Here is a 72,089-nt window from a genome sequence, read left to right as displayed (position 1 = left end):
AACAGTCAGAGGCCGTGGTTCACTTTGGTACCAATGAAATAGGTAGAAAGAATAATGAGGTTTGGCAACAAGAATTTAAGGAATTAAGTTGCAGGTAGAAAAATAGAACCTCAAAGTTGTAATTGCTGGATACTGCCAATGCCTTGTGCAACTGCATGTAATAATAATAGGAATTGGTGGACAGACCGAATGAATGTGTGGCTAAAGAGTTGGTGCAGGTGGGAGACCTTTAAATTGCTGGACCACTGGGTCTGTTTCTGGGGAAGGTAAGACCCACACAAGTCTAACAGGTTGAACCCGAACTACAACAGGACAACCCTTACGGGGAGTGGGGGTGCAATTTGCTAATGTTGTTGGTGGGGTTTAAACTAAGTTGTCAGGAGAGTAAGATACAGAGTGGAAATACAACAGTGAATGGTGCACAGGCAAATGTAAAAGAAAAGCAACCTGGAATGAGTAAGAGGCCAGTGCCGTCCACACTGAGCTCAACCTTCACCTCTGAAGAGAGAACCACTCAATCCTCTTAGGAAGGAATGGCAAGGTTTTCACTCAAACCCTCCACTGGCTCAGAGATGTTTACTTTTGTGGGTTCTCTATCTGAATTATACTTAGGAGCACAGTCTGGTGAGCACATCACTGACACATCTCTACAGCTGGTTAAGGAAGAAATGCTCCTGGTCGCTAGCAAACAGACTACAGCTGGAGACCAGGTACCTACTCTGCACTGTACAAAAGACAATCCCATAGCCTTGGCTACTGGTGACTTTGTCAAAGCACACAGAGAGACTCAGCAAACAGCAAGCAGATTTATCAGGGGCAGCCGGTAAACTGGATTGAAGGATAGAGGAGTCCACAAACATTATCAGTACTGTTCTATCTCTGACACACATGCTCTGACTGCCTCCATGGACAGGTTGGCAACTGCCATGCAGACACAGCTCTGGCATGTTCAGTACCTGCCAGATATGTGCACAGATCTGCACTGAATCACTGTAGCTTTTGGTGCTCAACATCAGCAGTAAGGTAAAAGAGGGTTGATGGATCTTGACCTCAATCCAAGTGTCCCTTCATCTCAGAGTGACAAATTGCTGCCAGTATGCACTCACATGGAGGAGGCACCACCACAGCATCTCTCCAAAATGACAGTGCAACTGGATGTAGAAACAGAAGCCAACAGCAAGCTGTGTCCTGAGGTAACCATTCTGATTTTCATGTAAGGAATTAGCACTGTCCAATTTCTCAGGAAAGGAGAGGAGAATTAGGAGCTGCTTAGAAATGAGGTGAGATTAGCTATCGATGGATGTGAATATAGGAAAGTAAGGTAGTCACAACTCGTTAGCACAATTCACAAAATGTTTTTGAAATCTCAAGGGGAAAATTGAAAATTTCTTTCTCGTAGATGGGAATCTGGTTCTTTTCGTTCACACAGTATTTTCTCAACATTCTCACCATTGCCAATACTGCTCAAAGGTTGGGAAAATTACATCCACCATTATCAATATGTTAAATTGCATTTTATTTGCAGAGGCAGACAAAATTATTATGCAATACATTGCTTTTTGCTGTCATAATGTGGTAATTGAGTTTCAAGTGTCTAAGTACTAAATAATTTATGTGCAGGTTTTGTCCACCATGTGATGAAATATGATCTTGCAGATTCAACTTTGAAAGCTACAATTTTATTGTTTGCCTTTCTTTTTATTGTCCTTTCAAAGTATAATCCCATGATTTATTAGAATTTTATCTGAAGGTGAAATAAAATTTCTAGGTTGAGTTTGAATGCAAGTAGCATTCAGGTATTAAAGGTGCTGTAAGTGAATTAGATCTGGTCTGAATATTTTATTGGAAATAAGCTAATTGTTTAGCACATTAGTGCCAACCACTGAAAGAAACTAGTTTCTTATATTTCCAAGTACAGATAAATCCATTTATCAATAAAAAGAAAAATACTGCAGATGCTGGAAGTCTGAAATAAAGATGCTAGAGAAACCAATATGTCTGGCAGCATCTGTAAGGAGGAAAACAGAGTTAACACTTGGAGTGTGCTATGACTCTTGCACAGAACTGTTTCTCTCTCAACAGATGCTGCCAGACCTGCTAAGTTTCTACAGCATTTTTGTTTTTATTTCAAACTGACAATTGGTTATTCCATTCTTTCCCTGTTGTACAGTATGATCACATCCACATGGTATTAAGAACAACATGGTTCCACTTTTTCATTCTTTAAATTGTAGTCTGTGCCAATTATATTCTAAATATTATAAGTACACGGAAAATGTGTCTTATGTGTCAATTTTTTTATGTATTGAAAGAAGTTTTATCCCTAGGATGAATTAAATAAAGCTCCATAAAACATAGCTTGCCCTGCTTGAGTGAGTTGAAATCCTCCTATGGAAACTTGAACATGTAATTCAGTCCAACACTTCGAAGAAGTAACAAAGGGGATTGATGAAGGCAGAGTAATGGACATGATCTATATGGACATTAGTGAGGCATTTGACAAGGTCCCTCGTGGTAGACTGGTTAGCAAGGATAGATCACATGGATTACAGAGAGAACTAGCCATTTGGATACAGAACTGGCTCGAAGGTAGGAGACGGAGGAGGATGATGGAGGGTTGCTTTTCAGAGTGGACGCCTGTGACCAACAGTGTGCCGCAAGGATCGATGCTGGGTCCACTGCTTTCTGTCATTTATATAAATGATTTGGATGTGAACATAGGAGGTATGGTTAATAAGTTTGCAGGTAACACCAAAATTGGTGGTATAGTGGACGACGAAGAAGGCTACGTCAGAGTTCAACGGGATCTTGATCAGATCAGCCAAAAGGCCGAGGAGTGGCAGATGAAGTTTAATTTAGATAAATGTGAGGTGCTGCAGGACTTATACAGTTAATGGGAAGGTCCATGGGAGTGTTGCTGAACAAAAAGATCATGGAGTGCAGGTTCATAGTTCCTTGAAAGTGGAATTGCATGTACACAGAATAGTTAAAAAGATGTTTGGTATGCTTGCCTTTATTGGTCAGTGCATTGAGTGTTGCGGCTGTACAGGACATTAGTTTGGCCACTTTTGGAATACTGCATTCAATTCCAATCTCCCTGCTACAGGAAGGATGTTGTGAAACTTGAAAGGGTTCAAAAAAGATTTACAAGGATGTTGCCAGGATTGGAGGGTTTGAGCTATAGGGAGAGGCTGAATTGGCTGGGGCTATTTTCCCTGGAGTGTCGGAGGCTGAAGGGTAACCTTATAAAAGTTTACAAAATCAAGAAAGGCACGGATAGGGTGAATAGCCAAGGTCTTTTTCCTGGGTTGGAGGAGTCCAGAACTACAAGGTATAGGTTTAAGGTGAGAGGGGAAAGATTTAAAAGGGACCAAAGGGGCAACTTTTTCACACAGAGGGTGGTGGTGTCTATGGAATGAGCTGCCAGAGGAAATAGTGTAGGCGGTACAATAACAACATTTAAAAGTCATCTGGATGGGTATATGAATTGGAAGGGTTTAGAGGGATATTGGCCAAATGCTGGCAAATAAGACTAGATTAATTTAGGATATCTGGTCAGCATGGACAAGTTGAACCAAAGGGTCTGTTTCCGTGCTGTACATCTCTATGATTCTATGACTTTTGTGCAGTTCTCAGGGAGTTTTCCTGCAGTCCCAGACAGCATTTATCCTCAAACCATATCAGTGAAGCAGATTATCTGATCGTTTCTGAGGAAGGGTCTCGACCCGAAATGTCAGCTTTCCTGCTCCTCTGATGCTGCTTGGCTGCTGTGTTCATCCAGCTCTACACCGTGTTATCTCAGATTCTCCAGCATCGGCAGTTCCTACTATATCTGATCATTTATTTCATTTTGTGGAACCCTATTGTGTGCAATTTGACTGTCATGTTTCCCTGCAGAACAATATTGTTTAAAATCTAAAAGTTATACAACTACTTCCAACTTTCCAGTATCGTCTGGTTTCAAAATGCTAGTGTCATCTAGTTCTGAAACCTTCCCCCATGCATTTGTTTCTTCTAGATTCAATTATTCTAACACTCCTGTTTGATCTCATAAATTCTACTCGTGATAAAATTAAGTTTATCTAAAATGCTGCTGTCCGTGACATAGTTCATTGTCAGTTTCATTCCACATATAACTGGCAAGCACTTTGTGTCTTTTAAATGTTATATTTTATACATGCTTTCTTAGACTCACAGAGGCATAGCATTTGGATGTTCTTGCTTTTCACCCTCACTAAAAATGGACAGTCTGTATGCTCAGGTGTTATCTCAGATTCTCCAGCATCTGCAGTTCCTACTAAGTCTGTATACTCAGGCTGTTTCATTCACTGTAGTCAGATGAGTGTCTTGGAACAGGGTATGAGCTGGTATTATTAGAAGACACCATACCAGCAGGAGTACCTTCTGCAGAAAAATCATTTAAAAGTCAAGGAAACACAAGATTTAAAGGACCTTTACAATTAAAAGCCTTTATGTAAAGAAATCCAAAGGGTATCAATCATTGTGCAATACCCAAGAGTTATAATTTTTCAACTAATTTGTAAGATGACCTGATGATATTGCACATTAAATTAGTGATCGGTCTGGTGTCCAGCACAGAGTAGTCAGATGTCATAGTTCCTCACTCAGTGGGGTGAATTTTAAAATTAGTGAATGAAAATGGCAGGTTGAGTCAATGCTGTCTGTATGAGGATGGAGGTGCTGGCTATCACAGAATTCAATCAAATGCATTCCTGATATTAGTTGAACATACCCTTTGGAACATTAACATACAGAGAGATCTGGGTGTTCAGGTTCACAGTTCCGTAAAAGTGGTAACACAGTTGGCCAAAATGATTAAAAAGGCATATGGCCTGCTTGCCTTCATCGGCCAGGGCATGGAGTACAAGAGTTGGTAAAACATGTTGCAGCTGTATAAAGCCCTTGTTAGGCTATATTTGGAGTATTGTGTGCAGTGTTGGTCACCATATTACTAGAAGGACATGGAAGTGCAGAGAAGGTTCACTGGGATGTTGCCAAGTCTCAAGGGCATTGGCTATGAGGAAAGGTTAAAAAGACAAGGATTGTTTCCATCGGAAAGACAGTGGCTGAGAGGAGACCTGATAGAGGTCTACAATATTATGAGAGGCATAGATAAGATGGATAGTTTGAGGCTTTTTCTGAGGGTTGAAGTTTCAATTACAAGGGAGCATAAGTTCAAAGTGAGCGGGCAAAAGTTTAAGCGATATGTGCGAGGGAAGTTTTTCACATAGAGAGAGTTAGGAGCCTGCAATGCACTGCCAGAGGAGGTAGTGGAAATGGGCACATTGGCAACATTATTTAAGAGTCATCTGGATGGTTACATGAATAGGGAGGGAATAGAGGAATATGGACCGAATAATGGCAGAAGATTTGTTTTTTAGTTTAGTCGGGGCATGATGATCGGCACAGGCTTGGAGGGCCGAAGATCCTGTTCCTGTTCTGTATTTCTCTTTTGTTCTTTTGTTCTAAAAGGAATTGCCATTGGGTAAGACACGTCATTTCATTTGCAGACCAGCAGTTTATCCCAAAAAGTGATGGGCATGAATAGGAGCCCCAAAAATGGATGGTACATATAGCACACTTATTATTCTGGAGTGTAAGCTTTCTATTATTTTACTTTCATTTTGGTATTCAGGAAAGAATGATCATGTTTTCATGTTCTGCACCTTAACCTGTAAGAGACAAAGAAAGTGTATATCTACTACAATATCAAACTAATGGGAATTTGGCCAGATGTTTACTGCTCACAAGAAACCAGGAAAGATATAATTTGGCCAAATGTCACTCAATCAACCTCTTCCCTTTCAGTAAAGTGATCCGTCAGTAGTACCGTTGATCGCTACCCATTAACCAATAACCCACTTACTGATGCTCAGTTCCACTTCTGTGAAAGCTTCTTCACTGTCTTGATCCAATTACACTTGAAGACCTAAATGCTGGAGAAGAAATAGAGGTAGCTGCCCTTAACATTAAGGCATAATTCAACTAAATAGAGCATCAATAAGATCAACTGTTATTGAGCTTAATGAGGATCGAAGGAAAAGCCCATTAGTGGCCGAAATCATGCTGAATACAAAATGAATGTAGTCATCATTGTTAAAGGCCAAACATCACAGTCCTAAGATGCAGCGGTAATTCCACACAAAAAGCTTGAAGCAAAAGTATTCAGCAGGTTCATTATAAGGGCAATGTCAGACTGGCTGCAGATGATTCCAAATTGTTAGAGATGTTCTTGTTTTTATATGGTTTAGCTGGAAGGAAGCATGTTAAAAACAAACTGATTTGGAGGAAAGCTTGCTTGAAGAAATATGCTTCCCATTTGGTTTGTCTCATTTCTGGAAAGAAAACTCTCCTCTTGTGTTATTTGCTCTTTTGAAAGAGTAATTGAAGAAATATCACAAGATTGTATTTTCTGATCAAGCCATCTGTAAGACTTTAGAGAGAACTGTGCATGATCGGTGAGTTGACCACACCAGCCAGAATACAAGTCATCAGATGTCAGAACATTCTATGCCTTGTCCTTTTGCCTTTAAGAGTAACCCATTCCCAAAGTGCCTTATTTTTTAGAAAGCCAATCACTGCAGTGAAATTTGTTTGTATTTTTCTTTCCATGAAGAGAATCCATGTGTGTTTACGTGTTTTGGGGCTACTTAGACAAATAAGTATTTATACTTCTACAATACTGTCTGTATATATTAACCAATTACTGCATCTTTATTGAATACACTTTATTTTGATAATAACCTAATAATAATGTTTGTTATGAAACCTAGTTGATTGATCCTGTTGTTTAAAACATGATATAGACATGCCATCTGTAAGTCAACAAAAGTTTTAGTGTGCAGAGCAGCTATTATTACCATACTCTTGTATTACAGTGATACCTGAACTGTATTTTGGTGACATGCAGCAATACTATGGGTATACCTATACCAGACAGATTGTGGAGATTTAATTAGGCAGCTCACCACCATTTTCTCAATTATGAATGGGCAACAAATAATGGGCTTCCCAACAATGTTAACATCTCATGGAATAAAAAATGTAACTATACTTCCGAAGCCGCAGTGACACATTTTGTGTTAATTCTTAAAGCATACAAGGTGACTTATAAATCCAAGCGTTTCAAATAGTGAAAAGAAATAGGAAGAAAATAATTTGGATTTATCTTGTCTTCTCTCCTTTTGAAAAGCTCTTCAGTATTAATTTTCAATTTCTGATTATAAATGAGGTTAGTTTGAATTATTCCATAGAACAGGTCACATTGCCTTCTGAAGTTGATTGAGGCCTCAGCCTGTTACATACATCTGGCACTTTTATCCTTGTCATCTCTCACAGACCATTACCTTTCCTATTAAATCTTTCCTTTTATTGTTTGCTTATGGCCTTCTCCTGTTTGCTGTTTTCCACCTTTCCAATTAAACTATGGCAAATGTCTTTGCCCTCTGTCACTTCTGTTGGCCTAATCCCAACTTTTATTTTTCAAAACTTTACATTGTAGATTTAATTCTTTTATTTCAGGTGTGTATGTCATTCTGCTTGCTTCCTCCCTGCAGCACTTGCTGGCCTCTATGTCCCATTCAGCTGCGCTCATATCTGGGTCACTCTGGCCACTAGATGGAGTTTTACAAGCATCAATAGTTCTGGATTCTCGTACCTTCCAACAGCACAACTGAAACATATTGAAAGAAATGTACTTTGTTCAGCCTTTCGCTGGCCTGGCTCTTGAGCATTCCATTAGTAAGTTTCTAAGCTGCTGCGGCATGTCATTTGTAAACATTCCAATGGACTTTTCAATTGTGTTTATATCCCTGTTAAATTGTAATTGATGCCTGCAATTGGTATTGTTTCCTATTTAGAAAACAGACTATAGTTGCATTTGTCCTATCACAAGATCATATGGTTCTGTACAATTCGCTTATGAGAAACTCTTTTACTTGTAGTTACAGGCTATTGATAAGGAATTGCATCATAACAAAGATTTGTCAAATCTTTGCCGTTTTTCTCACATCTGATGTAATAAGAATAATGGCCTGCACTTGGGTATACAATGCATAATTTCAAAGTTTTCAGCTAACATGAAATGGCAGTAAAGTGGAACTAGTTGGATTTTACTTCAAAACAGCAGTTTGGCCAAGTGGCTTCCTTTTGTTCTGTGTCATCTATGATTCTTTGATAAGTAATGTCCAAAATTACAACTTAAATAGAATTAGGAAAATCTGAAAATTATATTTTGTGATATATTGTAGATATTCAAAACAAGCAACCAATGTTCATATGGCATTGCGTCAATGTTCATTGTTGCTCTTGTAATCTTTTCGTATTTTTACCTCTCCATATTTCACAGGTTATAAATTTGGTTTTGTCACTGAATCAGCACTTAAGAAGCCAAAGTCCCCAGTTTGGAACCCTCCTCTGGCACTTTAGGCAAGTGTGGACATTCGTGTAAATGCTGAAATGCCCCAATTGGCCATATTGTAGGGATGTCAATGTTTAACAAAGTTTTTGTTTAGTTAATTTGGGCTAATCCAGCAATTGTGGTCAAAGAAAGTTTTTTTTGTTTAAGTGAGGATAGCCATCTGACTCAGATCAAAAGTATCAACGTGGGTTTATGGTTTTATTACTCCTGGAAGAGATCCATTTTTATGACTTAAATCCAGGTCAAATGTTCATGAGGAAACCTTGAAGTGAAACAGCTTCAAGAGTAAAATGGGCTAAGTTTTATCCTAAACACTGAAAGGAGGTAGTTAGTTGCATTTTTAAAGTATATGGTGCAGATACATATATATTACTTAGGTATTATGTTCTGTAAACAGTTCTGCACTTATTTTTACCTTTACTATGTATCAATCAAATGTATTATGTTGTATCTAATACGTGCATTTGGTTACCTTAGTTTTAAACATACTAGTGATCGTTATGTACTGATATTTATGCAGATTCTGGCACCCTATGACAAGCATAACATTGAGTCAGAAAAGCAAAATTAAAGGCATTCTATCTGAACCTTTTGCAAAAAGGTTGATAAATTAATTACATAAATTGAGGTATAATTTAGTTGTAACTACAGAGATGAGTTGACCAAGACTGACAATTGAATATCCTAAGGAGATTTGGCATTTAGGATGGAGAGGCAAAAAGGAGGTGGAGGAGGGGTAGCACTCCTAATAATGGACAAGATTTTAGAAAAGGTTTTAGATGAGGAATCAATAGAATCAGTTTCAGTGGAGCCAGGAAACAGCAAGGGGAAGTTGGTTATAAGCTACCAAACTGTAGTGGTAATTTTAGGCATGGTCGAAATCAGGAAATTAGAGGAGCATATGAGTAATATGGTAATAAAGGGCAACCTCAATTTCCACATAGACCATGTAAACCATATCAACACTAAGCTGTGGAGGATGAATTCCTGGTGTACAAGATGGGCACATTGAGAAGCCAATTAGGATTACCTGTTGCAAAACCAAAGTTGCTGGAAAAGCTCAGCAGATCTGGCAGCATCTGTGAAGGAAAAAACATACTTAATGTTTCGGGTCCGGTGACCCTTCCTCAGAACTGATGTACTGATATTTCCGAGGAAGGGTCACTGGACCCAAACGTTAACTCTGTTTTTTGCTTCACAAATGCTGCCAGACCTGCTGAGCTTCTCCAGCAACTTTGCTTTTGCTCCTGACTTACAGCATCCACAGTTCTTTCAGTTTTTATTTAGGATTACCTGTTTCTTGACGTGTTGTTGTATAATGAGAAAAAGCTAATAAATAACCTTTGGGAAATGTGACCATAATATGATAACATTTCGCAGTATGTTTGAAACTAGGGTGTTAAACCTTAAGAAAGGAAATTATGAAGTATATGGGGAAATTTGGCTATGGTGGATTAGGAAAACAATCTAAAAGATTTAATAGTAGACATCCAATGCATATTACTTAAAGAAATAGTACATTACTGCCAGATATATATTTCTCCAAACACAAACTCCAAAAGTGTAATGTTAATTTGCCATGATTAACAAAAGAAGCTAAAAATTGCATTAGATCAAAGAAAATGATTTACTATGTTGCCACATAAAGTGTAAATCTGAGGATTGGGAACAATTTAGAATCTACCAAAGGAGAACCAAAACCTTGGTTAAGAAAAGCTAGTATGAATGCAAACCAATGGGGAACACAGGCAGACTCTAAAAACATCTTTAGGAATAAAACAAATAAAAATGAGTTTGAACAAAGGTTAAGCCCATTACAGGTGAGGATAGGAGAATTTATACCGGAGAACAGGACAGTAGTGGAGAAACAATACAGTTATTCTGTATTCACAAACAAAAACAGAAGTTGCTGGCAAAACTCAGCAGGTCTGGCAGCATCTGTGGGAAGAAAACAGAGTTCTGATGAAGAATTACCGGATTCAAAACACTCACTTTGCTTTCTTCCCACAGATGCTACCAGACCTGTTGAATTTCTCCAACAATTTCATACTTTTTTCAGATCTCCAGCATCTGCAGTTCTTTGTTTTATTTGTTACTCTGTGTTAGTCTTATAGAAGAAGTAATGAAAATCGGCCAGAGACATTAAGCAACGAAGAGATCTGTAAAACTGAGGAACTATAACAAATTATTATTAGTATAGAGGCAATACTTGAAAAGTTAACTGGATTGAAGATTGATAAATCCTTGACCAGATGAAGGAAGTCACAATTAGTGATTGCATTAGTCATAGAGTCATACAGCATAGAAACAGACCCTTTGGTCCATCATGTCAATGCTGACCAACAAACACCAAACAACACTAATCCCATGTACCTGCACTTATTGCATTCTACGCCCCGGCATTTTAAGTACTTGTCCAGATGCTTTTTGAATGTTGTGAGAGTACCTGCCTCCGCCACCCTTTCAGGCAACGTGTTCCATATTTCTACCAGCCTCTGGGTGCAAAAGCATTTCCTCAGATCCCCTCTGAATCATTTACTTCTCACCTTAAACTTATGTCCCCTGGTCACAGACATGTCTGCAATGGAGAAAAGATTTTTACAATTTTACCCATCTATGCCTCTCATAATTTTGCATATCTCAGTTAGATCTCCCCCCTCAGCCTTCTCTGCTCCATGAAAAAATACCCAGTCTATCTAGCCTCTCCTCATAACTAGACATTTCATCCCAAGGCAACATCCTGCTGAATCTCGTTTGCACCTTCAGCAGTACAATCATGTCCTTCCAATAGTGTAGCACCCAGAACTGCATGCAGTATCCCATCTGTAGCCTAACCAATGTTCTGTAAAGTTGCAACAAGACTTTCCTGCTCCTATATTCTATGTCCTGGATAATAAGGGCATGCCCTCTTCATCGCCCAGTCTACCTGTGCTGACACCTTCAGGGATCTGTGGACTTGTATACCAACATCTCTTTGTTCCTCAGTATTCACTAGGGACCTACCATATTTTGTGTAAATCTTTCCCTTATTAGACCTTGCAAAATGCATCACCTCACACTTATCAGGATTAAATTCCATCTGCCAGTGCTAGCCTGAGACCATCCTCCTCACTATCAACATCACCAATTCTCAGGTCATTTATAAACTTACTAGTTTACTACTTACCTTCTACATTCATATTAAGAAATTGCTGGAAAAACTCAGCAGGTCTGGCAGCATGTGTGGAGAGAAATCAGAGTCAATGTCTCAGGTAGAGTGACCCTTCCTCAGAACTCAGTGAGGTGCTGCAAAGAATAGTACTATGTCTGCAGCTGTTCACAATCCACACAAATGATTTGGATGTCGGGTCCAATTGTAATATTTCTAAATTTACTGAGGACACTAACTTGGTGGGAATGCAAGTATGAGGAGGATGCAAGGAGGCTTCAATAGGATTTGAACATGCTATGTGAATGGCCTAGAACAAGACAAATGGAATATAATGTCAATGAGTGTGATATTATTCACTTTGGTAGGAAAAAAAACATGCTAAGTGAATGGACTAGAAATGACAAATGGAATATGATGTGAATAAGTATGAAATTATTCTCTTTGGTAGAAAAAAAACAGAAAGACACAATATTTCTTAAAGGTGGGAATGGTGGTGTTGAAAGGGACTTGAATCCTCGTCATTAAAAGTTAGTGTGCTGCTGATGGAAGCAAGTAAGAAAGCAAATTGGTAAGTTAGCTTTCATTGCAAGGGAATTTGAGTTCAGCAGTAAAGATGACTGCCTGTAGTTGTGTACAGCTTTGGTGAGACTTCATCTTGAGTAGTTTTAGTCTCCTTATCTAAGGAAGGATATACATGTTGTAAACAGAGTGCAACAGCAGTTCACCAGATTAATTTTGGGGATGGTGGTGATGTTTTGTGAGTACAGATTGAGGAGACTAGGTCTGTAACCTCTAGGGCTCCCAAGATTGGGGTGTGCCCTCATTGAAACCTACAAAATTCTAACAGGATAGGAAAGGGTGGATGTAGATAAGATATTTCCCCTGGGTGATGAGTCTAAAATCAGGGAACATAATCTCTGGTTAAATGTTAAGCTATTGAAGTGATGAAGAGGAATTTCTTCAGTGAGAAGGTAGTGAATCACTGGAATTCTCTGCCTCAGAGGGCTGAAGACTGTGAAAGCTCAATCACTGAGCATGTTCAAGTCAGAAATTGATGGATTTCTAGGTATTAATGTTATCATGGGGTGTGAAGATAATGCAGGAAAGTGGCATTGAGGTAGATCATCAGCAATGGCATAACTGAATAGCATATTAGACTGAATGGCCTATTTCTATTCCTACAGTCCTTCTCTGCATAGAATTTTCTGTTGGAGCAACTTGTAATATTGTTATTTTTAGCTAACGTGGTGTAGGCAGCGGCATTCACCAAAGCCACACATTAATTAAGGATCATTTTGATTAAAGGATATTGATAGGTTTCAGAATTCTATCGATGTTTAAATGAATCAATTCAACATTTGGAACAATATTAGTCATTTGAATGTCACAGTACACATTCTGTAATCAGATAGAAAGTACTTTGTGGTGCCTCTTATCCTCCTTGAAGGGCACAAACATTAATAACTAACAGGAATAACAGTAAGGAAAAGAATGTTCCCACAAGTGATTGATATTTTAGGGAATTATTAAGAAGACATAGAAACTGATATCAATAAGATGATCACCACCCTTAAGAACTGGGTTTCATTGTTCTGAGATCATTTAGACTGTCTAGGCATGCATCTAATTTATGATTGAGTTAAATGATTTTACTTGACATTTTGTGGATAGTTACTCATATCTGGTTTCAAATGTGTCTTTTTTTAAATGATGTTCCCCTCTTTTTGGACTCTTCTCCTGTTTTTGTGGTGCTGAAATGTTTATTTTACTGTTATGCTTGGGTTCAACTGCTGTCTCTTGTTCAAGTTTATTTTAATGTTATGCTTATCTTCCTGTCAGCTGCTGTACTCATATCTCAGTTTTAATCTGTTTGTATTTTATTAACAGTGTCCTTGTTTTGGACTGTCCCCATGCTTTTGTGGTACTGAAAAGCTTATTTTTTCTATTATGCTTAGGTTCAACTGCTGTTTTTGCCAATTTTGGTTTTGACTCTGATTCACCTTTCCAATTTGTTTACTTGTGCTTTTTTTTATTTGTCCAAGTGAGTTACTTCTCTTAATTCTACAAAATTTGCTCAGGTTATTTAACTCATTTTAAAATTGTTCAGTATTGAATTTGCGAAACTGGAACTTGTTCATTTTGATTTAAATGGAAAAGGAAATTGGGCAGAGTGTAAAACAGGCTGCCAGTTCACTGTTGGCATGTTTTGCAGAACATTTTGGACACTGTAGTTATAATTTGATGTATATGTGTGATCTTGAACCAGCCAATTTGTGAGATGTAATCTGAAACAGTCTGCAAAAATTGAAAAACAGAGCAGGTGTTATGTTGAATGTAACTTATTTTCTTTGTAGTTAATTGTAGGATGCTTTGGGTCCTTTGCTATTTTTACCAAGATGATTGTGCATTTTTAATTTCTAATTCATCAGAACATTTACCTTGGGGTTCTGTAACATTCTTAAGGAGACAAATACCTTTTCTTCTGCTGTGCTTTCTTCGTGAAAGTCCTATTGATTATATTGAACAGCTCAAAATGAACCTAACATGTTGTTCAGGCTGGGTAATAAATTTTAAAAAGGTGACTTAATTTATTGACAACCAGTCTCATTGCTGTAAAACTTACTTTTGAATCATGGAATCCCTACAGTATGGAAGGAGGCCATTTGGCCTATTGAATCCACACCAACCCTCCAAAGAGCATCCCACCCAGACTCACCCCCTAACCGTATAACCAAACCTTACATTTCCCATGGCTAATCTACCTAGCTTGTCCATGTCTGGATACCATGGGCAATTTACATGGCCAATCCATCTAAGCTGCACATCTTTGGACTGTGGGAGGAAACTGGAGCACCCAGAGGAAACCCATGCAGACATGAGGAGAACGGGCAAACTCCACATAGCCCAAGACTGGAATTGAACCCAAGTCCCTGGTATTGCGAGGCAGCAGCGCTAACCACTGTGACACCGTGAAAATTGACAAGTTGAATTTCAGAATTATTTGTGAAATTATGGAAAATTAATTGCAGATTTTTCTCGTTGCTTTCAGAATGAATTATACAAACGGAACATTTATGTAACTTGCAATAAATCAGATGTGAAAAATTTAACCGATCAGATTTCATGACATTTTGTGCAGTCAATGTGTGTTGAAGTACAAAATTACTCTTTGAGGGGAAACAAACTATCTTAATTTAAAGAAATTAATAGTTTGTCGGGTTGGCACAATAGCAATCTCCTTGAATTTATGTCAGAAGATTGTATGGTTCTAGGTTCCATTTCAGCAGTTGAGGATAATTTAGGCCAATGTTTCAATATCATGGTGAGGGTGTGCTGCATTTTGACAAAGGCGCTCTGATTTTGATGAGTCATGGATCTAAACCTCTGTCCCTTCAGTTGAATCTATGCAATCCAATGATAGTGTTCAGAAAAGAGCAGTGAGTTCTTCAGTATCATAGTCAACATTCATTCTTCAATCAAAATATGTCACATTATCATTTCTGTTATTTGCTTTTATTTATTTCATTTTCTTTCTTAAGTTAATATTGTTTTAAATTTTCAGTGGCTGAAACGATGGACAATGTGACATTAGAGGTAAAGATTTGGGTGCTGGTCAATGATGGGGATCAGAAAGATAGATGTTTTTACGCATGGGTGAATGGAAAATAGGCTGATAGGCCTGATGTGAAAGGTTGTTTTGGTTCCTTGGATGGAGGTGAGGGAGGATGTGTAGGGGCAGGTGTAGCACTTCCTATGGTTGCAGGGAAATGTGCTACATCTACATCGGACAGAGGTTCACCTGCACATCCACATGTGGTCTACTGCATCTACTGCTCCCGATGTGGCCTCCTCTACATCGGTGAGACCAAGCGGAGGCTCGGAGACTGCTTTGTAGAGCACCTGCGCTCTGTTCGTGACAAACAACAACACCTTCCAGTCGCAAACCGTTTCAACTACCCATCCTGCTTTCTGGGTGACATGTCGATCCTGGGCCTCCTCCAGTGCCACAATGACACCACCCAGAAATTGGAGGAGCAGCACCTCATATTCCGCCTTGGGAGCCTACAACCCAATGGTCTCAATGTGGACTTTACCAGTTTCAAAATCTCCCCACCCCTGGACTCATCCCCTGACCAACGCTCCCTCTCATCCCTGCCTCCTTGACCTGACACGACCTGTCCATCTTCTCTCTCACCTATCCGCCCCTCCCACTTCACTGACCAATCCCCACCACTCCCTACCTGCACTCACCTATCACCATCCCACCTACCTTCCCCAGCCCCACCCCCACTCTCTCTATTTAGTTCCCAGCTCCCTTCCCCCTCCCCCATTTCTGAAGAAGGGTCCCGAACTGAAACGTCAACTTTCCTGCTCCTCTGATGCTGCCTGGCCCGCTGTACTCTTCCAGCTCCACACCGTGTTATCTCTGACTCCAGCATCAGCAGTTCTTACTATCTCTGAAGCCCATCTTGATGTTGGGAGTACATCGACTTCTTTACTGAGTGGCAAGGTGAGTTTCTCACTAGGCAGTGGCAAGTTGCCAATTAAGAAGGAATGTAACACAACCAGAAATTGGTGAATAGTCTCAGCAGGGCTGACAGCATCTGTGGGGAGAAATCAGAGTTGACATTTCTAACCCAGTGACCCTTCTTCAGAACAGGTGCTGCCAGACTGGCTGAGATTTTCAAGCAATTTTTGTTTTTGTTTCAGATTTCCAACATCCGTAGTTCTTTCGGTGTTGTGTTTTAGAAGGAATATAATTTGATAATTATAATTGGGACTTGTCAATGGCCCAACTCACCTCATTAATATTCAGCCTCCCATCTTACCAAACATGCCAAACAAGCTAGACATTGAGAGATCTTGACATGGAGGTTTGAGTAGGTATCTGACAACTTTAGTTCACTGCTTGATCCAAAGGACTTTTGTGTTGGACACTAGGCTCCAACACCTCAGAACAGACTCCATTAGCACTGGCCACACACCTCCTACATCCACTTTGCATTTGACATATGCCAGCCTCTAAAAACCCTCATGGCATATCTCTGATCCACTTACAAGAACCTCTTGCACTTCAGTGCCGCCCTTTGTCAGCATCGGCAACTATGACTGCAATGCTACAGCTTGTACATTGTGTACTCAGGGACATGCACCCAGCTCGTAGACTGGACCAGGCTGCAGCTCCTGCCTCTTTATTTACTGTCATAGCACACACTCATTCTAAGCCTACCTGGATGCTCACAGCATTGCATTGCCTAGCCTTTTTATGCTTTGGCCCCTCAGACCAGGCACATATTACTTCTGTCTTGCCTTGTTGTTGAGTGTTGACACAAAGCCAGGAAGCTTGTCATGCTTGTCAGTAGTGATCAGTCAAGTCAAGGGGGAGTAACCTTTGGTCAGCAGCACCCAGTACAGTCAGTCAAATGTAGACTCTGATACCAGTCCAGGGACTTGGGCACGGTCAGTCAGCTGCTTGGGGCAAACAGAGTCAGAAATTTCCCCTCATGAGGAGAGAGGAGCTGAATGTCAGACAAGCCACCACTCATCTTGACTCTTTCTGACGTATTGAGCGCTCTTTTCCTCCTAGAGTAAGAGAGATAGTTATTAAGGGAGAATCAAGTGGGTGACTGTTACTTTTATGGAGGCGGGAGGTGTTCTGAGTAAGTGACTAGGCAGCACTGAGGTCATGCAGGGTTGGTAGTGTTGGAGGTTGGTGTGGGTGAGATCAAGAGGGGGAGATGTTGCAGGCAATAGTGAGAGTGGTAGAGCATGATGGGAGGCGGGTTCAGTAGCAAAGACAGAGAGTGGGAGGTAATGGAGAGAAGATGGTGGCACTTACCCTGGCAGAGTAGATAACAACATTGTCCTTCTTCCTCCATTGCTGGGCATTCCTCCAGATGTCTGAAATTACCCTGACCTGGGTGACAACCTTGGACTAGGCTGGTATGTCTGGTGCAGTGGCTTCCACTGCTGGTCCGAGGGAAGGAGGAAGACCTGTGTCTGCACCATCCAATCCAAATACAGGTCCCTGCCCACGCAGCAATGCACTGATTTCCCCATCTGCTATTTCCGTGACAAATGTCAGGAATCTAACAGTATTGCTCAATGCACAATAGGCTTTCAAAGATGACATGGGGGTAATGGCTGTTGGGTTTTCAGTCAATATTCAATAAATAGCGAGTTGTCTGGGAATGCATGTGATAAAGTGGGGATAGAATTGGACACAAGGGATGCTATTCCAAAGGAATAGATAGATGCTGAATTTGTTAAGAAATGGCAAGAAATTTTGCTGAGCCTCTCATTGGAATCCCTCCTAAAACCCAATGCAATTTAGAAACAAAAAGTTGTAAAATTTTATTTTTGCCATGTTTCATTTCCTGTTTGCTCTTTTTCCCCCTTGTCTCCTTTTCAAAAGTTAATTGTTTTTCCTTCAACTGCTTACAAAGCTATTTTTGAAGCTATGATGAATGTACATCCACCATCCCTTTAGGCAGTGCATTCCAAATCATAACCAGTTGTTGTGTAGCAGAAGATGTTTCTCCTGTTGTCTTTGGTGGATGGGTCATGAACCAGAAGATGAAGTTTAAATTGTGATTCAAAAGAACCAATGATAAATATTTCTCCATATTTACTGTGTATAAATACCCCATAATATTGGACAACTCTATCATATTGCAAAATTCTCTCTCCTCAATTATAGAACACAGCCTCTTGAATCTATTCACATATTAGAGGTATCTAAGCCATGAAACCATTCTCATAAATCTTACATCAACATTTTCAAGAACCTTCATATTCATCCTAAATTGTGGTGTCAAGAATTCGAAGTAATATTATTTTTGGGATAAACTAGTGCTTTATAAAAGCCCATCACAACTTGGTTTTGTGCTGTGAACCTCTTTGCATAAAGTCCAGGGCTGTATGTGCATTTTTAACAACGTTCTTGAAGTGCTCTGCCAACTTCAATGCATTGAGCATTTATCTATTTTGGAAGGTGATGGTGTGGTGGGAATGTCATTGAAATAATATTCCAAAGCACAGATTGGTGCTCTGAGGACAATGTTGACTAGTGGAATGTAAGTTCAATAAATAAATCCGGAATATGAAAGTTGGTCAATAGTGACCATGGCAACTATCATCAATTGTTGTAATGTCCTTTAGGGAAAGAAGTCTGCCATCCTTACCTGATCTGGCTTATGTGTGTCTCCAGATACAGAATTTCTTCATCCAGCATCAAAAATTGCAAGGGTCACTTTTAAAAAGAAGGGGTTGCATATTTACGACAGAAATGATGAGAACTTTTTTGAACTCTCTTCCGCCGAAAGTGGTGGAAGCAGTCTTTGAATATTTTTCAGGCAGAGGTGGATAATTTTCCGATAAGCTAATAGGTCAAAGGTTATCAAGGTTATGGAGAATATGGAATAATCAGATCAGCCATGAACTTAATGAAAGGTAGAAGAGGCTCAATGGGCGAAATGGCCTACTCCTGTTCCTAATTTGTATATTTCCATGTTCCATTTATGCTGGATGAAATATGTGGTTAAAAGTTTTCACTTTCTTATACTGACTTGGCCAATTTGGGATGAAATGTAATAGAAAAACCAATGCCCAATGCCATCTAATGGAAATTTGACACCAAGCAATGCAAAGTAAGATTAAAATAACTTTTACACAATTATAGATGACAAGGTGAGAAGTATACATGTGTATATGTGGCAAAATAATTAATGTGTTTTGAATGTTGGAGAATTGCCCACATGCCACAAGTCTGTTCTGCCCCCACTCCTCCCCCTTTGTCATGGTCTTCAGTGCCATATGATATTGCCTGACCAAAAGACTTCATAAAATACCTGTTGACAGATTTTCATAAGTGATAATTTGTACTCACTTACTGTCTGATACACAAGAATACCTGAGGTTGAGTCTTCTTTGATTTCCATTTGTCTCAACAAGAAAACTTTTGCTTTTTCTTTGTTCTACAGCTGTGATAAATTTCCAAGTAATATTGTTTCGGTGAAACTGAAGTGTGGATTTCTAGCAATGGTAGAAACATTGCCACATCAGAATTGTATGGGGTAAAACTACTGTCAGGCCCACTGACTCAAATACAAAGATGCCTAAGAACATGTTATTTAAATGTAGAGAACGAGTGACTGTACCAATCATGACATAAATGCCCATTTAATGCTCCAAATGTGTATGTAATTAACCCATCAGACTGAAGTAACCTTGAGATTGTACGCCTTCAGAATAATCGCTGCTTCAAATGGCATTGGATCTTCCTAAGATCAATTGCCAAACATTTATTTCATGGTGGGCCTCATTTTGGTCCAGAACAGCACTACATCTGCTATGTTCATGATTGACAGGTTCCCCTCCTGACTTCAATGTTTAATACTCTCCTTTGATTATTGCTGGGTCAAAGTCCTTTTATAATACATTTATGGGATGAGGGCATCACTAACTCAGCCAGCATATGTTGCTAATCCCTACTTACTCAGAGGGCAGTTAAGAGTCAATCACATTGATGTGGAGGTCTGGTGCCACATGTAGGCCAGACCAGATAAGGATGGCAGTTCCCTTCTCTAAAGGGCATTAGTGAACTAGACAGGATTTTCCCAACAATCAACGATGATTCATATTTATTGAATTCAAATTCCACCATCTGCTTAACAGGATTTGAATCCAGATCCCCAGGACATTAGCTGGGTTTTTACATTAACAGTTCAGAGATAATACCATTAGGCCATCACCTCCCCTTAATTTAATTTCTTAATATTGTTTAAGGTCATTCAACAGATATTTCTAGCTGCTCAGATTGTTCATTTGATGTATGCCAAAATATTATTTTCTCTTGCCTGTAATGGATGGCTGTGTTGAAGCCAAAAAATATCACCAGTTAAATTAGTATGTTGCGGGAATGTTTTATATCTGATTGGTGGACGTTTACAAACCTGAATCTAACCTTTCCCTGCCTTACTCCAGCCAGGTGAGGTGGGCTAGTGTGACAACTCAATTGCATAAATTCCTCAATAAGTGTTCAGTACATATAGACTTATGAAATAAAATTTGCTTTTCATTATTGTTCAATGAGTGCAATAGCACATTTTGGTTTTGTGCTGTAAATTAATTAGTACTTTATTTTCTTACACAAATATGCTCTGGCATCCTTGAACGTTAATCAATCTTAGGTATAATAACAATAAAGTTAAAATGTGCTTGACTATTGTATAAATAATGGAAATTTAGCATGCTGTAATAAATGGCTAGTCAGTTACTTAGAATATACCACAAATCCCAATGATTCAGCTCAGAATTAGAATATCCTCAAAGTTAAGTGATTAATAAAAGATGCGAGTTAATTGCCCATAAAATCATGAGAATAAATAATATTTATTTTGTATTAACACTAAATGGTGGCCTATGGCCTTGGATACATGGTTTAGTAGTTCTGACAAAGTCAACATAATTTCAGACAAAAAGAATTACTAGCTATGTTGAGAGCCTTTTGAACTTATAAAAGCAAGGATAATTAGCCTAAATTAAGCATAGAAAACAGGAAACCAGATGGGATCCATCTCATTCCAACTGCTACAATGAAGTCAGTCCTAAGCATGAGAAAGTAAACAGAATTTTACCAATAAGGTGAAAGTTTTGACATTTGTTGGGCGTGGGTGCAGAGTGGAGATGAGGCGGGGCTGGTGTATGTATGGTTTGGCAGCTCGTTTGCACAGATTGTGGGATTTACAAAGCGACTTTACAAATGATTAAGGGCCTGCAGATAGGGAGCCAGCCATTTTTGAGTGGCAGGCAACTAACTGGGAGGAGTTATCTTAAATACAATGTGAAAAATTCAGGCTAGCTGCAAACATAACTAAAAAGAAAGACCATCAATGCAGGCTGCAGTGGGAGGTGTTCCAAGTGACATGTGATGCATGTTTAATGGCAGCCACAGATTGCACACAGGCACTTACAGCAGATATACAGGACATGTGGCTATGACATGCCAAACAGTACACCGATGATGCAATTGTATTTCTCCATTCATCCACCATTTGGCAAAAAAAAATTATTTGCAGTTATAAGTCACATGAGATTCCGATATACATGGTCAATGTAATAACTTGGAAAACTTGACTGGAAAGGAACATTGTTTATGGTTGAACACCAAAATAGAGCCACTACTCGTAGCATACATAGGCTAATGCCATCCTGGGACAAACAGTTCTGTAGACCCATCCCTGGGTCTGCTTTATGTGTTTCCCAATCAACCTGTTCAGAGATGTTATTACACATTGCTGGAGCAGATGGGACTTGAACGAAGGCCTCCTGGCTCAGAGGTAGGGACACCACTATTGTGCCACTAGATCCCTTCTGGAGTTGAGATACAGGTCAGCTATAATGTCATTGGCACCTTCTAATCAACCTGTGCAGAGATGTTATTACACACCTCAGGGGCTGTTTTTGCTTGTTTCAGTGGTATATGCTATGTGGGCTAAAGTATAGCAAACCGCAAAGCACAGCAAAGTCCATCCTTTCCAGTATGGAAGTGTGGTCAACTCCGTTAGCACAGTAATGATGCCACTGTGATTCAGCATCAGATCATTGTTGTTTCAGGTTTCATTGCAGCACAAACAGGAACAATACATCAACTGGGTGCTGCAATGGGATCAGACTGAAGTCATTTTAGCTCAGTCTGCTGCTATGCAAACTCAAACTGCTGATAACATGGCTCTGGATTACTACAGTACTCAAAGGGACTTGCAGTGTATATCAGCAGCCCAATAATCTATCCTCCAACAGATCACCAGATTTGCAGAGACTCCACCATGAGCGAGAGTGGGAATGACTCCATGACAGCATTCATCCACCCCACCCCCCCATATCCCCCCTCCACTTACCTCACTGATATCTGACAGCCAGCCAACATATATTGCTGCATCCAGTATAGAATCTGTTTAGGTAGAGCTAAGAAACAGAAAGACAACCATTGGTAGGAGTTGTTTATTCAGCCTCCAGAATTACTAAAAGAGAAAAAGCTGGTTACTTAGTGACTATCTGGTAAATGACTAAAGTTTATACTATTCCTAAGGTTTCAATGTGATATAGAAACTGATGCTAATGTTGATATATAAAAACAAATTAAATTAGTAATTGAAGACAATAATTAAGTAGTTGATTAGAACACATTCAGGATGGCATCCCCCAGGGTACAGCCCATTTGTTTGGCACACCAATCCATCCCCTGTACTGAAAAAGGGTCACTGGACCTGAAATGTTAACTCTGGTTTCTCTTCACAGATGCTGCCAGACCTGCTGAGCTTTTCCAGCAATTTCTGTTTTTGATTCTGCCTTAAAGATGAACTTCCTTTACACCAGTGTGCACTGGCAGCAATGTCCACCACCTACAAGATACATGTCAGCACCTTACCAAGGTTCCTTCGCAAGCTCCTCCCAAAGCTGCATCCTCTACTGTCTAGAAGGGCACAAGCAGCAGATGTATGGAAACACCAACTCCTGAAATTTCCTCCTCAAAGCACAAGCTATTCTGACTTGAACTAAAAGAAAACCCAAAGAACTGCAGGTGCTGGAAATCAGAAACAAAAACAGAAATTTCTGGAAAACCTCAGCAATACTGGCAGCATCTGTGGAGAGAAAGCAATGTCCAGTGTCCTTTCTTCACAATGGTACTGAGGAAGGGTCACTGGACCTGAAAAATTAACTATGCTTTCTCTCCATAGATCCTGCCATACCTGCTGAGATTTTACAGCAATTTCTGACTTGAACTATATTTGCTGTTCCCTGACTGACCTGGGTTGAAATCCTAAAACTCCCTTCTTAACAGCGCTGAGGGTATATCTACATCATATGGAATCAGTGGTTCAAGAAGGTACCACGTTCTCAAAATCAACTGGGGATGTGAACAAATACTGACCTAGAGAAAGAATAAAGAAGAAAGCGCATCTCAAGCTTACATTCATTTCAATGCAGAGTCTCTTCGAAATGTTCTATTGTAGCACAACCTGTGGAGAAACAGGAAACCCCAATATCTGCAGTCAGTTGTGCATGTGTATTCTGGAATTTGTTGCCTGGTATACTCCATAATAGTAATGTATCAATATTTTTTAACGTTTTGCCCTTAACCTAGCTTACTAGGTCAATTAAAAGGACAATTAAAAGTTAACCACATTACTGTTGTATTGAACAAAAACAAAGTTGCTGGAAAAGTTGTAGAAAAGGTGGCTGGGAAAACATCAGTTTATATGCAGAAAATAGGGAGGTGGGTGGGGAAGGGAAGAAACGATAGAATAGACCCAAAGAGAGAGAAAGACAGTTGGACAGACAAAGGAGTTGCTAACGATCAGGCTGGGAGGGTGTATAGTTGTTAATGGGGACTGTTAGTGACTAACAACAGGGGGTGTGTAATGACAGGGGGTAACAAGGCCTAGTATGTGGGGTTGGGGGCTGGGACATAGGAGAGTTATGGCCCTAAAATGATTGAACTCAATATTGAGTCCGGAGGGCTGTAGGGTCCCCAAGCGGAAAATGAGGTGTTGTTCCTCCAGCTTGCGTTGGGCTTTGCTGGAACACTGCAGCAAGCCAGAGACAGAGATGTTGGCCAGGGAGAAGGATGGTGCATTGAAGTGGCAGGCAACAGGTAGTTCAGGATCTTTTTTGCGAGCAGAATGTAGATGTTCTGCGAAGCAGTCGCCAAGTCTACGCTTCGTTTCCCCAATGTAGAAGAGACCACATTGTGAGCAGCGAATGCAGTAGACTAGATTCTGAGAAGTGCAGGTGAAGTGTTGCTTCACCTGGAAGGTATGTTTGGGCCCTTGGATACTGGGGAGGGAGGAGGTAAATGGGCAGGTGTTGCACCTTTGCTGGTTATAGGGGAAGGTGTCATAGGCATGTGGGGAGGTGTTGGGGGTGAAGGAAGTGTGAACCAGTGTGTCCCATAGGGAATGGTCCCTGCGGAAGGTGGACAAGGGAGGGGAGGGGAAAATGTGTCTGGTGGTGGCATCTTGCTGGAGATGGCGGAAATGGCGTCTGATGATATTCTGGATGTGGATGCTGGTGGGATGGTATGTGAGGATAAAGGGAACCCTATCGTTGTTGCGGGAGAGAAAAGAACGGGTGAGGGCGGAAGTGTGGGAGATGGGTTGGACCTGGTTGAGGGCCCTGTCAACAATGGAGCTGGGGAATCCTCAGTTGAGGAAGAAGGTGGACATTTCAGAGGCTCCCTTGTCGAAGTTGGCCTCATCTGAACATATGAGATGGAGACGGAGAAACAGAGAATGGGATGGAGCCTTGACAGGAAGCAGGGTGTGTGGATGTATAGTACAGATAGCCGTGGGATCAGTGGGTTTGTAATGGATATTAGTGGCCAGTCTATCCCCAGAAATGGAAACAGAAATGTCAAGGAAGGGAAGGGAGGAGTCAGAGATAGACCAGGTGAAAATGAGGGCAGGGTGGAGATTGGAGGCGAAATTGATGAAGTTTTCCAATTCCAGACAAGTGAGGGAAGCAGCACCGATGATATCATCGATGTATCGGAGAAAGAGTTGTGGGTGGGGGCCGGAATAGGACTGGAACAAGGAATGTTCCACGTACCCCACGAAGAGACAGGCATAACTAGGGCCCATGTGGTCACCCATGGCCACCCCTCTTACCTGAAGAAAATGAGAGGAATTGAAAGGGAAGTTGTTAAGGTGAGGACAAGCTCAGCCAAGTGGAGGAGGGTGGTGGTGGGTGGGGATGGTTCAGGTCTTTGCTCCAGGAAGAAGCGGAGAGCCCTAAGACCCTCTTGGTGGGGAATGATGTGTAAAGCGATTGCACGTCCATGGTAAAGAGGAGGTGGCTGGAGCCGGTAAACTGGAAGTTTTGAAACCGGTGTACGGCGTCAGATGAATCATGGATGTATGTGGGTAGCGATTGGACCGGGGGGAGAAGACTGAGTCAAGGTAGGAAGAGATGAGCTCTGTGGGGCAGGAGCAGGCTGAAACAATGGGTCTGCCCAGACAGTCCTCTTTGTGGATTTTTGGCGGGAGGTAGAAACGAGCTGTGCAGGGTTGGGGGACTATTAGCTTGGAAGCGGAGAGGGGGGAAATCACCGGATGAAATGAGATCAGTAACTGTACTGGATACAGTGGAATGATGTGCCATGGTGGGGTCATGGTCCAGGGGAAGGTAGGAGGAGGTATCTGAGAGCTGGCGCTCAGCCTCTGCAAAGTAGAGGTCAGTACACCAGACAACAACAGCACCACCCTTATTGGCAGGCTTGATGACAAAGTTAGGGTTAGATCTGAGTGCACGGGGTGCAGTCAGTTCAGAGGGAGATAAGTTGGATTTGGTGAGAGGGACAGCGAAATTGAGGCGACTGATGTCATGTCGACAGTTCTCAATGAAAAGATTGAGTGCAGGTAAAAGGCCAGAGGGAGGTGTCCAGGTGGAGGGAGAGTTTTGGAGTTGGGCAAAGGGGTCTGTGGGATGGGGAGAGGACTCTTGTCCAAAGAAATGAGCACGGAGGCGAAGAACAGTTCGGCGTCATGTCGTGCCCGAAATTCGTTAAGGTGGGGACGCAGAGGAATAAAGCTGAGGCCTTTGCTGAGTACGGAGCGTTCAGCATCAGGGAGCGGAAGGTTAGGAGGGATGGTGAATACCCGACAGGAGGTGGGGGGGCGGTTGGGGGAGGGGATAGAGTCAGAGGGAAGCTGAGGAGAGGAAGGTTCCAGAGGGCCATGGGTAGTTTTGAGTTGTTGCATCTTGTGGGCCTTGATGCCTGAAAGGAAAAGAAAAAGTTTCTTGTTAGAACGGTGAATGAGCCGGAGGATGAAGTGGAACTGCTGATTGGTGCAACCCTGAGCCAGTGTGTTGCGATGCTGTTGGGGAGAAAGGTTGAGAGTGTGTATGTGGCGCCGCATGGCACTCAGTGTAGATCTCAGGATGCGGCAAGAGCAGCTGTCTGTGGAACGTTGAACATCATGGAGATATCTGTGATTCTTGAAGGATTCAAAACATGAGGGATGAAACTTCGGTTGGAATCTACATGGGGTGAATCTGAGCCGGAGGCAGTCACTGAGGAATGTGCTATGGCTGTGGAAATGAGTTTTAGCCAATACATGGTCAAACACCAGGAGTCGGTGGGCAAGAAGTGCAATAGGAATGGAAATCCCGTCGAAGAGAGGATCAGAACTTCTTCAAGGTGGGCATACCTGGAAGAGGTGTGGCAGTGAGTTAAATACTAAATAAAAACCAAAAGAACTGCAGATGCTGTAAATCACGATCAAAAACAAAATTGCTGGAAAAGCTCAGCAGGTCTGTCAGCATGTGTGAAGGAGAAAACAGAGTTAACATTTCGGGTCCGGTTACCCTTCCTCAGAACTGACGGTGGCTGGGAAAACGTCAGTTTATAGGCAGAAAATAGGGAGGTGGGTGGGGTAGGGAGTAAACGATAGGATAGAGCCCAAAGAGAGAGAAAGACAGTTGGACAGACAGAGGAGTTGCTAACGATCAGGCTGGGAGGGTGAATAGTTGTTAATGGGGACTGTCAGTGACTAACAACAGGGGGTGTGTAATGGCAGGCTATGTGGTAACAAGGCCTGGTGTGTGGGATGGGGGGTGGGAGAGTCTAGAACCAGGGGACAAGATGCCACCACCAGATACATTTTCCCCTCCCCTCCCTTGTCCGCCTCCCGCAAGGATCGTTCCCTCCGGGACACCGTGGTCCACATTTCCTTCACCCCTAACACCTCCCCACAGCCTATGGCACCTTCCCCTGTAACTGGCGAAGGTGCAACACCTGCCCATTTACCTCCTCCCTCCCCAGTATCCATGGGCCCAAACATAGCTTCCAGGTGAAGTAACACTTCACCTGCACTTCTCAGAATCTAGCCTACTGCATTCACTGCTCACAATGTGACCTCCTTTATATTGGGGAAACAAAGCGTAGACTTGGCGACCGCTTCGCAGAACATCTATGTTCTGCTCACAAAAAAGACCCTGAACTACCTGTTGCCTGCCATTTCAACACACCACTCCTCTCCCTGGCCAACATCTCTGTCTCTGGCTTGCTGCAGTTTTCCAACAAAGCCCAACGCAAGCTGCAGGAACAACACCTCATTTTCCGCTTGGGGACCCTACAGCCCTCCGGACTCAATATTGAGTTCATAATTTTAGGGCCATAACTCTCCCATGTCCCAGTCCCCATCCCACACACCAGGCCTTGTTACCGCATAGCCTGCCATTACACACCCCCTGTTGTTAGTCACTAACAGTCCCCATTAACAACTATTCACCCTCCCAGTCTGATCGTTAGCAACTCCTTTGTCTGTCCGACTGTCTTTCTCTCTCTTTGGGCTGTATCGTATCATTTCTTCCCTTCCCCACCCACCTCCCTATTTTCTGCATATAAACTGATGTTTTCCCAGCCACCGTCAGTTCTGAGGAAGGGTCACCGGACCCGAAACGTTAACTCTGTTTTCTCCTTCACACATGCTCAGACCTGCTGAGCTTTTCCAGCAACTTTATTTTTGTTCCTGATTTACAGCATCCGCAGTTCTTTTAGTTTTTGTTTACTATTGTCCTGAGTCTCGTGTAGGGCCAGATGAGGTAAGTACAGCAGATTTTCTTCCTTAAAGGGCATTTGTGAACCAGATGATTTTTTTTATCATATTGCCACTAGGCTAGCTCTTAATTCCAGATTTTATCGAATTCAAGTTTCAACATCTGCCATGAGGTGTTCACAGACATGTCTCCAGACTATAAATCTGGGGCTCCAGATTACTAGTCCAGTGACATTACCACTACACAGTCATGTATATTCTCACTATTAGGCTCACCAATATTCTCAGAGCAAAATCTAGGTCATTGTTAACATTGTTTTGTTTGAAGGCTCAGGATCCTGTCTGATGGTGCTGGATTTGGGGTGAAATGTTAAAGCAAAGCCTGTTGTTTATATTTAGACAAAAGCAATACTTCCACAACTCAATTCGAAGAAGTGTTCATTTATCAAAATAATTGTGCGTCTCATTGTACATTACTGTGTGCAAATTAGTGGTCTGTTTTGCTTATTAACAATAGCAACTGCCCTTCAAATGGACAGATTTCAAATGTCTAGGTGATATTGAAGGGTACTATATAAAAGGAACTTCCTTCTTTCATTTCAGCCACTTGTAAATAGGCATTTTGGTAATCGCTGACCGCTAGCCAGGAGGACAAACAGATGTCTCCTTTGTAGTACTGTGTTTAGTAACTCTACATTACAGCAACTTTCATAATGGAACCTACAATGGAATTTTCAAGGTGAAGTTTGTTTAGTTTTAAACTGTTCTGTATGTTGTCATTCCTCATTTTGAATGTTACATCTTTTTATTTTAATCACAATATTTCTGATAAAATAAATGGCCAAACCAAAATTAGATTTAAAAATGTAAGAAATAGGAACTGGATTAGGCTGTTCAACTCCTTGAGTCTGCTGCATTCAATAAGATCATGGCTGATCCAACATTCCTCATCTCCACTTTCCTGCCCTTTTCCCATAACCCTTGATTCCCCTACTGATCAAGAATCTTTCTATCACAGTCTTAAATGTACACAAGGACTCTACCCCCACATCTGCCTGTGGCAAGGAGTTCAAAGACATTCTACACTCAGAGAAGCAATTCTTCCTCATCCCAAGCTTAAACTGGCACCTCATTATCCTGAGCTATGCCCTCTGGTTCTAGACTCTCCCATGAGGGGAAACATCCTCTCAGCATTTACCCTATCAAGTCCCTTAAGAATGTTTCAGTGACATCAATTCTCATTCTTCTAAATTCCAATGATTAAATGAGTTGAATTTCATTCTTTCTATCAATGAGTTACATTATTCATTGGGTGAGCAGTAGGGCATGCTGCTGATTTGAAACCAAATCCAAAGAGCTTGTCTCCTGCTGCTGAAGGATGCATTCAAAAATTTTGATTGCCTCTGGTGGTCTTCAGGCATTTTGTATTCAAAATACGGAATGTATTCAGCAGCAAAGAAAGAGAAATCTATCTTGAGAGCAAAGTTGTGTTGAAATCCAATTTTAACCTCTGTCCACCTGGATTTGCAAGGATTTGTGTGCATAGCGATTACAAAGGGCATGAGTCAAGACATGTTGAGAATTATTCAAATACTTTTAGATGTAAATGCTGTGAGAATGAATATATTTATGTCCCTTAATATCATACCTGTTTTTAAGAGCCAGAGTCAGCGGATAGTAGTAATTTAGCCTGATTCACCCTCATTAGTACAGTCCAACCAAGCAGACAGCAAGTCATTAACCAGAAGGATTTATGACAGCCAGGGCAAATAGTAAAAGGAGCTTTCTGAAGAAGGGTCTAGACGTGAAACGTCAGCCTTCCTGCTCCTCTGATGCTGCTTGGCCTGCTGTGTTCATTCAGCTCTACACCTTGTTATCTCAGATTCTCCAGCATCTGCGGTTCCTACTATCTCAGTAAAAGGAGCTGGATTGTTTTGTAGAATAATGATTAACTGGATCTGTTTTCATATTTCCATGCTTATTTGAACAATAACTGATCAATGATTTTATTGAACAAGAGACCATAAGACGTAGAAGCAGATATAAGTCCCTCAGCCCCTCAAGTCTCCTCCACCATTTAGTGAAATCATGGTTGATCTGATAATCCTCAAATTTCATGCCTTTCCCTTAGTCTCTGAGTCCCTTACAGATAAAAACCAGTCTATTTCAGCCTTGAATATACTCAACAACCCAGCCTTAGCAACCCTCTGCAGAAAAAAATTCCACAGATTCACTACCCTCTGAGAGAAGAAATTTCTCCTCCTCTCTGTCATAAGTAGGTGACCCCTTACTCTGAGATTATGCCCCCTAGTCCAAAGCTCTCTCAACATAGAACAGAGAACAGTACAGCAGAGGAACAGGGTTTTGTGTCAACCATGCTGCCATTCTAAACTAACCCCATCTGCTTGCATATGTCTTGTATTCCTGTATTCCCTGTCTGTTCATTAGTCTGTCTAAGTTCTTAAACTTTGCTATCATATCTGTTTCTAACATCTTTCCTCGCCGCATGTTCCAGGTGCATACCACCTTTTGTGTGAAAAAACTGCCCTGCATGTCTCCTTTAAAATTTTTCCTCTTAGGTTAAACCAATGTCCCCTAGTATTTGATATTTCCACCCTAGGAAAAAGACACTGACTACCCATTGTATTCATGCCTCTCATAATTTTCTATGCTTCTAACAGGTCACTATTCAGTCTCCAATGGTCTAGCAAAAACAATCCAAGTTTGTCCAACCTCTCATTGTAGACAACATTCTGGTAAACCTCTTTTGCAACTTCTCCAAAGTCTCTACATTCTTCCTATAGTATGTCACCCAGAACTGCAGACAATACTCCAAATGTGGCCTAACTAAAGCTTTACACAGCTGCAACATGACTTGCTAACCTTTATACTCAATGTCTCAACCAATGAAGGCAAGCATGCCACAGGTCTTCTTTACCATCTTATCCACTTGTGGATAAATTCCATCTGCCATTTCTCTGACCAACTTTCCACTTGATCAATATTCTTCTCCAACCTTTGGCAACATTCCTCACTATCCACAACTCCATCAATTTTATCATTGTCCTCAAACTAATCAGACCTTCTACATTTTCATCCAAATCATTTATACATATTACATATAACAGCACTGATCCTTGTGAAACATCACTGGTCACAGAGCTCCAGTCAGAAAAACACACCCCTATAAGGGCCCTCTGTGTTCTATGACCAAGCCAATTTTGTATCCAACTTACCAACTCACTACGTGATTTAATCTTCTGGGCCAAACTGCCATGAGGGACTTTGCTTTCGGTAAGCCCATATGGGCTACATCCACTGCTCTGCTCTTAACAATCACCTTCATCATTTACTCAAAGAACTCAATCAAATTTGAGAGACAAGACCTCCTTTCATACAAAGCCATGCTGACTTTCCCTAATAAGTTCATTCTTGTCCAAATGCAAGTAAAACCTGTCCCTGAGTATGTTCTCCAATAATTTCATTAACACTGATGTAAGGCTCATTGGACTATAATTTCCTGGATTATCACTATTGCCCATCTTAATCAAAGGAATAACATTGACAATCCTCCAGTCTTCTGGGACCTCACCTTTGGCTAAAGAAGATACAAAGATCTGTGCCAATGCCTCAGTCTCCTCCCTTGCCTCCTTCAATACTTTGAGATAGATCCTATCAGGCCCTGGGGACTCAATATTTTTCAAGACGCAAGGTGAAACAACAACCTGTCTGTGTTGGTGGCTCAGTGATTAGCACTGCTGCCTCACAGTGCCAGGGATCTGGGTTCAATTCCACCCTCAGGCAACTGTCTGTGTGGAGTTTGCACATTCTCCCAGTGTCTGCACGGGTTTCTTCCGGGTACTCCAGTTTCCTCCCACAGTCCAAAGATGTGCAGGTTATGTGGATTGGCCATGCTAAAATTGCACATAGTGTCCAGGGAAGTGCAGCTGAGGTGGATAAGGCAGGGTTAGGGGGATTTGTCTGGATGGGATACTCTTTGGAATGTTGGTGTGGATACTGATGAGCCAAATGGCCTGCTTCCACACTGTAGGTATTCTATGTTTCTATCTACCTTTTATTTGTCTTCTTTTATCAAGTTTCCCAAGAATCTTGTGTGCTTCAATAAGGTCATCTCACAATCTTCTAAACTGCAATCAGTACTGAGTAAACCTACTCAAACTCTCTTCATAGACAGTTCCTCCATACCCAGGATCAGCATACTTATCCATCTCTGGATTACCTCCAATGCCAGTAAATCTTTTCTTAGATAAGGGTCTCAAAACTGTTCATAGTATTCCAGCTGTGGTCTTACTCTGCCTTATATTGTTTTAGCAAAACCTCCCTATTTTTATACTCCATTCTATTATGTCTTCAGTCACTGTATTCACCTTTAAATATGCATCAAAATGTTTGTTAGACAGAGTCTAAAATTCTATCTGTTCATCAAATTGCCCCATCACTCCAAATTGGCTTGCCATTTTGTTTTCCCACCGGTGGAAACATTTCCTGCCACTTTAGTCTAATTGATGTTCACACCAAAAGTCTCCTCAATGAACACTCACTTCGTTAGCTGCTCTCTCACTGACTGTGTCAGCACACTGCTCTTTCCTGGCATCGTTTACAGCCTGAGTCCCCTCATGACCATTTCCCTCGATGTTACTTTCACAATCCTGCATCATTTTTGGAGTCCAGGCGACGTCTTTCACCCAACAAAAAAGTCCGCTCCTCATTGCCAATTGTTATGTTTGTGGTCAAAAATTGAACATGGGGTAGACAGAGGGCAAATTAGAACAGATCATTCTTTATTGTGCGTCCTCTCAGCTCCACAGTCAGTCCTAGACTGCCGCTGTAGCTCCCACCTGTGAGCCACCTGATTGCTCTCTTAAAGGACAACACACTCCCAACTACATACATAACACGATCATCTATCTATTCTAATATACTACCTCCAACACCATGGGCTCTTACCTTATTGAGTAGCCTGATGCGTGGTACCTTATCAAAACTCTTCTGAAAGTCCAAATGTGTTAATTCTACTGATTCTTCCTTTTCTGCCTTGCTTGTTACCTCCTCAAACAATTCTAGTAAATTTGTCAGGAATGATTTCCCCTTCATGAAGCCTTGGTGACTCTGCTTGATCATCATATATATTTCTGAATGCTCCACTATTACACTCTTTATAACAGACTTTAATGTCTTCCCAATAACAGATGCTAAGCTAACTGTCCTATAGATACTTTTCTTTGTCTTCTTCCTTTTTTTAACTGACGTTGTTATGTTAGCAGTTTTTGAATCCTCTGGAACTTTTCCTGAAACTAAGGTTTCTTGAACGGTTACTATCAGTGCATCCATTATCTCTGTAGCTACTTCCTTTAATATCCTAGGATGCATCCAATCAGGTCAGGTTATTGAGGAATAATCCTGCAAAATTACTGATGTGGCCGATGAATAAATAAAGGATAAGCTCCAAGACCTGGGAAAACACACTCTACTCATCTTAATTTGTTATAACATGAAGGACTCATGGGAACCTCAGGACAAGTGATCCTTTATCTTATGATTTAAAATCAAATTTTACTTTGACAACATTAGCTCTATCTTTTTCATTCAAATTCCTTTCTCCACCCCTACAGAAGTCCTGACGAAGGGTCCCAACCCGAAAACTCGATTCTCCTGCACCTCAGATGCTGCCTGACCTGCTGTGTTCCCCAGCTCCACACTGTATTGACTACTTATCTCCCGTTCTACACTTCAATACATCAATGATATTTTTTGACATTTTTTCTGGATTTGGTTTTAACTGAATTCTAAGATTATATCTCCTGTAATCCCAGATTACCAGCTCCTAATGTGATATCAGTAGTATTCATCAATGTAGATTTAAATCTGATTATATCATCCGAAAATTTAGGAACATTGAGATTTGACCCTTAATCCAAAAAATGTATACGCATTGTAAAAGATTTTCTCTGTGCTACTGAATTAAAGTGCACCTGATAATGAAATAAACAATATTTACTGTTCTCTCTGTCCAAAGGGCTTGTTATTCCCTTAGATTTCTCTGAGATCCATCAGATGTCATCTCCCTCCCATAAAGCTGGACTGGTTTTTGTTTTTAGCTCAATGAGTCTCAGAGTGGTTTATCATGTATTCCTTCTGAATACTCCCATGTACTTTCTCTGCAACTCATTTTGAGCTAATTGGTCTGTCCTTACCAAATCATCTTGGCACCATGCGGTTGACATTTCTCTGGGGTTCAGCTGTCTTCTTCCGTAACTCCGGCAAAATCCCAAGGAAAACACTAGTGATTGAATTACACCATGTCTTTGCTATTCATAGGAATTCCAAATTAAATTTAAAAAGGCCCTTAGCAGCTGACCAAATAGGCCTAAGGGTTTTAATAGGTCTGGCGATAAGTTCTAATGCCAATAGGCCTTTAAACATTCTGAATGGCAACATGCCAGATGACACAAAGATGGGTGGAGGGACGGGTAGAGTTGAGGAAGTGGGGAAGCTGCAGAAGGACTTGGACAGACTAAGAGAGTGGACAAAGAAGTGGCAGATGGAATACAATGTGAGAAAGTGTGAAGTTATGCACTTTAATAGGAAGACTGGTGGAAGAGACTATTTTCTAACCAGGGAAAGGCTTTGAAAATCTGAAATACAAAGGGTCTAGAGAGTCCTAGTTCAGGATTCTCTTAAGGTAAGCATTCAAATTCAGTTGGCAATCAGGAAGGCAAATGCAATATTAGCATTCATTTCAAGAGGGGTAGAACAAAAGAACGGAGATGTACTGCTGAGGCTGTATGAGGTTCTGATCAGACCTCATTTGGAATATTGTGAGCAGTTTTGGGCCCCATATTTAAGGAAAGATGTGCTGGTGGAGAAGGTTTACGAAAATGATTCTAGGGATGAAGGGCTTGTTATATGAGGAGCTGTTGAGGACTCTAGGTTTATATTTGATGAAGATTTGAAGGATGAGGGAGGGATCTCATTTAAATTCACAGAATACTGAGAGGTCTGGACACAGTGGACTTGGAGAAGATATTTCCACTAGTAGGAGAGACTAGGATCAAGGGCACAGTCGTGGAGAAAAGGCATAGCCCTTTAGGAGAGAGATGTGGAGGAATTTTTTCAGCCAGAGCGTCGTGAATCTGTGGAACTTATTTCTGCAGAAGGCTGTGGAAGTCAAATCATTAAGTGAGTATAAGGCAGAGATAGACAGGTTCTAGATTAGTAAGGGGATCAAGAGCAATGGGGAGAAGGCAGGAAGATGAGCTTGAGAAACATATCGAATGGCAGAGCGGACTTGATGGACTGAATGGCCTACTCCTGCTCCTACTTTCTATGTCCCTGTGTTTTTATGTTTCTAACCTTCCCATGCCCACCTTGTCAAGACCTTTCAGGGTCCTATACACTTTACTCAATTCATTCCTCACTCTTCAAAACCCCAATGGCGACAAGCCTATTCAATCTATCCTCATAAGACAATCCATTCACTCCGGGTATCAATCTAGTAAACTTCTGCTGAATCACGTCCAGACAGTAATATCCTTCCTTAAATATTGAGACTTAAACTGCACACAGTATTCGAAGTGTGGTTCCATTAATGCTCTTGATAACTGAAGCATAAAGTTTTTAACTATATATTTAATGCCTGACATAGTAAAGGATAACATCCTACTAACCTACTTGATTACATACTGCACTGTATACTCCCTTTTTGTGACTCATGCACTTGAACACCTAGATCACTCTGTACCTTAGATTTTCACAGCTTTTCTCCCTTTAAATAATGGTCTGCTTTCTCATTCTTCTTGCAAAAATGAACAACTTCACGGTTTTCCACATTATATTTTACGTGATAGAAGTTTGGCCACCTACTGTACCTATCGATCCATCTGCAAACTCTTTATGTCTTCTTCACATCATAATTTCCTACCTATGCTGCTGACATCTACAAATTAGCTACCATTTCTTTGCTTGAAGTCATTTGTGTAAATTGTAAAAATTTGAATTCCCAGCACAGACCCCTGCAGAGCTCCATTCATTACATCTTGCCAATAGACCGATTTATGCACACTCTTTATTTTCTGTCAGCTAGACAATCTTCTACACATTGTATTACCCAATACATCATGAGCTAATATTTTACCCAATAATCTTTGATATGTCATCTAATTAAATGCATCCAGGAAATCAAACTTTAGTACATCTACTTTTTCCCCTTTATCCACAGTATGTGCTATTCCTTCAATAAATTGGTTAAATATGATTTCCCATTCACAAAACCATACTGACTCTTCCCAATCATTTTGAGTTTTTCCAAGAGCATAGCAACAACTGCTTTACAAGTGATTTTAACATTTTCCCCACGATAGCAATGCCAGGATACTTTGCTATAGTTTCCTGTTTTCTGCATCCCTTTTTGTTAAGAGTACAGTCATATGTGTTAATTTCTAATCTGATTGAAACTTACTTGAATCTAGAGAAATTTGGAAAATTAACAGCAACTTGTCTACTAGCTCAATAGCAAACTCATTTAAAACCTAAGGATGAAGTCTTCGTGGACTGGGAAATTTGTCAGCTCACAGTTCCATCAGTTTGTTTAGTACTGCTTCTTTGGTGATTGTCACAATGTTCCCATCTCTCCTTTCTACATTCTGGCTAGTCGCATCCTGACAATGTTACTAATTCTGTTTTACTGGCTGATAATCTGATTGCATGCTTTCTATAATGCACTACCATATAAAATATATCATTGTATGAGTGTTTCTGAAGAACAATCCAACATAATGGTGAATTTCACATCTGCAACCGAGCACCAATAAATGCTGGATGTTCCTTTACACAAATAGTGTGCCATGTTATAACTAGGAAATCAGTTGGGAAATGATTTTGCATGACTTCTGGCCATTTACGCATTATTTACAGACAGGAGCTTTCTATAACTATGATTACCTGCAACATGTTATTTGCGGATGAGGCAGTGACCCAGTGCTGTAGATCTCTACTCCATTCTCTGCTATAATTCCATGTGACCTACCACAATGTGATAATGGCAGGAGATCAGCCTCTGTACAGAGTCCTTTGAATGACAGCTAAGGCTGATACCATCTCAGTGAAGAACTTTGATTTGAACAAAAACCAGCAGATTTAGTTGAGAAAAATACAGAATTAGTTCTTTTAAGTTACGTTGTAAAATTATAGCTTGGAAAGTAAATGTTCTACATTGGAAAATTGGAGTAAATTGAAGTAAGGCTTAACATTCAGAAATGTTCATATTTTATGTTTACTTCCATGAAGACACACATACCAAATGGAAGTAGGCTATTTGGATCTTTGAGCCTGGTCCGCCATTCAATAAGATTATGCCCTTTTGGTTGTGTTTTGAAATGCTCATTGCCACTTCCTGTCTACCCCTGACAATTCTTGATTCATCTGTGTAATAAGAACCTAAGAGCTCAAATGAAAATAAAACACTGCACGTGCTAGAAGTCAGAAATAAAAACAGAAAGTACTAGGGAAAATCAACAGCTCTGGCAGCTTTTGTTGAGAGAGAAACAGAGTTAATGTTGAGAGTCCAAAGATTCCTCTTCGGTCCAAAGCCCTCTTGAATAGGAACTGTACCTACATACTACAAAGGATGGCAATGATACAGAATGTATTCCGTATGGGAACTTCAGTGTCCACCACCAAGAGAAGCTTGGCTGCTAGTACAACCTAGATGGTCAAGTTATAAAGGAAAATGTTGTTAGACTGTGTCTGTGGCAGGTGATGAGGGAACCAACAAAAGGGCAAAACATGCTTAACCTCATCCTCACTAATCTGCCTGCCACGGATGCATCTGCACGTGGCAGTATCTTTAAGAGTGACAACTGCACAGATCTTTTGGAGGTAAAGTCCCATCTTCACATTAAGGATACCCTCCTTAGTGCTGTGCAACAATATCAACATGCTAAATGGGATAGACTTTGAACAGATCTATCCTGTAGCCCTAATCACATCCAACCAAGCTAAGCGCTTCTCAAAAATATTGAACAATTGCACAAGCTGATGCCTTTACACTCTTGCCTTCTGGTCGCCTTACCTGCCTCACTCGCAGTCACACATTCCGATCTATGGCCCCTAACCAAACACGTGGTGCGACTGCCTCCTGGTATAAAGAATCCAGATACCTTTAACTCTCCCTGATGCCTCAAAGTTTTGCCTCCAGTTAATAAACTCTGAGCCAAAGTAGCTTGAACTTCAAACACATACTGGAAATGTTTGTGTCCTGAATCAAAATGGTATCCAGGAGCTCCCACATGCAGCAGACTTGACACGTCACATAATGATGATTTAAAGAGCATTTTCTAATTATATTTAAATGCATCCTAATTGAAAGTACATCTACAATATAAACTAGTAAAGGAAGCAATCTCATGTAACAAGTTCCTGAATTTGTTACATGATTATGAATAGTTTTATTTATATCATATTTCTTCACATGGTTCAATATTAAAACAGTTGAATTCTGCAAAATAATAAAGCTGCTATGAATTATTTTACCATTGAGTGAGGAAGATTACAGGGTTTGTAATTAAATTATGAATCTTATGCCAATTTATCTAAAGAAATAGCAACTCCTTATGGTTGGCACTGGAAATGTCATGCATGTTAATATGACATTTTTGATTAATTTATGTACAGCTCTCACTAGTTCTAAATTTGCTTTTGTTATTTCACATGTTTTCCACGCCTTGGTAATGCTGTGGTTACCAGTGCAATAATATTTACGGTTTAACATTGATGTGACTCTCACTGTAAATAAATAGAAAATACAAAGTTAAGGAAAACCATGAAAGTAATTTTTAAAAATAGCCAAGTAAAATTGGCAGTTGGTGGTGTTGCGGCAGTGTAGAGTGGGAGGACAGCAGATCATGACGAAATGCCAATATTCTGGTTGAATCAGTTACTAGTGCTTCTTGTGTAATCAGAGCATTCATCATATGGTATTTGAAGTCATTCTTTAAGAGTACTGGAAGAATAGAAACATGAATTTTCCACAGGAGCTTTGACAAATTTAATAGGCATCATTGAAAAAATAGCAGAGCATTTTAATAAATAAAGTGTAATGAGTATTATGCATAATAGATTTTCAAAGTCACAGATAACTTTTGATAAAATAAAAGTGCAGTTTATCAAAGAAGGATAGTAGCAGAAAGCAGAAAGTAGTTCATATTTATTGGACTGGAGAAATGCAAACAGAAATGTTACTCTATGAAGTACTTGAATCATTACTTTTCTCTTTCTGTCTCTTTCCCCTGCTCCATATAAGCATACTTAAATTTGACATTACAGAATTTTGTTAAATAAGAACGACTCCGATTGAACACAAGAGGTTTTAAAAACGCAAAAAATTACTTGACTATAAATCTACAAGCTCTAAGTGGATTGCAGAGATACATGCTCAGTCATGTAAAGACTCTTGAAGTCCTAAATGTTTTCAAAAAGACAATGGATTGTGAGAATTCTAGCTTCAGAGAGAAATAGCAAAGGGGATGACTTGCAGTGAGGCTCAGCACAACTGAATTGTTCGATTCATAGAAACATTAATTCGTCAAAATTAGTACACCATCATTTAGAGCTTCTGAACTATATAAAGAAACTGGCTAAGAATGTTTGGTGTACAATGTTGTATAGGGCAATTCGTACCTGAAAATATTAACTGACATTTACAGGTTAAGCTCCACATGTTAAGATATAAATAACTGTTCCTGGGAGGAGCTAGCCAGAGTTCTGCATGCCCTACAAGTTCTGAATATTTTCACTGGAGGGTGTATAGTGTTCAGTGATTGCTCATAGTGTTAATAGCATGTAGCTAAGGTAGCAATGTGTACTTAATCTTATGATATGCTTCATAGTCTCAGAAGAGTCTATCATTCATCTCAGATGTAATGTAACTAACTGTTAGATAACATTTAATTAACCTATTTATTGTTCATCAGGATTGAATCGATCTTCTGCTAAAGAGCTCATGCGGATATCCTTCCCTGCATAGTGTCAGCTGAGAGTGATATCAACGTAGACTGATGGTAGTGAAACAACCCAAGGCATCCTGGATGTTTCCAGCAAAACAAATATAAACAAAATGCAGAATTCCAAGAAGTCTTTGAAATCTATTATTCAAGGGGAGATTTGACCAAGGAAAGATAAAGGAAATCATAAAATTATCAATCAAAGACTGTTCTGTTGATGGAAAATCAGGCAACGTAAAACTTCCAAAACCACACAGTGAGTGGAGAATAAGGAACCGATGTCCCCAAAAACCGGTGCTAGACAGCAGTGCAGCTGGACATGAGCTCCTTCTGCAAAGAAAACTGTTAATCCCTCTAATTGTACTGTCCCCTGCTACCAATATATTCCTCTTACTCAAAATTTGAACGGCTTCCTGTAGCCGGCCAATTCTCCCTCACTCTCATTCAAACAACCTGAAAGAAGATCAAACGTGTTGAACAATTCTAACAATTCTGGGATGACTTACCTGCCTCACATGCAGTTACACTGTTCTGTCCCTGATCACAGAGCAAATCAAAAGACCCAATCCAAAGAGAATCCAGGTAACTTTCACCTTTCCCAATGAGTCTCAGTGTCTGTAGTTCAGTCTCCAACTCCTAAACGCTGAGCTGAAGCTACTCAAACATCAAACCCTTGCTGCAGAACTGTTTATTCTGCACCAAGAATAACATGCTGTAGAACTTTGGAAGAGCCATTGGAGCTGCAATCATCCAGGCAACCATCTACCATCACTGAATTCATCCACTATCGATATTCTGGGAGTTAGTATTGACTAGAAACTAAACCAGAGCAGCCATATAAACACAATGTTTCCCAGAGCAGTCCAGAGACTGGGAATTCTGAAGCTCCTAATTCCCCAAAATCTGTCCACTATTTACAAGGTACGGATGTAGTGGAATATTCTCCAGTTGTTTGGATGAGTATAGCTCCAGAAGCTTGAAGCCATCAAGGACAAAGCAGCCCAATTGATTGGTATCCCACTCATCACCTTCAATCTTCACTCTCTTCACCACTGACTTATAGTAGCAGCAGTGTGTGCCACATACAAGACGCACAACAGCAACAGACCGAGGCTCCTTTAACAACACCTTTCAAGTTAGTGGCCTCTACCAGCTAAAAGGACAATGGCAGTAGATGCAAGGAAACACCAACGTCTTCAAATTCTCCTGCAAGCCACACATTACCGTGACTTGAAACTATGTTGCTGTTTCTTCATTGTTGCTGGATCAAATTCCTGAAATCCCTTTCTAATAGCACCATGAGTATACCTACAGTACATGGACAGCAGTGATTCAGGAAGGCAGCTTCTTACAACCTTCTCAATTCCAGTTAGGAATGGACAATAAATGCTGGCCTCACCAGCAATGTCCATATTCTGAGAAAGAATAAAAATAATTTTTAAAATACTCCTGAATTGTGCGTTGTAGATGATAGGATGGTTTTGGGAAGTAGGGGGTGAATTATTTACCACATTCCCAGCATCTGATTTGCTTTTGTAGTCTGAATATTTATATGATTGGTCCAGACCAGTTTCTGGGATCATTGGTAATCCGCAGGATGTTGTAATACTACTATTGAATGTCAAGAGGATGCAGTTGGATTCACTCTTGTTGGAGGTGGTCATTTTCTGGCATTTGTGAAGAACAAATATTACTTGCCAGCTGCTGATGAACTTAAGCCTCACTGTTGCAAGGTCTTCCTGCATCTCGTATCCAAGAGGGTGCAAATATTACTGAAAAATATGCAATCACCAGCGAACATTCCCACTTTGCAGAGCAAAGTGTGCAGAGGACTGTGAAACTTTGCAGAGGAACATAGATACATTGAGTGAGTGGGCAAAGGTCTGGCAGATGGAATACAATGTAAATAAATGTGAAGTCATACATTTTGGTAGGAGTAATAGTAAAAAGGATTATTACTTGAATGGTAAAAAGGTGCAGCATGCTGCTATACAGATGGACCTGGGTGTCCTTGTGCATGAATCACAGAAGGTAGGTCTGCAGGTACAACAAGTAATTAGGAAGGCAAATGGAATTTTGTCCTTCATTGCTAAAGGGATTGAGATTAAAAGCAGAGAGGTTATGTTGCAGCTGTACAAGGTGCTGGTGAGGCCACACCTGGAGTACTGTGTGCAGATTTGGTCTCTTTACTTGAGAAAGGATGTACTGGCACTGGAGGGGGTGCAAAGGAGGTTCACTAGGTTGATTCCAGAGTTGAGGGAGTTGGTTTATGAGGAGAGACTGAGTAGATTAGGATTATATTCATTGGAATTCAGAAGATTGAGGGGGGATCTTATAGAAACATATAAAATTATGAAGGGAATAGATAAGATAGAAGTAGAGAGGATGTTTCCACTGGCAGGTGAAGCTAGGACAAGAAGGCATAGCCTCAAGATTAGAGGGAGCAGATTTGGGACTGAATTGAGAAGGAACTTCTTCACCCAGAGGGTTGTTAATTTATGGAATTCCTTGCCCAGTGAAGTAGTTGACGGTACTTCAGTAAACGTTTTTAAAGATAAGGTAGATTTTTTTTGAACAATAAAGGAATTAAGGGATACGGTGAGAACGCAGGTAAGTGGATCTGAGTCCACGAAAAGATCAGCCATGATCTTATTGAATGGCGGAGCAGGCTCGAAGGGCCAGACGGCCTATTCCTGCTCCTAGTTCTTATGTTCTTTGTTCTTATAACCTTATGATGGAGGGAAGGCTATCGATGAATCAGCTGAAGATGGTTGGATCTAAGCTCTACCCTAAGGAATATCTACAGCAACCTGCATGACTGAGTAGATTAACTTCCAACAATCAAATAGAAATACATTGATACAGTTTTTTTGCCATTACAGAAACATGGCTGTGTGGTGACCAGGACTGGGAACTTAATATTCAATAATATTCAACCATTAGGAAGGAGATACAGGAGGAAATTAATGTTGAGTTGCGCCGATAATAACGGATATAGTCATAGAATTACAGACTTTTACAGTATAGAAACGAACTATTTGACTGATCGTGTCTGTACTGGCTCCTGAAACAGCTATCCAGTAAGTCCCACTCTCCAGCCCTATCTCAATACACTCCTAACTTCATTCCTTTCAAATATATACCCAGCTTTCTTTCAAAACCTCCTATGGAATCTGCTCCCATCACCCTCTCAGTGAAGAAGTTTCTCCTCATCTCATTCCTAGTTCTATTGCTGACAGTCTTGGAGTTGTAACCCTTAGTTACTGACATACCAACTAGTGGAAATAAGATATCCTTCTTTACCCTGTCAAAGTTGTTCATAATTTTGAATACCACAATAATCTCAATAATCATCTTCAATAAGTATGGGATCAAATTATTAGCAAGGAAGGATTGCAGAGCAGAAGAGCAATATGTGGAATCTGTTTGGATAGCACTTAGAAACAGTAATGGGTAGCAGACATCGGTTGGAGTTATTTATAGGTCACCAAATTGTAGTGTTAGTGCAGGGCATTGTACAAGTCAGCAGATGGGAGAAGCATGTAACGTGGGCAATACGGTTACCACGGGTGACTACAGTCTACATATAGTCTGGGCTAAACCAACTGAGCCCCAAAGCTGTGGAAGATGAGTTTCTGGAGCGTGTTAGGGTTGGTTTTTTTGAGCAGTGTGTTGAAGAGCCAACTAGAGGACGGACTATGTAGATCTAGTATTATGTCATAAAAAAGGCCTAATTAACAATCTTTTCGTAAAAGAACTTTTAGAGATGAGTGACCACAATATGATAGAATTGTACATTATGTTTGAAAGTGAGGTAATTCATTCTGAAGCAAGGATATTAAAGTTTAATGAAGGCATGAGGAACAAATTGGTTACAAAAACAAAAAACAAACAGAAATTGCTGAAAAACTCAACAGGTCTGGCAGCATCCGTAGAGAGAAATCACAATTAACATTTTGAGCCCAGTGACCCCAGATTGGCTGAGGTGGATTGTAAAAATACATTAAAAAGCATGAATGTATATCAGCAATAGATAATCTTTAAAGAACTAGTACATGGCTTACAGCAACTGCACATTCTTCAAGGTACGAAAACTCAAAAAGACCAGTTAATTGTGGTTGTTAATGGAAGTTCAGGATTGTATAAGATTAAAAGAAAAGATCAGTAAACTTGCCAGAAATAGTAATAATTCTGATGATTGGGAAGTTTTTTAGAACATGGGCTAGGGGGTCGAAGAAACTGATGGAAACTGATGATGAAAGGGAGAATAGAATATGATTATGATCTCGCAAAAAACATAAAAACAGAGTGTAAAATTTTCTCTTGCTATGTAAAAAGGAAACATTTCTCTAATACAAATGTGTGTTGATTATACGCAGAGAAGGAAGAACTTATAATGGAGAACAGAAAAATGGCAGAGCTGCTAAATGATTATGTTGTATCTGTTTTCACGGAAGAATATATGAGAAACCTCTCGGAACTGAGGATCCAAGTGACTAAGGACAGTGAGGAGCTGAAGAAAATTAGCATTGTAAAAGGATGGTACTGGAGAAATTAACAGGAATAAAACTTGATAAATCCCCAAGACCTGACTGTTTACATTCCTGAGTGTTGAAGGAAGTGAATGTAGAGATAGTCGATGATTTGGTGATTATCTTCCAAAATTTTATAGATTCTGGAATCACTCCTGTAGATTGGAAGCTAATAAATGTCATGTGCTATTTAAGAAGGAATGCTAGAATCTATTATAAAGATGGGAAAATCAACAATTGGTTGATAATGATCCAATACAGTATAGTCAGCATGAATTTGCAAATGGAAATTGTGTTTGATGAATTTGTTAGAGATTTTTGAAGAAGTTACAAAATTAATAAAGGAAAGCTGATTAACATAAGATACTTAGACTTTCAGAAGGTTTTTGATACAGTTCCCCCCAAGGCCCAGCAGAGAGTTTGCCCCTCATACTCATTAATTCCAGTTTTGCTAAGGCTCCTTGATGTCACACTTGATCAAATGAGGCCTTGATGTCAAGGGCTATCACTCTCAACTCACCACTAAAATTCAGCTCTTTCTGTCCATGTTTGAACCAAGGCTGTAATGAGGTCAGGAGCTGAGTGGCCTTGGCAGAACCAAAACAGGGCAACAATGAACAGGTTATTGCTGAGCAAGTGCTGCTTGATAGCACCTTTGATGACACCTTCCATCACTTTACTGATGGTTAAGAGTAGACTGAAGGGGTGATAATTGACTGAGTTAGATTTGTTTTGCTTTTTATGTACAGGACATACCTGGGCAATTTTACACATTGTCGGGTGGATGCCAGTGTTGTAATTGATTTGGAACAGCTTGGCTAGGAGAGCAACAAGTTCTGGAGCACAAGTCTTCAGTACTGGATTGTTGTAGCATCCATAGCCTTTGCAGTATCCAGTGTCTTCAACTGTTTCTTGATATCACATGAAGTGATTCAAATTTGCTGAAGACTAGTATCTGTGGTGCTGGGAACCACTGGAGATGGCCAAGATGAATGATCCACTTGGAAATTCAGGCAGAAGATTGCCGCGAATGCTTCAGCCTTCTCTTGTGCACTGACGTGCTGGGCTCTTCCGTCATTGAGGATGGGGATATTTGTCTCCTTCAGTGTCTTGTTTAATTGTCCACCACTATTCACAACTGGATGTGGCAGGACTGCAGAGCTTAGATCTGATCTATTGGTTGTGGGATCCCTTATCTCTTTCTATCACTTGCTGCTTATGCTGTTTGGTACGCAAATAGCCCCACTTTGCAGCTTCACCAGGTTGACACCTTATTTCTAGGTATGCCTGGTGCTGCTCTTGGCGTGGCCTCCTGCACAAGCCGTTGAACCAGGGTTGACCTTCTGGCTTGATGGTAATAGTTGAGTGATGGGGCATGAGGTGGCAAATTGTGTTGGAGTAGCATTCTGCTGCTATTGATGGCCCACAACTTCTCATGGATACTTAGTCTAGAGTTGCCATATCTGTTTGAAGTCTGTCCCTTTTAGCACAGTGACAATGGCACCAACATGTTGGAGGATATTCTTGATGTGAAGGCGGGACTTTGTCTCCACAAGGACTCTGTGGTTGTCAGTATGACTGATATTGTCATGGCAATTACTTGACTGTAGCACTTGAACCCAGAATCTTGTGACTCAAAAGCAATTACATGGTTCAGGGATGATCTCCTCAGGAAAGCAGAGACTGAAGAAGTGATTTCGTACAGGTCATTTCAAGCAAAGGTGTCCAGGAAATTTTCTCTCTGCTTCCTCTGTTTTTTGTTGAAGTTCAATGCAGTGATAAGAAGTACAGCAATGTCCTCATGAAGTTTTTAGGCTGCAGCTCTTGTGGAAGAAGGTACTGTGACCACCTCTTTGTTGAATGTGATGTACTTCATTCATTGCTTCTGGCTGAGGTGGAGGTAGAAGTATTTCCTGAAAACCTGCAGTACATAGGACCTACTGTGGAGAGTCCTAGCCTTTCTCCCTCTTGCAGAGCTATCAATCTCCGAGCTCCATTGTTTGTCATGCTGTAGTTCCAATGTTAGTGCAACAACAGACTCCATACCTCTTGAAGATTTGGTGTGGACTCTTTCCCTGTATGGATACACCAACTCACAACAGCACCAATAATAGAAATAAGTCAAAATAAACATCTCACTTGTAAGTAGATGGCTGCCCCTTTAAATGTGCTGGTTGGGTCGTTCCTTTGTAATTAAATATTTGCTTGGCTGTGATTAGCAAAGGAACTCACTGGACCTGTGCAGTTCAAGTGTCAAACTCACATCAAATTAGCTGTAGCAGCAGTGCTGTAGAAATCAATTTCTTGGCCCTTAGATAGTGAGCAGGCAAAACATTTTTACACAGAGGAGAGTCCTAAGAGTAAACTTAAAGTGGCAATTAGTGAATGCATCCTTAAAATGAACGGTCATGTTGAACTTTGTTACTAAATACTTTTCATTCTTCATTTGCCTGACTGATAAAGAAATCTGGAGCTGATGAGGCTAAGCAATGTATTACGAAAGAACAAGATTTATGTGGGAAAAAGACGCACAAATGCTGAAGACTCCCACTGCAAATGTGTATTATATTTTGGGTGTAGAGTCTTGATTCATGTCTGCCTTTACCATTGCCATGGAGGTAAGCATGCAGCATACAAATGTTGTGCTGTTTCCTTGGTGTGAGCAGACCCTGTACCACTGACTGCATCAGTGAGGAGTGGAACATTTTGTTAAAGGCAGTCTGTCACTCCTAAAGGGAAGCTGCACTCTACTGTAAGAGGCTGTTGCTGAATATTATTGCTGCAATTCCAGACAAAGGAAATGGAGACCTTTGTGGTGGAGGTGGACAGCAGGGAAACTGCCATGATTCCACCGGGGGGTCAGGACACCCTCAAGAACCACCTGCAGAAGAGAATGGACACAAGTGCTCAATGAGGCCAATTCTGAGAGACTGTTGGCAAGGTACTCAGTAGCCCCACTGAGGATGGGCGTGGGGCAGCTGGTGGTGCAAGGGCTTCTGCATCTACTTAAGCCCCTCCAGCGGAGATGGCTCCTCACACCTTAGGGCTGACGGTGATAACAGTTAGTTATCTAATGTCACTGAGAACATTGAGGATGACTTTATGTTTTCGCTTTGCTAATTCCCAATTCACCCTCATCCTCTTTTCAGTTGTGATGTGCAAGCTACAGATAATGTGACCATAGACCACCTACTGCTTCCTCGCCTCAAATGTTCCCTTTCCAAATTCTGAGAGCTGTAACCTGCAAACTATCAGCAGCCTCAGGAAGGCACAGCACTAATAAAGAGGACTCATTACTTGATTTGACACTCACACCCAGACCTGGATCCAACAATGCCTCTTCTTCCTCAGGCAGCTTAGGAAATGCAACATGTCCATAAGGACCCTTGCCAACGTTTACAGATGTGCCATAGAAAGATTACTATCCGGGTACATAACGTCCTGTTATGGCAACTGCCCTGCCAAGGACCGTAAGAAACTATAGATGTTTGTGTGCACAGCCCAGACCATCACGGAAGCCAACCTTCCATCCATGCACTCCATTTACACTTCCCGTTGCTGCAGAAAGGCTGCCAGCATCATCAAAGACCCCTCCCAGCCCAATAATGCTCTCCAACAACCTCTTCTGTTCGGCAGACGATACAGAAGCTTGAACACACACACCAACAGGTTCAAGAATAACTACTTCCCTGCCATTATTAGACTGCTGAATGGACCTCTGTAATTTCAAACAACGTTGATCTTGTTTTTCTACACCTCCCGTGCAGCTGTAACTCTGTATGTCTTGCTCTGTCTAAGCACCCTATGATGTGTATGTCCTTGCTTGCTGTGATCTGCCTGTACTGCTCGTAAAACAAAACTTTTCACTGTACTTGGGTACCTGTGACAACAATAAATCAAGGTAGAAAGGATAATATATACATCAGCTCACTAAGGGATTTGTGCAGGGGACTCAAATGAGATGACACTGAAAACTGATGAGTATGAACATTGAGAGTGGCGGCATCATTTGGCCTGCCAGGTAGCCTTTTGTCATGTTTTCAAGAAGAAATTCAGAAATCGAGCACCAAGTTGGTTAAGGGATCACACATTGATTTTCCAGTGTACAGCATCTGCCCCAGCTCTCTGTTGTGCTGCAAGGCTAGAAGTGCTGTAGCAGCATGTTGCAGCCTTATGTGTGAACAACTGCCCGAATCCTTGACCTTCCCACAGCACATCCAGGAACTCACAATGGTTCAAAAGCATTCTGCACACTTCCGGAGTCTTAGCAATAATGGAGGTTATTTCCAAACTACCTGCAAATTGGATGTTCAGTCCATTAAACTAATTCCATTGCTGGGCCTGTCTTGCAGCTGAATGCGTGTTCTTTGATGGTGAAATATGAATTCACTGAATAAACCCGTGTATTCCAAGCTTACAAATAGAATTACATCATTTTTCAAAACTAAGTGATATCATCACAGTTTCAGTTGGAAGACTTCTGGGACAGGCAGGAAACATCTGTAAGAAATACCCATGCTTCCCAGCGTGTGGGCCTGTGCAGGCTGTGTTGAAATTGCTGGAGGTACAGTTCACCCCACTTGGAGCGTCTCCAGTTTCAGCAGTGGCTTTTACAGGTGCATTTAGATATGAATTTCTCAGCAATGGACTTTATTTCTTTCAAAAAGTGGATAATCTACTGTATGTTGGTTCAAATTCAAAAGTCTATAGAGATGCCAGGGATTATTTATTCTCTTCTTGATAACAAATCCTTTAAAGTGAGTTCATCACTGATGATAGAGCGGGAAGACACACAGCGCCTTTTGATTTCATGCTGTTAAGGTTATAATTTCCAGTTGTCACTCAGTGTGGCAATCACTTGTGCACTGAAATTAAGTTCCTCTCACGTGTTCTGCCCTTAAGGAAACCTTAAAAGAACAGCAGCAATGTGCAAAAGATAAACAGTCTAGTATCACAACTAGTCCCAAATCCGTACCCATCTTTCTCAGAACCTCATGTTTGAATCCATCCTATGATGTTTCTGTCCCCATCACAATACAAAAATGACTCCTTTCAAAGTCATAAATTACATCCAATGTGCATGTGGCAAAGGTAAACTGTCCATCCTTGTTCTTCTCAACCTGCCTGCAGCCTTTGACATGATTGACTACACCATCTTCCTCTTCCTCTTCCATACACTTCCACTATCATAGAAATAGGTGGCATTGTTCTCATAGGAGTTCATTCACTATCTATCCAATTTTAGCCAGAATGTCAACTGCAAAGGCTCTTCTTTCCCCTACTGCAAAATTACTTCTAGGGATTCCCAGCAATCTATCCTTGGCCCCTCCTACCTTATACCTGCATGCTGCACTTTGACAATATCATCCAAAAATATAGCATCAGCTTTTTCATGTACACTGCAAAGGCCAACTTTATTGCACCACTCCCCCTCTCAACTCCTCCTTTGTCACTAAATTATCAGAATATTTGTCCAACATCTGTCAGTACATAAGTAGAAAATTTCTTCCAATGAGTAGTCCAAGCCCCTAATTTTCTTGTGCAGATTTAGAGCTGTATCAACCTTGTTGTTAGAAAGAATGGATTTCAAACTATGCATGAAGCTTTGTGTCCCAGAGTGCTCCAAGCCTCCTTGACAATGATAGGGGCCTCAGTGGTCTACCAGTGCCACAAGCATCTCATTCCACATGCTCATTGACATTATCTTGCATAATGCCCATTGAAGTTCTTCATCTGTGTTCTCTGCAGCTAAACATAACTACAACCTTACCCGGGGGTGGGATTGGCTACAAAAACTGTCCTTTCCCCTTGACCTCACTGAAGCCACTCATACTTGATCACTCACCATGTGCTAATCCAAACTCAATACCAGCATCAAAGGTGTATAACGTGTCCTACCTGATCTGATGGCTGTGAGCATAAATTGAGTATTAGTGCATTCTACTCACTAGCTTTCAGTCTTTCTCTCCTCCACCTGGGCTTCCTGAAGCTGTCCAGAAAGGAGTTCTTGGGTATCTGAAGGCATAAAAGCAAGACAGAGTTAGATTAGGGAGGTGGGTAAGGGGGTGCATGATCCAGACATTTGCCACATCTCAGGATGCAGGTATGGAGGGACAGAACGCAGTAACCTAGCATCATCCTCCATGGTCTCGGTAATATCTGATGCCACATCTCTGATACAGCTAGTGTCATAATCTGCAGTAGCACAGGGTTGAGTGAATTGAATTGTACCAAACCCTTCCCTGACAGACCACATCCCATCGCAAGTTCTTTCATATTCTCAGCAGTTCTGGATGATCTTGTTCTGCACTTGTTCAGAGTGCAGGATGCTAGTTATTGTTTGAAAGTATAATTGGGTAATCTGTTTGTCATTGCTGAACAACTAGAGGTATACAGATGGAGCGAGAGATGCATGAGGGAATCAGTAGAAACTCTGTGTGTGCGTGTGTGTGTGCGTGCATGTGTGTGTGTGTGCGTGTGTGTGTGTGTGTGTGTGTGTGTCGGTTGTGTGTGTCTGTGTGAGTGAAACAGAAAGAGAGGTCAAGTGTTTGGATGTTAAGTGTTATGAACCCATAGAGAACGATAGCTTTTAAAAAAGCTATAAATTTCACTGCAACCAACAGGGGAAGGCAACAGCCCAGTGGTATTATTGCTGGATTGCTAATCCAGGGACCAGAAAATGTTCTGGGGACCTGAGTTTGAATCCTGCCATGGCAGATGGTGGAATTTGAATTCAATTAATATCTGAAATTAAGACTCTAATGATGACCATGAATTGATTGTCAGGAAAACCCATCTGGATCACTAATGTCTTTTGGGGAAAGAAACTACCATCCTTACCTGGCCTGGCCTACATGTGACTCCACACCCACAGCAATGTGGTTGACTCTTAACTGCCCTCTGCACAATTAGGCATCAGCAATAAATGCTGGTCCAGTCAGTGACGCCCTCATCCTGTGAATGAACAAAATAATTATATGACAAGATTCTGAGTTTAAGACTTTTATCATAACCATCACACCAAAATCAACATTACTTAGGAGGTGACTAATACAGTAAACTATACAAAAGGTATTCTCATTAACTTCTAAACACAACCAAAAATGTCATGTTATATTTGTGCTAGGGCACATTCTCAACAGATGCGTACCATTGTAGTTAAATGGTTCCAGGCAATTCAACAGGCTGCCTTCTCCCTGCAGTACCTGAGTGAATCTTCTGGTGTCCTGTTAAACAAGATTCCCTTTGCTTGATCTTCTGAGCACACTCGAATTAACATCCAGTAGCAAGGGGCCCATTGGTGCTAAACAAAGATAAATTGTGGATGCTGGAAATCTGAAACAAAAACAGAAACTGCTGGAAAAATTTCGCGGGTCTGACAGCATCTGTGGGGAGAAAGCAGAGTTAATGTTTCAAGTCCAGTCCTTCTTCAGAACAAATAGTAGCTAAGAAAAGTTTCGTATATATGCTGAAGATGGGGTGGAGAGGGGAGGAGTGAATGATAGGTGGAGAAAGAGGTGAGAGAGAGAAACAGTTGGGCAGATAAAGGAATGGGTAGAGGTCAGCATGGAAGAATCACTAGCTGCTAATGGGGACCACTGGTTGCTGACTATGGTTTGGTTGTGGTGGCAGCCCTTGTGATGACAAGACCTAGTGTATGGAGATTAGAGTAAGGACATGGGAGAAGGTGCTCAGCTCCTAAAATTGTTCAATTCAATATTGAGTCCAGAAGGCTGCAAGGTTCCCAAGTGAAAAGTGAGAAGCTATTCTTTCAGTTTGTGCAGCCGAGCCTGAGAATTATTTTGGGTCATTTTTGCAGACAAAGCATAGATGTTCTGCAAAGCAGTCACACTGAGTTTCCTGTAGCCTGCCACTTCAACACATCACCATGTTCCCTGGCCAACATCTCTCTCTCAGCCTTATTGCAGTGCTCCAGCGAAGCTCCATGCAAGCTGGAAGAACAGCATTTCATTTCAACTTGGGGATTCTACAGCCTGGGGGACTCAATAGCAAGTTCAATAATTTTCAGGCCTGAGAACATTCTCCAATGTCCTTATCCCAACACACACACACCAGGCCTTGTTGTAGCATGGGCTGCTACTACAACCAACCCATTGTCAGCCACTGATGATCCCTTTTAGCAGCTAGTGATTCTTCCAGGCTGATCTTTGCTGATTCTTTTGTCTGCCTAACTGTTGTTCTCTGTCTCTCTGGGCTCTATCTCCACCTATCATTTACTCTTTCCCCACACCCACCCATTTTCAACATATTTAGCAACCTTTTCCTAGCTACTATCTGTTATGAAGAAAGGTCACTGGACCCAAAATGTTAACTCTGTTTCTCTCTCCACAGATGACCCAAACCTGCTGAGTCTTTTCAGCAATTTCTGTTTTGTGCCCATTGGTGATTCTTTTCCACAACAAATTCTGTTCCTACAAACAGAGGTTTGTTCTCACCAGCAATCCACTTGGTGATTAAAACAAAAGCAGTTCTTTTCTTCTGCCTGGCATAGCAGCACATGTTAGGGATCTTCCTCCCTGATATTGCCAGTCTGGCTGTCTCTGAGACTCCATGTCTGTAAAAAGAGAAGAACAGCTGTCTTCTCCTTTGTGACCAGCTGTTCAAGCTCCCACCTGATTTTTAACAGACTTTAACATGGGTGCCCTGTCCTCATGGCAACTTGGTCTCATGCAACTCTCACCAGCCAGAGTTCAGTACAACTTCACACCATCGTCCATACCATTAACTTTTTTTTATATTCATTCATGGGATTTGGTCTCTCTAGCCTGGCCAGCAATTGTTGTTTAACCCTGATTGGACTTGAGAAGTCAATGTGCCATCATCTTGAACTGTTGTAAACCACATGCTGTAGTCACACCCACATCAGTGTCTGGAAGGGAGATCCAGTAACTTGTGCAGCAACAGTGACATATTGCCCTGTCAGGATATGGTGCGTCTTGAAGGGAAACTGGAATGTAATGGTGTTCTCGTGTATCTGCTACCTTTTTCCTTTCAGGTGGTGCAGATCATACATTTGGAAGATATAGTCAAAGGAGAATCATAGAATCCCTACAGTGGGGAAACAGGCCCTTGAGCCCAACAAGTCCACACTGACTCTCAGAACATCGCACCCAGACCCATCCCCCTATAATCTACACATCCCTCAATACCATGGGCAATTTAGCATAGCCAATCCACCTAGCCTGCACATTTTTGGACTGTGGGAGGAAACTGGAGCACCTGGAGGAAACCCACACAGACATGGGGAGAATGTGCAAACTCCACACAGACAGTCGCCCAAGGGTGGAATTGGACCCAGGTTCCTGGCGCTGTGAGGCAGCAGTGTTAACCACTGAGCCACCGTGCCACCCCAAGATTTGGTAAGTTCTTGTACACGCTGCTGTGATTGTGTGTCAGTGGTAGAAGAAGTGAATATTACCTTAAATTAAAAGAGACAGTTTAAAATAACCAATTTATAAAGTATAATGGTAATAACATAGGTATGAGTCCTTAACAAAAAAAAATTATTGTGCAAGATTAAAGTGCATGGGATTGGGGGAAGTATATTGAGATGGATAGGAAACTGGTTGGCAGGCAGGAAACAAAGAGTAGGAATTAATACGTCCTTTTCAAATTGGCACACAGTAATTAGCGGGGTGCCACAGCGATCGGTGCTGGGACTCCAGCTATTCACAATATATATTGATGATTTGGATAAGGGAACAAAATGTAACATTTCCAAGTTTGCGGATGATACCAAGTTGGGTGGGAGGGTGAACTGTGACAAGGATGCAAAGATCCTTCACCATGATCTGGACAGGTTGGGTGAGTGGGCAAATCAGTGGTAGATGCAGTATAATTTGGATAAATGTGAGGTTATTCACTTTGGAAGCAAAAACAAGAAAGCAGATTACTACCTGAATGGCTGTAAATTTGAGAGGGGAGTGCAGCAGGACCTGGGTGCCCTTGTTCACCAGTCACTGAAGGTAAGTATGTAGGTGCAGCAGGCAGTAAAGAAGGCAAATGGTGTGTTGGCCTTCATTGCGAGAGGTTTCGAGTACAGGAGCAGGGATGTGTTGTTGCAGTTATACAGGGTCTTGGTGAGATCACACCTAGAATATTGTGTGCAGTTTTGGTCTCCTTTTCTGAGGAAGGATGATCTTGCTCTCGAGGGAGTGCAGTGAACGTTTACCAGGTTGATTCCGGGGATGGTGGGTCTGACATATGAGGAGAGATTGACTTGGTTAGGAACATTTTCGCTAGAGTTCAGATGAGTGACGGGGGAACTCATAGATACTCATAAAATTCTAACAGGACTGGACCAGGTAGATGCAAGGAGGATGTTCCTGATGGTGGGTCTGTCCAGAACCAGGGGTCACAGTCTGAGGATTCGGGGTAAACAATTTAGGTTGGAGATGAGGAGACATTTCTTCACCCAAAGAGTGGTGAGCCTGTGGAATTCATTACTACAGGAAGTAGTTGATGCCAAAACATTGAATGTATTCAAGAGGCAACTAGATTGAGCACTTAGGGCGAATGGGATCAAAGGTTATGGGGAGAAAGCAAGATCAGGCTATTGAGTTGGACAATCAGCCCTGATCATGAAGAATGGCAGAGCAGGCTTGAAGGGCTGAATGGCCTCCTCCTGCTCCTATCTTCTATGTTTCTATTTTTAATACCATTCAGTTCTGATGAGTGAGCAATAGCAGTGTGCTCCAGTAGCAGGACTGTTGTTTTGGTAGATATGAGAGGTGATATGACAATGCATTTACTGACATTGACACCACATGTGGAGCCATTACTGCCAAATTCTCAAAGCCAGATTCTGGTACCTATCTTACATGAAACCCTCTGATTGCCTTTCAAGTCTCTGGTGGGAAGGCCTCCACAGAAACATGGCTGTCCTCCTTCGCAGCCGTCTTTCAACCCTATTATATCCAATGCAATATCTGGAAATATTGGAGCACTCTACTTTAACTGAATGTTTGAGTTTCCTTCGTTTTACTTCAATCTCAAAGCTTCAGTTTACCAGTGCAGCATCCCTTTAAGTAAGACAAACTGCCTTTAATAGCTGGAGGGTTGTGAGAGGAAATGTGGTCGCCTTGCACACAATTTGGGCCCCTGTTGTGTGTGCAGCCACGGGTCATGCTGGGCTGCATGTCACAATCATTTAAATGAGGAAGCAACTCAAATTTTACATGCTCCCTACCTCCACAGGATCTGGTGTGGACAGGTCATAAATCAAGATACGCACACTCCCCACCAACCTTGTCTGAGTAGCAGTCCAATCCATTTGTATCCCAGAGTATTTTATGGAGATGGGTCATATACTTTTTTGTCAGTCCAGTAGAAGCTGCCTTTTTTAAAGAGAATTGTCCACCTTGAAATTTGAATTTACAAACTTCTATTTTCTGTTTTTGCTTCAGCTGTCTAAAAGTTGAATTTCTTTTCATTCAACTCAAAATTCCAAAGTCACATGTGTGATTGTTTCAATTTTATCAATGGCAATGGGTTCAGAGATGTAACTGGGCATCCAATCATAGGGAGACTGAAAGAACTGCTCGCCAGATGACCATTGCTCAGTGCTATATAATGGTTCTTCCGAGCACTTTCTCAGCTGGAAGCATGTGTATAGCAAGATAGGGAAAAGAAAAGAAAAAAAGCAAATAAAAAGTAAGAATAATATTGAAACATTAAAATATATTTACTTTTGAGAATGATTTGATGTAATGCTAAAATTAAGGCAAAGCATGGGGCCAGATTTTATTCTATAAGGGCATCTAATAGAATCTGCTGTTAGGTAGAATGCTGCCACATTTTCCATTTAAAATACATTTTCCAACAAAGTTATTAAAAGGGTAAGGTATTTACTCCTCAGTGAGAGCATGTTGACATCTGAGACCTGACTGATGACTAAATATGATTTATTTAAAGCTGTAGGATTTAAGAGTTGGAAAATAAACTGTGGAAGGGTTGAGAAAGTAATTGATTTAAGGGGAGTGAATTCAACTCCATTCAAATCAGGTTCTGAGAAATAAAGGGTAAAGTCACCATTGTCTTACCAGACCATAGGGTTGCTCTCTCATTAGACAGAAATGACTGGTGGTGGTTTAACCTGAGGGTCACCATGCCTCAGGCAAGGGAAGAGGTTAAAAAGGAGAAGCATTCATGTTAGCCTCAGCCACTGCAGGAATTGAACCCATGCTGTTGGCCTCCCTCTGCAACTTGCCTCCAACCAACTGTGCTAATCAATTAAGACTGATGCCTAGCTATCACCTTGGGACAAGGAGCGGTAATAGGTCCAAGAACTATCTCAGCCAATACAGTGATTGAATCTGCACAAGGGTAATTGAATTATTTATTGCTTGTCTGAAATACCCACTGCAGGTTCACCTTGCCACCGATATGCATATCCCATTCATGAATTAAAAAAACAGCAATGTCTTGACATTCAATGCATATTTAGTGAGGCAGACAGATATTTTTCACAGAGCTCACAGTGGAGTAGCACAATTTGAACTTCAACTCTCAGATGTTCACATTTAATTGTGCATCTACTGATGTCCTGAAGTTGCTATGTATTTATGCCAATGATGCATAAACAGTCAGCATAAATAGTAGTAAGCACTGTTTGCCTCTCCATTACTTTGGTAGCATATGTTGACTCAATATGAAATGTAGTCACAACCAGTGAAATCAAACATGAGAAAATGAGGTTTGTAGTAAATGTCCTAAACATCCAGACAGGTTGGAGTCATTGTAGACATTACACAAGTTTTAAAATTTTGAATTTCTCAAACCTGAAATCCTTTCCATCGGTCATAACATTTACTCATAAAATGAAATAATACAAGTCTCCGAAAAGGTTAACATAACCTTGGTATTCACAGATCATGTGACATAAATTTAACAGTGCAAAAACTTATTGCAGGAATAACAAACTCCATAGATCTGAGTTCAACATATTAAAAGAATTCCCGGTAATGTTACCATTTTTATTAATTAGGAATCCTTGTTGCCTGTCATGAGAGATAGCTGCAAGCTGTTTGTAATAAATCTGACAAGTCTGGACTTGTGTAGACATGTATCAGTGCAATAATTAGCAAACCAAGTCCATATAGACTGGTACTGAAAACTAAAAAAAAAATGAGAATTTGTTTGTCAGGTTTAGTCATGGTCTTTAACTTCCTCAGAATTGAAACAAGAGAAATGTTTTCATCCAATCTGGCACATCAGTATCTCAGCTATTTGCAAGAAGTCAGATTTCAGGCATAAATGTATAGAGTGCAAACGTGGACTGAAGTTTGGACACATGCAAACAATTTGCTCACAGTTGAAATGAAACATCTGTTTGCAGGATCTACTAGCATAGGAAATGTAATCTCATGCTTGGAGCAAGTGGAGGGAAGATCCAAAGGCAGTCAACATCAGTTTGAAGAGAAGATTGCTCAGGTGACCACTGATGTGCAAGGCTGGGGAATGGCCTGGACATGCACTGGCTACACTGAGAGAACCTCACACCTGACAATTAGGTTCTTACCCAAAATGCAGATGGAACATTGCCCACCCCATGCCCAGTTTCTGCCACAAGTTGGCTATATATGCTTTGCAGATTTTTGGCACATTCCTGCTCTTCCGAACCATATCTCCAACACTTGACCATGAAGAAGACAAAGGAATGGTCCTCACAGTTCATGAAGAACATGGCCTTACTCTTGCCTTGATTCACCTTGTCTCCCGAGGCCAGTTCAAATCAGTCTTAGATGCTCATAAGCCTGTGGACTGACAGCAGATCCAAGCAGTTGGCAATATTATCCATGCACAGGGAAGCTTTAACCAGCAAGCCTCTGCTGCCTGGGTTAAACACCTCTTTTATCCACAGAGACACCATGTAAAAAGCCCTGGATAAGTAGGTAGGGAAGGAGAGGCGAGGTGGAATGTACCAGAATATAATACAACGAAGAACTGTGATGCTGGAAATCTGAAACAAAGATAGAAATTGCTAGAGAAACTCAGCAGTCTGGCAGCATTTGTGGGGAGAAAGCAGAGTTAACATTTTGGGTTCAGTGACCCTTCTGGGAATTTTGGTTTTATTAATTCACAGGATGAGGGTGTCACTGGCTAGGCCAGCATTTATTGCCCATCAGGCAGCTAAGAGTCAACCACATAGCTGTGGGTCTGGAGTCACATGTAGGCCACACCAGGTAATGAGGGCACTTTCCTTCCCTAAAGGGCATTAATGGACCAGATGGGTTAATTGACAATGGATTCATGGTCATCATTAGACTCTGAATGCCAGATTTCTTTTTATTATTATTGAATTCAAATTCCACCATCTGCCATGAAGGATTTGAACCTAGGTCCCCAGAACTTTACTTAGGTCTTTGGATTAACAGCCCAGTAATAACACCACTAGGCCATCAACTCCCTCTTAGGGAACATACCCCAATTCACTCTAATGCTGCTTGGCCTGCTGTGTTCATCCAGCCTTGCACCTTGTTGTCTCGGATTCTCCAGCATCTGCAGTTCCTACTATCTCTCACTCTAATGCTGATGTGTATAGCTGAATTAAGTTGTGTGTGTTCCCTCAGTATGCAAACACCGATTGTCACTACTTGCAGGGGTTCTACCTGTCATGGCTGTTGCAAAGAATGTATCTTGCCACAATGTCATGGAATGCTGCAAGTAGTTGGACCACATACAAAGGTGTGTATAATTAGTAAGTTTGCAAATGACATAAAAACTGGTGGTGTGGTTGATAGTAAGGAGGATGGTCCCAGGTTAGAGTTTGAATTCAATCTGCTAATAAATTAGGCAGAGCACTGGAAGATGGTATTCCTTCCCAATAAGTGTGAGGTAATGCATTTTTAGAGGTCTAATAAGGAAAGGATTAACACAACGAATGGTAGATCCCTCAGGCGTACAGAGGAACAAAAGGACCTTTGTGTACAAATCCTTAGATCGCTGAATGTGTCAGCACAGGTAGACAGTGTGGTGAAGAAGGCGTACGGGATGCTTGATTTCATAAGCCATGGTGTAGAATATAGGAGCAAGAAAGTCTTGTTGCAACTTTATATAGCGTTGGTTAGGCCATGTATGGAATACTGTGTGTAATTTTGGTCATCCACTATCGAAAGGACGTATTGCACGGGGGAGGGTGCAGAGGGGATCACCACGATGTTGCCTGGAATGGAAAGTCTCGGTTAGGAGGAGATACTGATAGGATGGATTTTTTCCTGGAGCAGAGGAGCCTGATCGGTGTTCTGATTGAGGTATACAAAATTATAAGGGATATAGAGAGATTATTTTGTGAGAAATTTTCCGCATGAGACATGCCTAAATCAAGAAGGCATAGTTTAAGGTGAGGAGTAAATGGTTTAGAGGGGATCTGAGAATTTTTTTTTTACCCAGAAGGTGGTAGAAATATGGGATGTACTGCCTGAGAGGTTGGTGGAGAGAGATACACTTGCAACATTTAAGAAGCATCGGGATGAGCACTTAAAATGCCAGGGCACACTAGGCTATGGACAAAATGCAGGTAAATGGTATTAGTGCAGTTTGGTAAAAACTGAAAGAACTGCTAATGCTGTAAATCAGAGACAAAAATAGAAATTGCTGGAAAAGCTCAGCAAGTCTGGCAGCACATGCGGAAGAAATCAGAGTTAACGTTTTGGGTTGAGTGACCCTTCCTCAGAACTGATGGTAAACTAGAGCTCTAAGGAAGGGTCACTTGACCCAAAATGTTAACTCTGATTTCTGTCCACAGATGCTGTCAGACCTGCTGACCTTTTCCAGCAATTTCTATTAGTTTAGTTTGGTGTTTTTGGTTGGCATAAGCATGGTGGGCCAAATAGCCTGTTTCTATGCTGTATGACTCTAAAAACACCTTTAATCACAAGTTCATCAGATAGCAGTCAGCATATAATGTCCTTGAAGCCCTGTGAGAAAAGAAGATGTTTAATCCTGTTACAATCTGTCTTCAAAATTCTTTTCACTCTTTCACCCTTAGACAGGGATAAACAAGTTCTACTGGGAAGCAGATGATGACTTAATTTAGTAACCAGTGAAGTTGCTGTAGGTTGTGAGTGGGGAGTGAAGGGGTTGTTGGAGGTACTTCATCTTCTATTTTTTTTGCCTACTTCCGTCACCCTAAAGTACATGGTTCCTACTTCAATGTAGGGGGAGTAACTGGCAAACTATTCCACTTAGAATAAATAATCAGTAAAGTTAAAATATGATAGGGCAACTCAGCCAAGTGAAGCGTACAGACTGTGGCATGTAGGAAGTCATGGACCCACTATGTGACTTAGATAACACATCTGCAGGAAGAATCACCAACTACACAAACTTGAGCTTGGTGTTTCAGAACTTCAGGGGCAGCTGGAGTCACTGTTGTGCACCTACAATGCAGAAAAGAAAGAAGATAGCACACTTAGGGAGGTGGCCACACCACAGCTTAGGAGTATGAAGGCATATAAGAATGGATGAGCATTAAGAATATGTATCTATATTTCAGGACAATGCGAAGAAAGCTGGAAGATGTGGAATTATTTAGACAGTTGGATCACGTGATTTCTTGGAACTGGGTTCAACAATATGCGGACTGTGACCCACCTGCTCATGCTTAAAGTTAGAAGTTTAATGTGTGTGTAAGCCACCTGATGATTTTTTTCAAGTGACATGCTAAAAGCAGATATAACAAAACAAGGAAAATAGGAGGTGTTGCTTTAATTAATTGGGTGAAAAAAAACTGACTTTGAAAAGCCTAGAACTATGCTAATAGTTACTTACTAGCCCTATCCAGACTTAAAGTTCTGTTTTGCAGACCCAGGACTCACTCAGTAGAGAAGAACCCCCTGAAGCTGCAGTGTCTTGAGAAATCCTGTTACTTAGAAGCAGTCCCCGGGAAGTTAAGAAAATTTCTAAATACCAGAATTTCTGTCTACCTGGTGAATCCTGAAATAGTGGAGTATGACCCAATTCTCAGCAACTTGAATCCTGGCTAATTTGAATCAGAAATTGACAATTATCATCATTCCGCAGCTGTCAGCAATTCAGGCTCTTCAACAGGAAATTCAGCAGAAATGAGAAGTCATTATATTTCATCCTTTGTTTCCAGACTTTGTTTTTTTCCCACAGAGCTGTTTCTTCCCTTTTTAAAAACATATCATCTCCACAGAGACATGGCTTTTTGCATTGTGTTTACGTGTACGTGGTGTTACTGGAGAACGGGATATAGTTTTATCATAGTGTAGGTGTTAATCAGTAATTGTGATTCACTTTAAGAATAAGCTTTGTTCATAATTAAGAGATTATTTTGAGTTCACTTAGGAAGCTTGAATTATGTTTGTTTTATTCTCAGTAGCAGTACAAAAAAGTGGACTTAGCCATTTTGTTAATTAAATCAACATTTACACCGATGATGTCAATAGTAGAGCCATGGGACTTTATTAAAAGCATACTGGTCTTGTCACAATGAAAACAGTGATCACCAAGCAGCCTAAGAGAAAGCAGGAGTATCGTGAGACAGTCTTGTTCTTTAATCAGTTTTCCATTTTGCATCAGCTGAGGGTAATGGTTCCTTGGAGGAGTGCAGTTAGAGCCAAATAAGTAGCTGTTTGGCTGTGCAGGATGGGAGGAAGAAAAGTGGAAAAGCAGTAGTGATATCTGCTCCTATGATGCTGCTTGGCCTGCTGTGTTCATCCAGCTCTGCACCTTGTTGTCTCGGATTCTCCAGCATCTGCAGTTCCTACTATCAGTGATATGGGATTCTTTACTTAGTGAAATAGCTAGGAATCTCTGCAGTGGGATGACATGATTCGAGAAGGGTTTGTTGTTTCCCTGATGCTAGTGTCAAGGGAGTGATCCATGGGCTGCTGCTTTTGGGGAGGATGAACAGCCAGAGTTTGTGGTCCATTTTGGTGCCAACAACATATTAAGAAGGGAGATGAAGTCCTGAAAGCAGATTGTCGGGAACTAGTAAATAGATTACAATGCAGGACTTCTAAGGCCGTGATCTCAGGATTACTCCCAGTCCCATATGTTGGTTGACATAGAATTTAAGGTTCAAGCGTGTGGCATACAATGAAGGGCATCCTATTTCTGAGGCATTGAGACAGGTTCTTGGACAGGTAGAACCTGTACAAGATGGACAGGTTGAGTCTTAGCAAGACCAGGATTAACATTCTTGTAGGGACATTTGCTTTTGCTATTGAGGAATATTTAAAGTTCATTGGAAGGGAGAACGAGATCTAAAGATAACATGAAGAAGGAAAATAATAAGCAAAATTAGAAATAAGCAAAACAAGCATCAAATAGGAGTAGAATGCAGAATAATGTTAAAAAGCAGAATTAAAGGGACTTTATCTGAATGCACACAGCATTTGCAGCAAGGTTGGTGTTTCAGATGTATATGTTTAGGGTGGCGCAGTGGCTAGTACTGCTGCCTCATAGTGTTGGGGACCCAGGTTCAACTCCAGCCTTGAATGACTATTTTTAGTGGAGTTGGTACATTCTCCCTGTGTCTGTGTGGGTTTCCACTGGGTACTCCAGTTTCCTTCCACAGTCCAAAGATGTGCAGGTTAGATGGATTGGCTACGCTAAATCGCCTTGTAGTATCCTGGGATGTACAGGCTAGGTAGAATAGCCATAGTAAATACAGGGTTACAGGGATGGGGTGGGTCTGGGTGGGATGCTCTTTGCAGGGTTGGTGCAGACTCACTGGGCTCTATCTGTACTGTAGGGATTCTATGATTTAGGTCAATAGTTATGATTTAATTGCTATTACTGAGATATGGCTATAGGGTGACAAAAATTGAGAACTACACATCCAAGGGCATTCATCAATTAGGAAGAATAGGCAACAAAGAATATGGAGCACAGTCTAAGTAATGGAAGGGATCAGTCAGTGAAAGAGAATCTTAGAATGAAGGATCAAGTTGTGGAATCAGTCTGGGTGGAGTTGATGAACAGCAAGTCGGCATTAAAGATAGACAGGAGTTGTTTACAGGTCACCAAACAGTAACGATAACATTGGTCATGTAATAATTAAGAAATTAGAGATGTATGTAAAGTGGATAATATATTAATAATGTGTGATTTCTGTTTATATATTGAATCAGTAAACACAATTAGCAATAATGATGTGGTAGAAGAACTCCTGGGATGAGTATGAGATGGGCTTCTGCTGCATTATATTAATGAACCAATGAGGAAATGGGCTGAAAAACAAAAACAAAGTTGCTGGAAAAGCTCAGCAGGTCTGGCAGCATCTGTGAAGAAAAAATCAGAGTTAACGTTTCGGGTCCGATTACCCTTCCTCAGAACATTTTAGATTTAGTGTTATGTAATGAGAAAGGGCTAATTAATAACCTTGCTGTAAAGAACCCTTTGGAAAATATTGACCATACCATAATAAAATTTTATATTAAGTTTGAAAGTGATATCTGATATAGGATGGAAGGAGTTGTCAATAGTACTATCTATTAAGCAACATTTACAAACGAATAACCTGCTCACCATTGCACAGTTTGTATTCCACAAGGGTTGCTCAGCTTCTGACCTCATTAAAGCCTTGTTTCAAACATGGACTAAAGAATAAACTTCAGCGGTGAGTGGCTACCCTTTCCATCAATGAAGCATTTGACTGATTAAGAACATAAGAACGTAAGAACGAGGAGCAGGAGTAGGCCGTCTGGCCCTTCGAGCCTGCTCCGCCATTCAATAAGATCATGGCTGATCTTTTCGTGGACTCAGATCCACTTACCCGCGTTCTCACCGTATCCCTTAGTTCCTTTATTGTTCAAAAAAAATCTACCTTTTTTTAAAAAACGTTTACTGAAGTAGCGTCAACTACTTCACTGGGCAAGGAATTCCATAAATTAACAACCCTCTGGGTGAAGAAATTCCTTCTCAATTCAGTCCTAAATCTGCTCCCTCTAATCTTGAGGCTATGCCTTCTTGTCCTAGCTTCACCTGCCAGTGGAAACATCCTCTCTACTTCTATCTTATCTATTCCCTTCATAATTTTATATGTTTCTATAAGATACCCCCTCAATCTTCTGAATTCCAATGAATATAATCCCAATCTACTCAGTCTCTCCTCATAAGCCAACCCCCTCAACTCCGGAATCAACCTAGTGAATCTCCTTTGCACCCCCTCCAGTGCCAATACATTCTTTCTCAAGTAAGGAGACCAAAACTGCACACAGTACTCCAGGTGTGGCCTCACCAGCACCTTGTACAGCTGCAACATAATCTCTCTGCTTTTAATTTCAATCCCTTTAGCAATGAAGGACAAAATTCCATTTGCCTTCCTAATTACGTGTTGTACCTGCAGACCTACCTTCTGTGATTCATGCACAAGGACACCCAGGTCCCTCTGCATAGCAGCATGCTGCAACTTTTTACCATTTAATTAATAATCCTTTTTACTATTACTCCTACCAAAATGTATGACTTCACATTTATTTACGTTGTATTCCATCTGCCAGACCTTTGCCCACTCACTTGCATAAAAGAACCTAATCAAAACTGGAGTAAATAGGAACTGGGGAAGCTCTTGACTAATGAAGTCAATATGTGGCACAAAGTAAGATGGTTGTTGTTGGACGTCAATCATCTTAATCCAAGGGTATCCCAGCAGGGTAGTGTCCTAGGCCCAATCATCTTCAGTTATTTCAATAGTGACCTTCTCTCCATCATAAGGTCGGAAGTGGGAATGTTTGCTGATGATTGCACAATCTTAGCAGCATTTGTGACCCCTCGGATACTGGAGCAGTCATCTCCATAAACAACAAGACCTGAACAACATCCAGCAATGGGTTGATAAGTGGCAAGTAAAATTTCTGCCTTTCAAATTGCCAGGCAATGATCATCTCATTGAACCCAACCATTACCTCTTTATGTTACCATCACTGAGTCCACAAATATCAGCATCCTGAGTGTTACCATTGACCAGAAACTTAACAGGACAAGCCATATAAAAAATGTATTTACAAGTGCAGGTCAGAGGTTAAAAATTCTGTGATGAATAACTCACCTCCTGCCTCCCAATGCTGTCCAGAAGTTTAGTAAACAAGGTTAGCATACATGAGATTGGTGGTAATATACTAATATGGATTGAGAATTGGTTATCATAAAGAAAGCAGAGATAAAAAAGATCATTCTCAGATGATAGGCTGTGATAATAAAACACCACAAGAATTTGTACTAGGACCACAATTGTTCAGAACCTATACAAATGATTTGAATGCTGTCATCAAATATAATATTTCTAAATTTGGTGGTGACATAAAACTAGGTAGAAATGTGAGTTGTGGGGAAGATACAAAGAGGCTTCAAACCGATTGGATAGGATAAGTGAATGGTTCAAAGATGGCAGATAGAATTTAGTATAACTAAGTGTAAAGTTATCCAATTAGTGGAAAAATTGAAATAAAGAATATTTCTTCACTTGCAAGAGGTTGGCAAGTGTTGACATGTAAATGGGACTGAAGTGTCCTTTTTCATGAATCACGGAAGCCTAGCATGTAGGTCCGATGTAGGGAAGGCACATGCTATGTTGGCCTTGCTAACAACAGGGTTTGAACACACACGTAGAGATGTCTTGCTAAAATTAGAAGGAGCCTTGATAAGACTACACCCGGAGTATTGTGAATGGTTTTGGTCTACTTATTTAAGGAAGGATATATTTGGAATACAACAGAGGTTCACCGGACTAATCCAGGATCCAGAGTAGCCTCTTATGAGAGGAGGTTGAGGAAACTGGGTCTGTATTCTCTAGCATTTCAAAGAATGGGAGATGATTTTTTTGAAACCTATAAATTTCTTACAGAGTATGATAGTGTGAGTATAGATCCGATGTTTGCCCTTTCTGATTAGGCTAGAACCAGGGGATAAAATCTTAGGATTAAGGATAGGCAATTTAAGACTGAAATGAGGAGGAATATCTTCATTCAGAGGGTGGTGAATCTTTTGAATTTGGCTGAGGACTGTGGAAGCTCATCGTCGAACACATTAAGGAGAGAATTTGATAGATTTCTGGAGACTAATGGTATCAAGGAATGTGGAGATAATGTGGGAAGTGGCATTATGGTAAATGATCAGTGACAACTTATTGAACGGAGGAGCAAGCTCAGAGGGCTGATCTTATGTCCATGATGGTTAATTTTACTATTTAGTCGTTCTTGTTCAAAGACCACTTTATGTTCTCCTAGCATTTCCTCGATGCCAGAGGTGCCAATCCCTACTGCAAATAATTGAGCCAGGTTGAACTGTTTCTTCTTTAGCCAATTCCTTTCTATCAAAAAGACTTTGTTACATCTTACTGCAACCAATAGGATGCCCTTTTGTATTTCACTCAAACATTTTAATTCACTCAACACTGGACAACTGTTTTTGCAATTACTGGTCAGTTTCACACCAGTTTCGTGTAAAGGTATAATGATGGGGCTTCTTGATGAAATGAGCTAGCATCTCCAGATGGGTGGGACTGTCCCACTTATTACAAGAATGGGAAATTCCTGGTCATAGTGAAAAAAATTGTCCAGGTCAAGAAGAGTACAGGAAACAGCACTGACACCATCAATGTACTGGAAAAGAGATGAGGGGAGGAGGCTTACTGGAACTACAAAAAAGAATGTTTCACATTTCCACAAAAAGAAAGGTGTGGTAGGTCCACATAACAACATGTTCTATTTTGAGGAAGAGAGTGAAGTTAATGCAGAAGTTACTCAACAAGATCAGTGAGGTGGCAGAGGCTCGAGATAGATGGAATCTGGATGGGCTTCCATTCATGGGAGAAGAGAAAAGCTCTTGGACTGTCTTCCTGGGAGTTGGAGATGTAGAAAGATTTGTTGGAACTAGTGAAAAGAAAATGGTTAGGCCAATGGTTAGCTACAAACTGATGACATTCATAGGCCTTTGTTGACTTATCAGCTGGAACGGAGGAAGTGTTTATGGGGATGGCTGTCTGGATTACAGGAGGCTGTGTTCTGGTGCTGGCAACACTTCAAAAATAACGTCAGCACATCCATCAGATCAGCTGATACCATGACCACTGCCTGATAATCCTCTTCCAACCTTAAAATGACTTTCCTCTCTTCCCAACCCCTCCCATCCCTTCCACCCACAGTTTTCCCCAGTCTGGCTGCAGTTAATTCATGAGCCAGTCCATGACTTTGTTGTGACTAGAGGTTGAAGCAGATGACCCACTAGCACCTGCTCTCAGTACTGCCTCCTACTTCTTATCCATTCATGGAAAATCCAAAGCAATTCTTTAACCTCATGTGCTAAAAGAAAACCAAGTCTGTTTAAGGCATGGGGATAGGTTGAGAACGGAAGCAGGTTCTGGATGAGGGTGTCTCTAGACTGTCATCATCTAATCTTTGGGAGATCAAGCGGAATTGAGATTAAATAATGACAAGAGTGAAGAAAGGATATTGGTGAAAAGGAATTGTAGTTAAAGGGATAGTAAAGATGTAGTGATTGTGATGAATGTCAACAGTTAGCAATGGGATTAAGGGGTGGTAGAAAAGGGCGGAGTAGAAATGTTAATGGATGAAATAAGCAGGTGATTAGGAAAAGCTATAGTGATTGGGGAAGAAATGGGAATGGAGGATAAAGAACCAGTGAGACTTACAGCCTGCATATTTACTGCAATTTACATCAAAAAATTCAGTCTTACAACAATTGTTAGTTCTGTAGTTTCCGATTGTTCAAGCTATCTTCATGTGCATGTCAATTACTGCTCAGAATTTAATTCATCTGTTTTCCATCGTCATTTGATTTTTAAGATTCCTACATCTATACAGATGCTCACATTCAGCAATCATGTCATAGGAATTCAAGCATGGATGGTAGTGTCACAGGATTTTCTGTTTAATTTTAATGTAATAATAATCTGGGAGAGCCTATTGATGCAAATGCTTAAATTCACAGAGTACATTCCAACAGAACGGGGCTCTTGTGATGCATTGGTAGTGTCTCTCTCTGAGGCAGGAGACCTAGGTTCAAGTGCCAGCTGCTCCACGTTACCAGTTCAACTGTTGCCATACTTTCAATCCTAAGAACCAAATGCTGGGGCGATAGACTGTAGGCAGATCTGAGTGTACTCCCCATGACATCTGCCAACCTGTCCATGGGGGCGTGACTCACTGCTCTGCTGCAGCTTCTGGGGACTGCTGTGATGAGGGCCATTGTCCCCCACATCCCTGACTACCGCTGCTGTTCTTCTCTGTGCATGTGGCTGAACAGCCTGAGTGCTGACGCCACTGGCTCCCCTCCTGACAGGGATGAGCAGCTGGCTGAGCTTTAGCTGCCCTCTGAGTGCCAGCAGCCTGAGGCATATACTTCTCAACCAGCTATGTCAGTATCTGGCTGGTAGGGGATGCAAGAGTCAGCCTTGCTGTTGGCTCACCTGAGGCCTCTACTATCTCATCCGTTGAGGTCCAGGTGGTGGCTTCTGTGCAGGCTCTGGGGGAGCCAGATGTTTCTCCACAGAGGTTCTCAACATCCTGATGGTGCCTGCAACATCAATGAGAGAGGAGATCTGGTGAGAAGTAGTGTGCAATGAAGGACACTCACAGCAGGAGGGAAAAGTGTGGCACTTAGCCTGGTGCAGCAGAGAAGGCCACTGACCTTCTTATAGTATTGCTGACTCCATGATTATATTATATATTCACTCTTTGAAGGATGCATTCTCCTCCAGTATTCCATTCCAACTTTGTCAATAGAATTAACTATGGCTGGTAAATATCACCTTTCTCTGCTGCAAAGTAAAACAAGACTTGTTTTACTTCGCTTTCATTCAAGTTATTCAAGTTTAACTTATTCCAATAGCTAATTTTCTCTGCATTACACCATTTAATGTGCTCAGAAAAATTCCTTTCTTCTCTGTACTTCTGCAGTTGTTTTAATTACTAACTGCAATAAAATAGCAAGTAATGAAACTAACAAGAATATAGTTAACAGCAGACTACCAGAGAAAATTCCTCTCTGTGTAAAGTGAGATCTACTCGTTGAAAAACAGCTTGTAGCCTTATGCTACTCTGATGAACAGGAAACTTCAGCTCAGAACCCAGATTTTCAGACAGTAGAGCTGATTCCAAAGGCCTTTAAAAATAGTGGCAGGACTCAAATCCTGGATTTCTGCCCTTATTAATAGAATGCAGGAAAATGGTACAAGTAGTGATAGATATTCTGCACATTTCAAACTCCTGGCAGTTTTGGTGGAGTCAACAAACTCCTCAAGGGGATGTGGTCACAGTCTCTCAGACAGTTCCAAGCTATAGTTTGGATGTGGGAACCTTTTGAAAGATAACTTCAAAAAGCCTTACTCATGCCCCTTCCATGCTCTCTATGCTGCTGCATATCCCTTCCATTATTCCATACCCCTTCCAGAGCAGCCCTGAAACCTCCTTGCCCGCTCACCCAGTAGACACTATAGAATTGATAAGACAGAGAGTAACAATGGGAAGCCTTGAATGTACTCAAATAAAACACCCATTCAAAAATCTACTTAAATTGAAAGATGTGTTGATGAAACACAGACCCAAATTGTCTTTTTCTATCATTTAATATTTATGTGAAGAACTGATTTGATATTCAGACACTCCAGCTGTATTGTATCAGAATAATAATTGCAAAGTCAAATTGATTAATAGTGGATGAAAAGAAGAAACGTCACTCAGACTTGAAGCTCCTCCTTCACAGAATGAAGCACATGCCCCACCCCTTCTGAGTGTGGTCGCAGCCATTTTCAGCTCCATTGCGTACTTGATTACTTTTCAGAACAATGGAAGGAAGTAGCAGTCACTCCTCCATTAATGGGTCTCAGGCTCAACCTGTCATTATTGTTTGTAGTGATTGGAACAAGGGCCAGGTGGATCTTATTGACTATGAGTTCCCTGATTGGGGTTGTTAACCTGGGCCAATCAGGGAACTCCGGCTGACAGATATAAGCAGAAGTTTCAGAGCGTCTCCTCATTCTAGGGACTGGCTCTGAGCAAGCTAGTCAGAGTTCATGTGCTGTGCAAGCATTGGTGACAAGATACCTACCTCCTTGAAATTATTTCATTGATGAACCCCAAAAGTAGACAATCCCTTCTTGCACTTCTCCCTGTCAACCCTATAAGTTTCAAGTATCCCCAAGATCTCACCAAATCTGTCTATCTAAAGCTTCATTTGCTTACTGTAATCCCAATCCAGGCATAGCTAGTAACCCTGGCAGATCCAGGCATCTATTGTCTCCCCATCAAAGCCAGAGAGCTGTTGACTGTTAATGAACATTCACCCCACATCACCCTATATCTCTACCCACCTTATCCATTTGCATTGCCACTTTCAGGGAGCTATGGACTTGCATCCCAAGATCCCTCTGTATATCAATTGTTCTAAGGGTCCTGCCATTTAGTGTATACTTTCCTCTTGCATTTAACCTACCGAATGCATCACACCTTACACTTAGAAATAGTAAGAACTGCAGATGCTGCATTCAGAGACAAATGCAGTGTGGAGCTGGAGCAACTCAGCAGGACAGGCAGCATCAGAGGGGCAGGAAAGTTGACGTTTCAGGTCAGGACCCTTCTTCAGAAATGGGGAGGTGGAAGAGAGCTGGGAAATAACTAGAGAGAGGAGAGGTGGGGCTGGGGAAGGTATGTGGGATGGTGATATATGAATGATTACCAGAGGGTTGCAGTGAGAAAGAGATCAACTGACATCTTTCCTCCACTTAACATTCCAGTTGCTGTCATGCTGTATCCTATGACAACCTTCCTTACTGTGCACAACCCCACCAACTTTTCTGTCATCTGCAAACTTACTTATCAGACCACACACATTTTCATCCAAATCATTTCTAACTTGCCAGCTCACCATGGATTCTATGCAACTTAACTTTCTGGACCAGCCTACTACGAAGGACTTTTTCATACGCTTCAGTAAAATCCATGTTGACAACATTCACTGCCCTACCCTTATCAATCATCTTTGTCACTTCCTTAAAAACTCATTCAGGCTAGTGAGATAACATCTCCCCTCCAAAAAGCCATGCTGACTATCCCTAATAAATCCATTCTTCTCCAAATACAAGTAAATCCTGTCCCTAAGAAACTTCTCCAATAATTTCCCTACCACTGATGTAAGGTTCACCGGCCTATATTTCCTGGATTATCCCTGTTGCCCTTCTTAAACAAAGGAAACAACATTGGCTATTCTCCAATATTCTGGGACCTCGCCTGTGGTTAAAGAGGATACAATGATCTCTGTCAAGGATCCAGCCATCTCCTCCCTTGCCTTCCTCAGTATCCTGGGATAAATCCCATCAGGCCCTGAGAACTTATCTACCTTAACATTTTTCAAGACACCCAAAATCTCTTCCTTCTT

The sequence above is a fragment of the Rhincodon typus genome, chromosome 2, assembly GCF_021869965.1.
Source record: "Rhincodon typus isolate 14 chromosome 2, sRhiTyp1.1, whole genome shotgun sequence".
Lineage (NCBI taxonomy): Eukaryota > Metazoa > Chordata > Chondrichthyes > Orectolobiformes > Rhincodontidae > Rhincodon > Rhincodon typus.
The sequence above is the reverse complement of the archived record's forward strand: the minus strand, read 5'-3'. Positions refer to the sequence as shown.